The sequence below is a fragment of the Sciurus carolinensis genome, unplaced genomic scaffold (genome assembly GCF_902686445.1).
Source record: "Sciurus carolinensis unplaced genomic scaffold, mSciCar1.2, whole genome shotgun sequence".
In the NCBI taxonomy this organism is placed as follows: domain Eukaryota; kingdom Metazoa; phylum Chordata; class Mammalia; order Rodentia; family Sciuridae; genus Sciurus; species Sciurus carolinensis.
In genome coordinates, this window is record NW_025920131.1 from 477,986 (window position 1) to 550,074 (window position 72,089).

Genomic DNA, 72,089 nt, shown 5'->3' on the forward strand with positions numbered 1-72,089 from the left:
TCCACTTATGAGGTCAGCGCCCTCACCATATAGTCACTCCCCCAAAGTCCCACCTCTGAACTTGGCTGCGTGGGACAAAGCATTCAGCACATGAGTCTTTGAGAGACATTGTGGGTCCAAACTCTGACATCAGTGTCGATAAAATGACCACAGCCCTGCAGGGCAGGCAGGAGTGGGGCTATCCTCCAAAGATGGGAAGAGCCTGGCACCTTTGGAGGCCCAGCCTGAGGGCACTGTCCCTGTGCATGGGGTCCTGAGGTGTGACCCTCCACCACCCCCAAGAGAGTGGGCCTCTGGAAGTTCTCTTCCAACTGCTGGCTCCCCTCTGTGTCTTGATTACGTGTTTCTGAAAACTCTTAGACTGTCTCACAGACTTGCAGATGGTAATGCAGTGGGGTTTCAGTGAATGGGTCCTCCAGGAAAGAAGGCTTCACAAACCTTTTTAAAGGCAAAACAACACCATCTTTGTAAGTCTTGGAAGCAGCACAGGTTTGCTTTACAGGCTCAGTGGAGAGACAGATGATTCTTGACTGCTCTTTTCTAAGAAGCAAAGAGGACGTTTGGGTCCATGTGCTGGAGGAGAGAGGGACAGAGCTGGGTAGTGGACATGTCTGGGTTTTAACACAGGGTCTTCCACTTCTTGCTTTGTGCCCTTGGGTGGCCTCCATGGGCACCCTGAGCCTCAGTCTGTCCACCTGTCACATCTGTGCGGTACTGTCTGGTGTGATAAGGGTCAGATGAGCTGGCGAACACCAGGTGCCAGGCACCGTGGCCCTCACACTGGGCAGTTCATCACAACCACCTGGGCTGAGGGTGACCAGGCCTCGGGACATGGGCAGGTCAGAGACTCCCTTTTAGGGCATCTGAGCAGCCTCCCCACAAGGTTCTGATGGACACCAGTGCCTGAGAAACACTGGTCCAGCCCCAGTGGACATGCAGTGCACAGGAGCCCTTTGTTTCTCTATGCTTGCAGCAGTTGAAAAGTCACTTTGAGTAACTTAAAGAATATTAGTTGTGACTTAAACTTGAGTTTCAAAGGCCAGGAGATGGACAGGGAAGGAGCTTTGCTGGGAATGAATCTGCTTTATTTCTGCCTGTGCTTCGCCCTGGAGGTCAGGGTTTTCAGCCTGACGCTGTGGTCCTGGGTGGGGATTGCCATTCTCCCATCCTGATAAAGAGTCTGCTCTAGAAATACGGAGCTTTATACACTTTTAAATTAATAGGATGAGATTCATCTTAACTTAAAAAATGTATTTGCTTTTCTCATATTTTATACTTTTACTAGATTATAGTACATATGTAAAATTTTAGAATAGCCTCTACTTTCTGTTATTTATAAATATATCCAATCTTACATTCTTGTATCTTTCATAGAAGTATTACCTTGTTCACAGCTTTATTTTATATAGTCCTCATTTAAAAAGGATGGGAGGTGGCTCACAGAAGTGTGGAGGTGGCTCATAGAAGTGTGGATAGATGCTGGCCTCCAGATGAGGACCCAGAGACCTGGAAACCAGAGCTGCTGTCACTATAGTAACGAGAAGTCAGGCAACCTAGAATCAACCTCTCTTGACCCTGTCTGGGAGATCCCAATGCCCTGATGCCTTTTCCCATCCCTCCCTCCCACTGCACTTTTTCCAGGCTCCTCCCCCTTCCTCTTCCCACATCCCTTCCCCCAGTGTACTCTCCCAGACCCCTGTTTCCTAGTTTTCCTATGGAACAAAAGACCAAGCTACTAGGGAAAATCAACAAAGCTCTTGTCCCCAACACAGAGGTGAAGAGTCATCTCAGCTTGGATAGATGGAAGACAACAGATCTGTACTGTTGAGGACAAGGGAAGACTCCCCCACACGTTCAGATGGGTAAGAATCTCCTACGACTGTGACTAGTGCAGGTAGCTTCATATGAGATATGACAAAACCAGTAGAGTTGGCTGCCCCAGGAAGAAGTTCAACATCACTCGAATTTCCACCACTGAAACCACATGGCATGGGGTCCAACTTGGACCAAGATGAACCAGGATAACAGAGAACCACCATGGTGGCCAGTCAAGCAAATATCAAGCAATAACAGCAGTCTACACCAGGGAGGGAGCAAGCGTAGGGAGTGAAGGGCAGGGCACACAGGGAAACCAGGAGATGAGATTGGAAGAGAACATGGAGAGCAGTGTGCCAGCAGCCCAAGCCCCATCCTAAACATAGATTGATACTAGATAGTAATATCTGTGGTGCACTGATAGCATTCAGAGCAAGGAAACCAAACTCAGGTGATCAACAGACTTGGCTGTCAATCCCAACCATAAAGAGTCCAATTCCAGGTGTGACCTCTTTTGATTTCAGCATCTGTGTGGATGATGTCTGGTTTTCAGTGGAAACTTATAAAGATACACAGAATAGCAAAAACAACCTGCTGTCAAGAGGCAAATCAATCAATAAGAGCAAGACATAGAAATGAACATGACATTGAAACTATCAGACAGAACTTAAAATGACAGTGATTGATGTCATCATTAAAAAGGTAGACCAGGGAACGGAACTGGCCCGCTAGTGAGAGCCTTTCTGACCAGAACAAGCTCCGAGTCCCGGAGCCACTGCAGCGCAGCGTAATCCGGCAACGAACCAGCGGAGAGCCTCGATCCGCAAGCAGCCTCTGGGATCAGGGCAGGGCAGCCAGAGACCGCTTCAGGCGGCTCTGCCCACTCCGGCTGCAGGCTCTCTTCACGGGGCGATCCAAGATGGCGGCCTAGAGGGAGACTGCACCCCCAGTCGCTGCAGAACCCTGGAGTTAGGAAGGGGAGGCATTGAGAGACTCGGACTGAAATAGAGCCACGGGTGAGTCTGCCCACTGGGTAAAGCTCAGCCTGGGTGGCAGGCCCAGATAGAGGTGGCTTATCGGAGCCGGGCAGGGCAGCTAGAGTCATTCACAGGCAGCCCTGCGCACTCCGGCAGTGGGCCCCGCCCACATAGCCAGCTTCTCCAGGTTCTCTGAACGGAACTGGCCCGCTAGTGAGAGCCTTTCTGACCAGAACAAGCTCCGAGTCCCGGAGCCACTGCAGCGCAGCATACTCCGGCAATGAACCAGCGGAGAACCCCGATCCGCAGGCAGCCTCTGGGTTCAGGGCAGGGCAGCCAGAGACCGCTTCAGGCGGCTCTGCCCACTCCGGCTGCAGGCTCTCTTCACGGGGTGATCCAGGATGGCGGCCTAGAGGGTGACTGCACCCCCAGTTGCTCCAGAACCCAGGAGTTAAGAAGGGGAGGCATTGAGAGACTCGGACTGAAATAGAGCCACGGGTGAGTCTGCCCACTGGGTAAAGCTCAGCCCGGGTGGCAAGCCCAGATAGAGGTGGCTTATCGGAGCCGGGCAGGGCAGCTAGAGTCTTCCCAAGGTAGCCTTCCACACTCCGGCAGTGGGCTCCTCCCACACGGCCAGCTGCACGGTGCAGGCCCACAGTGAGAGCATTTCCGCACAGAGCCAGTTCCAAACCGTGGAACCAGTAGGGGGCTAGGGGCAGTTTTCTTCGGATGAGCTGCTTTATCAGATTCCTCCAAGACATCAGGCTACTGAAGGCTGGGAGGTGATACACTGGAAATCTACCGGGACACTATAAGCCAATAGCGGAAAACTGCAAAATCTCAGGGTCCCACTGACAACTGACCAATATGAGAAAACAAGGGAAGAAAATGTCCCAAACAAACCTAGATACTACATCAATAAAACCCAATGACAGCACAGCAGAAGAAATGTCAAAAAGGGAGTTCAGAATGTACGTAATTAAAATGATCAGAGAAGCTAATGAGGAGATGAAAGAGCAAATGCAGGCATCGAAGGAGGAGATGAAAGAGCAAATGCAGGCATTAAATGATCGCACCAATCAACAGTTAAAAGAGCAAATATGGGAAGCAAGAGATCATTTCAATAAAGAGTTAGAGATAATGAAAAAAAACCAAACTGAAATCGTTGAAATGAAGGAAACAATAAACCAAGTTAAAAACTCCATAGAAAGCATAACCAATAGGATAGAACACCTGGAAGACAGAACCTCAGACATTGAAGAAAAATTATTTAACCTTGAAAGCAAAGTTGTCCAAACAGAAAAGATGGTAAGAAATCATGAACAGAATCTACAAGAATTATGGGATATCATGAAAAGGCCAAATTTAAGAATTATTGGGATTGAGGAAGGCTTAGAGAAACAAACCAAAGGAATGAACAATCCATTCAATGAAATAATAACAGAAAATTTCCCAAATCTGAAGAATGAAATGGAAAACCAAGTACAAGAGGCTTATAGAACTCCAAACATACAAAATTACAACAGACCCACACCAAGGCACATTATTATGAAAATACCTAACATACAAATAAAGACAGAATTTTAAAGGCCGCGAGAGAAAAGAATCAAATTACATTCAGAGGGAAACCAATAAGAATATCAGCAGATTTTTCAATCCAGACACTAAAAGCTAGAAGGGCCTGGAACAACATATACCAAGCCCTGAAAGAAAAAGGATGCCAACCAAGAATCTTATACCAGCAAAACTTACCTTCAAATTTGACGATGAAATAAGATCCTTCCATGATAAACAAAAGCTAAAGGAATTTACAAAAAGAAAGCCAGCATTACAGAACATTCTCAGCAAAATATTCCATGAGGAAGAGATGAAAAACAATGATGCAAATCAGCAACAGGAGGCGCTAGCCTAAAGGAATAGCCAATTAAAGGAGAAACCAAATGATGTCAAAAACAAATATGAGTCAATTGACTGAGAATACAAATCATATCACAATAATAACCCTGAATGTTAATGGCCTGAATTCATCAATCAAAAGACACAGACTGGCAGATTGGATTAAAAAGAAAAATCCAACAATATGCTGCCTGCAAGAGACTCATCTCATAGAAAGAGACACCCATAGACTAAAGGTGAAAGGATGGGGAAAAACATACCATGCACACGGACACAGCAAAAAAGCTGGAGTATCCATCCTCATCTCAGATAATGTGGACTTCAAACCAAAACTAGTCAGAAGGGATAAAGAAGGACATTACATGCTGCTTAAGGGAAGCATAAATCAGCAAGACATAACAATCATAAATATCTATGCCCCGAACATTGGCTCATCCATGTACATCAAACAAATCCTTCTCAATTCCAGAAATCAAATAGACCACAACACAATAATACTAGGCGATTTTAACACACCTCTCTCACCACTGGATAGATCGTCCAAACAAAAATTGAATAGAGAAACTATAGATCTCAACAACACAATTAGCAATGTAGACTTAACGGACATATATAGAATATACCATCCAACAAAGAACAAATACACTTTCTTCTCAGCAGCACATGGATCCTTCTCTAAAATAGACCATATTTTATGCCACAAAGCTACTGTTAGCAAATACAAGAAGATAGAGATACTACCTTGTACTCTATCAGATCAAAATGGATTGAAATTAGAAATAATGACAGAATAAAAAACAGAAACTTCTCCAATACCTGGAGACTAAATAATACACTATTATATGATGAATGGATAACAGAAGACATCAGGAGGGAAATAAAAAAATTCTTAGAAGTAAACGAGAACAAAGACACATCATATCAAAATCTCTGGGACACTATGAAAGCAGTACTTAGAGGAAGATTTATTTCATGGGGTGCATTCAAAAAAAGAAGTAGAAATCAACAAATAAACGACTTAACACTACAGCTCAAAGCACTAGAAAAAGAAGAGCAGACCAGTACCAAAAGTAGTAGAAGACAGGAAATAGTTAAAATCAGAGCCAAAATCAACGAAATCGAAACAAAAGAAACAATCGGAAAAATTAACAAATAAATAGTTGGTTCTTGAAAAAATGAATAAAATTGATAAACCCTTAGCGACACTAACAAAGAGAAAGAGGGAGAAAACTCAAATTACTAAAATTCGGAATGAACAAGGAAACATCACAACAGACACGAGTGAAATACAAAACATAATTAGAAGCTATTTTGAAAATCTATACTCCAACAAAACAGAAAACCTCGAAGACATCAACAAATTTCTAGAGACATATGAACTACCTAAACTGAACGAGGAGGACATACACAACTTAAATAAATCAATTCCAAGCAATAAAATAGAAGAGGTCATCAAAAGCCTACCAACAAAGAAAAGTCCAGGACCAGATGGGTTCTCAGCCGAGTTCTACAAAACCTTTAAAGAGGAGCTCATTCCAATACTCCTCAAACTATTCCATGAAATAGAAGAGGAGGGAACGCTCCCAAACTCGTTCTATGAGGCCAATATCACCCTGATACCTAAACCAGACAGAGACACATCGAGGAAAGAAAATTTCAGACCAATATCCTTAATGAATATCGATACAAAAATTCTCAACAAAATTTTAGCAAATCGCATACAAATATATATTAAAAAGATAGTGCACCACGATCAAGTGGGTTTTATCCCAGGGATGCAAGGTTGGTTCAACATTCGGAAATCAATAAATGTCATTCACCATATCAACAGACTTAAAGTTAAGAATCACATGATTATTTCAATAGATGCAGAAAAAGCATTTGATAAAATACAGCATCCCTTCATGCTCAAAACACTAGAAAAAATTGGGGTAGTGGGAACATTCCTAAACATTATAAAGGCAATCTACGCTAAGCCCATGGCTAATATCATTCTAAATGGTGAAAAACTGAAAGCGTTCCCCCTAAAAACTGGAACAAGGCAGGGATGCCCTCTTTCACCGCTTCTATTCAACATCGTCCTTGAGACTCTAGCCAGAGCAATCAGACAAACCAAAGAAATTAAAGGGATACGAATAGGAAAAGAAGAACTCAAACTATCCCTGTTCGCTGATGACATGATTATATATTTAGAGGAACCTGGAAATTCCACCAGAAAACTTTTAGAACTCATAAGTGAATTCAGTAAAGTAGCAGGTTACAAGATCAATGCTCATAAATCCAATGCATTTTTATACATAAGTGATGAATCTTCAGAAAGAGAAATTAGGAAAACTACCCCATTCACAATAGCATCGAAAAAAATAAAATACTTGGGAATCAATCTCACAAAGAGGTAAAAGACCTCTACAATGAGAACTACAGAACACTAAAGAAAGAAATTAAAGAAAACCTTAGAAGATGGAAAGATCTCCCATGTTCCTGGATAGGCAGAATTAATATCGTCAAAATGGCTATACTACCTAAAGTGCTATACAGATTCAATGCAATTCCAATTAAAATCCCAATGATGTACCTTGCAGAAATAGAGCAAGCAATTATGAAATTCATCTGGAAGAATAAAAAACCTAGAATACCTAAAGCAATCCTCAGTAGCAAGAGCAAAGCAGGGGGTATTGCAATACCAGATCTTCAACTCTACTACAAAGCAATAGTAACAAAAACGGCATGGTATTGGTACCAAAATAGACAGGTAGATCAATGGTACAGAATAGAGGACATGGACACAAACCCAAATAAATACAATTTTCTCATACTAGACAAAGGTTCCAACAATATGCAATGGAGAAAAGATAGCCTCTTCAACAAATGGTGCTGGGAAAACTGGAAAACCATATGCAATAGAATGAAATTAAACCCCTATCTCTCACCCTACACAAAACTCAACTCAAAATGGATCAAGGACCTCGGAATCAGACCAGAGACCCTGCATCTTATAGAAGAAAAAGTAGGTCCAAATCTTCAACTTGTTGGCTTAGGATCAGACTTCCTTAACAGGACTCCCATAGCAGAAGAAATAAAAGCAAGAATCAACAACTGGGATAGATTCAAACTTAAAAGCTTTCTCTCAGCAAAGGAATCTATCAGAAATGTGATGAGAGAGCCTACAGAGTGGGAGAATATCTTTGCCAACCATACCTCAGATAGAGCGCTAATTTCCAGAATCTATAAAGAACTCAAAAAACTCTACACGAAGAATACAAATAATCCAATCAACAAATGGGCTAAGGAAATGAACAGACACTTCACAGAAGAAGATGTACAAGTAATCAACAGATATATGAAAAAATGTTCAACATCACTAGTAATAAGGGAAATGCAAATCAAAACCACCCTAAGATTTCATCTCACCCCAATTAGAATGGCGATTATCAAGAATAAAAGCAACAATAGGTGTTGGCGAGGATGTGGTGAAAAAGGAACACTCATACATTGCTGGTGGGGTTGCAAATTAGTGCAGCCACTCTGGAAAGCAGTGTGGAGATTCCTCAGAAAGCTTGGAATGGAAACACCATTTGACCCAGCTATCCCACTCCTTGGCCTATACCCAAAGGACTTAAAATCAGCATACTACAGAGATACAGCCACATCAATGTTCATTGCTGCTCAATTCACCATAGCCAGATTGTGGAACCAACCTAGATGCCCTTCAGTTGATGGATGGATAAAGAAACTGTGGCATATTTATACAATGGAATATTACTCCACAATGAAGAATGATAAAATTATGGCATTTGTAGGCAAATGGTCGAAATTGGAGAATATCATGCTAAGTGAGATAAGCCAGTCTCAAAAAACTAAAGGACGAATGATCTCGCTGATAAGCGGATGAGGACATATAATGGGGGGCAGGAGGGGCTAGCATTAGGTTTAGGGTTAGGTTTAGAGTTAGGCTAAGGAGAGCGGTAAGAATGAAGGAAAGAAGGACTGTGTAGAGGGAAAAGAAGGGTGGGAGGGGTGGGGGGAGGGGAAAAATAAAATAAACATCATTACCCTATGTAAATGTAAAAAAATAAATAAATAAATAAAAAAAGGTAGACCACATGCATGAACAGATGTGGAATTTCAGCAGAGCAATAGAGATTATAAGGAGGCATGGAATGAAAAAGTTTAGCACCACAAATAATCACAGAGATGCCTTCAGTGGGCTCATTAATAGACATGACATAGTCAAGGAAATAATCAGAATAAAGTAAATAAAATAAAAATAATGTCAAGTAAATAAAATAAGAGTTAAAAATATAAAAGATAGCCCAGGCACATTAGTGCATACCTGTAATCCCAGCTACCTGAGACACTAATGCAGGAGGATCACAAGTTTGAGACCAGTCTGGGCAACTTCACAAGACAACAAAACCTTGTCCCCCAAATAATAAAATATAATATAACAAAGTAATACACATCCAAGAGCTGTTGAACAATATTGAACAGTCTAGTATTAATGTACTTTGAATCATAGGAAGAGAAGAGAGAGAAGAGAGAACATATATTTCAAGAGATAATGAATGAGAAATTTCTACATCAAATGAAAGATATAAGATAAAAATCCAAACAACTTACAGAAAATCATGCAGTATAAATACAACACACACACACACACACACACACACACACACACAAGCACACACACACCCCCTAGATGTGGCACATTCAAATAGCCAAAAAGAAAAAAATAAAGAGAAGGTCTTGAGGACAATGAAATAAAATAAAACAAATTACATACACAAAAGGGGGGAAAAAACAAGAATTACAGTCAATGTCTTATAAGAAACTATGCAAGTCAAAAGGCAATAGAGTGGCAGTTTTAAATTATCGAAAGGAAAATATGTCAATGCAGAAACATGTGCCTAGTTAAAAGTAACTTTAAAAGGAAAAAACAAGGAAACATGTTTTTAGGCAAAAAAAAAAAAAAAACTAAACTAAACAAAGAATCAACTTATGGCACATCTGCTCTATAAGAAATAGTTAAAGATAGCCCTTAGCAGGTGCAGTAGTGCACACCTGTAATCCCAGTGACTCGAGAGGCTGAAGCAGGAGGGCTACACGTTCAAGCCAACCTCAGCAACAGGAATTGAGACTAGAGTTGTAGTTTTGATTGCATCGCTTTAGTGACTAAGGATGTTGAGAAGCCTTTCATGTGCTTGTTGACCATCAGAATATCTTCTGTGGAGAAGTGTCTATGCAATCTTTTGCCCATTTAAAAATTGGGTTTGTTTTTTATTATTTTTAAATCCTAAGTGTTCTTTACTCATGCTGAATATAAACTCCTTGTAAAATATATAATTTGCAAATATTTTCCTTCATTCTTTGGGTAGCCTTTTACTTTCTTGGTGATAATCTTTGAAACACAAAGGTTTTTAATCTTAATGAATAGCATGTATCCTTTTTTTTTTCCTTTCATGGCTTCTCTATTTGCATTTTTTCTTTTATGACTTCTACATATGGGAAACTGCTGTTTAAACCAACCTCATGAAGATTTAATCCTATATTTTGTTTGAAAGGTTTGATTGCAAAAAAAAGTTTTACAGTTGCAGTTCTTATATTTGTGAACCGTGCCATTAACCAGTAGATAATTGGTACAACTCGTAAGGCTCCATCGAAATTTTTCAAGATAAGCAATTCCAATTCCAGAGAGTATCTAAATCTATTCTTAAAATGAGATTTCAAATTCTGTCAGAATCAAGTCAGGCACCCACTGATATAGCAAAGGGATAACTCTTGTGACTTGTGATTATCCCATACAGGGGCCACTGAGTCAACAAGCCACGCTTGCCAGGATGCTCTTACAGAGCCAAGCTGGCCTCATGGCACATAGTGTTTAGTATTCACGGTCCAGAGTATTCCCTCTGAACTTCTCACCCTGACCCATTCCTCAGTCCACATTCCACGCGGTTCTCAATGCCTTCTGGCTCTTTACATCATTGCTCATTTTTTCATTTCTGCATTGCCTTCTCTAGGCTTGGCCTTCAGATTATCTTCCTAGCTATGACCTTGGCTCTCTTTCAGCCTATCTGTAACTAAATCAATGAATGGATTTGATTTTCCATTCTCAGTCACTGATTTCACCCTATTGTGTTCCTGAAACAGTCCAATAGGTTATATATGTCTGCAATGTGAACAGCATATTTGGTTTTCATCGTTGGGGACAGAAAATACTTGTCATTTCAGGAATCCTTATATCTTGATGGTTTATTTAATAACATTCTTTGTAACCCAGAGCTGTTCATGGAAAATTACTACCATTCTCCATTTGGGACCGGGGCCATGCCAGTGAAATGTTACTTATATTATAAAGTCTCCATTGATGTTATATGCAGACAGAATCACCATATCAAGAAAGATATTGTTACGTGTATTATCTTTCACATATAACCATGAGGTTGAACAGGTCTTTTATTTTTCTGGCCGTTAGTAGACCAGATGTAGAACACAGCTATAAAGATTATAGAAACTATATGTGAACTAAAGATCCAATCTCTGTTCACATTGGGTGTTTTAGTCAGCTTTTTCACTGCTGTGACTAAAAGACCCACCAGAACAATTGTAGAGGAGGAAAAGTTTATTTGAGGGCTCATGGTTACAGAAGTCTTAGTCCATAGAAGGCCAGCTCCCTTCCTTAGGGCTCAAGGTGAGGGTGAACGTCATGGTGGGAGAGTTGTGAAGGGAAGCAGCTCACGTGGTGATCAGAAAGCAGAAAGACTCCACTGTCCAGATACAAAATATATACCCCATAGCTATGCTCTCAATGAACCACTTCCTTTAGCCACACCCTACATGTCTCCAATTACCACTCAGTTAATCCCATCAGGGATCAACTCTCTGATTGGGTTAAGCTATAACCCAATTATTTCTCCTCCAAACCTTCTTGTATTGTCTCATGTGTGAACTTTTGGGGGACACCTCGCATCCAAAACATGCAAGGTGAAAGTAGCAGTAATGACAAGTGTGACCCAGAAAAGGTGGTAGGGAGTCAGTGAGTGGGGACCATAAGATTATCCAAAGGATCAAGATCCACATAAGTGAGGTGAGAACTAAGGTTGGATAGGGGTTCTAGAAGCTGAAAAGTCACAACCAGAAGTAACCAAAAAGCGGTGGCATCTAGGATATCATAACACCAGAAGACTTCAGGAGCAGGTCAGGGCAGACATCCAGGAAGTCATGAGAAGTCTTTTAAGAGAAATGGTGGTTAATGTCTTGGTGAAGTTAGGCACAGTGGCACATGCCTATAGTCTCAGCTGCTCAGGAGCCTGAGGCAGGAGAATCATGAGTTCAAAGTAAGCCTCAGCAGCTTAATGAGGCCCTAAGCAACTCAGCAAGACCCTGTCTCTAAATAAAATACAATAAAAGGGATGGGGATGGGGCTCAGTGTTTAAGCACCCCTGGGTTCAATCCCTAGTAACAATGACAACAACAAAAAGAGTCTTGGTGAAGAATCAGAGCTCACACTTGCATCCATATACTATGTGAATAATTCTGGGCAAACTACTAATCTGTCTTAATTTCATCATCAGGGAGAAGAAAGAAAAAAAAGAAAGAAAGAAAGAAAGAAAGAAAGAGGAGAAAGAAAGAGAAAGAGGGAGAGAGAGAGAGAGAGAGAGAGAGAGAGAGAGAGAGAGAGAGAGAGGAAGGAAGGAAGAGAGAAAGAGAAAGATTGACTAGATTGACTAGTAGAATATATTTCCATAGGATTGTGTGAAATAAACCAGGTAATGCATATAGAGTGTTTAGCCAAGTACCTGAAACCTAAATTAATGGAAACCCATATGACACCAGTAATAAAGCGAGTGAAATAATAGCAAGACATAATAATTGCCATCTGACTACCTTCTATGTTTTATGGTAAGACAAGAATCAGGACCTAAGCCCAATTAGTCCCCAAACCCAAAAGAATAAGCAGGAATGTAACTGTGCATGGTCTAACAAGGGCCTTATTAACTACGGGAGAATCCTGACGCCTGTTAAATCAAACTAAACTTGGCCTGAGGATGCTAAGAACATGAGCCCTTCTATATCAAACTACAAATCAACCTAGTACCCAAAAGCTGAACTCAGGGGGAACAAAGAACCAAGTCTCAGCCAATCACAGCAGCAGAGCTTTAGCCAATGACACACAGATGGCCAAGTGTTCAAACCACGTTCAATCAGACAATACCAAGCTGAAGCTAATCAACTGTCTCTGACCTCACCTCTGTTTCATCGAACCTGGGCCACCCCTCCCTCCCCAACAAGGGCCCTAGGTCCTTAAAGCAGTTTTCTAAATCGTGCTTTGGAGCCAGGCCCTTGGTTCACTTATAGGGATCCCTAACAGCCAGCTATATGAAGCTAGCTGTCAAAAATATGATGCTGTGGACTTTGTCCCTTATACCTCAGGGTCTTTAGATTACCACCACCACATGCCAGAACTTCTCCAAGTAGCCAGTTCATGCTAATCTTATGGAAAGTGATTTCTTCCCTCTGCCCCACCTCTTATTGAGAATCAAAGCCAAGGTGCTCTACCACTGAGCTGTACCCCCCAGCCCTTTTTGTTTTATTTTCAAACAGGTCTTGCTATATTGCCCAGGCTGACCTCAAACTTGTGGTCCTCATGCACCACTGCACCTAACTTGGAAAGTGGGATTTTTAAACACGAGTCTGGTTTTCCTCTTTGACCTTTAGAAAACCCATAACTAAATTTGGAAGCCTTTGAGCAATGATTCAGTCCCTTCTAGTTACACGGTTCACTAAAAATATACTTTCCTTAGTGTGATCTTAATATTCTTAGTCTAGACCATGGGTGAGAAAACTACAGTTCACAGGCAAATCTGGCCAGCTGCTGTTTATTATTCCATTAAAAATGTTCCAGTGCATTTCAGAGAGTAGCAGAATTGTGACAGAAACTGCATGGCCCCCACAACCAAATATCTTTACTTTCTGGCCTTTTACAGAAAAAGTTGGCCAATCCCAGCTAGAGATTTATTTTCTTATTTTTACCTTATTATTGTGTATTGTAAGCAATCTCAAGTCCATTTTGGGAGATAAACAGTCTAACATTAAAGAGACAAGAAGAGTCATCTGATTCAGGCTAGTTCTTAACAACAGCAACACACACACACACACACACACACACACACACACACGTCTTCAGGAAATTGGATCCACCCACCTCTGTTATTAACAGATGATTTTCCCAGTACTGGAGTTACAATCAGAGTAAAGAGAACTATCTTCCTTCTCCATATTGGATTCTAGTCTTGGGTCTTGACTAGTTTACTTTCTAAGACTTCATTAAAGTTGTTTTTCTTCTTAAGTACTTTTTGTTGTTGTTGTATTACAAATTCCTCCAAATAATCAGTTTTCAGCAGGTCCTACTAGAAGCTAAAAGAAGAAATATTGGGCAAGGAGAAGACGGGGTGCCACCTGGGGGGCTAAGAAGGCTTAGGGAGCTGGAAGACACTTGTGATCCTTCCCACTCAGCGCCAGGCTCAACATGGAAATTGGATCAGGATGATGACAATTATGAAAAATAAAAATCTTATTTTTTCATAATTATATCCACATGCAGATGATAACTGCTGTTACACATTTAATGCCCAGAATTGATTCTCTTCCCAAAAAGTGAAAAATCAGTCCAGCTGCAACTTAGTAATGTTCTTAAATCTGATTTAATAAGGAGAAAAACATTTGATTTTTAAGGTATTTGGTGCTTGGTTTTCTCTAGCTAACAGTTTCCATTTTTCTCTCCAGTTTAGTTAGAGGAGGCTTTCATGTAAAACTACTAATTTAAGACTTTGTTTGGGATAAAAGTTTATTTTTATAAGAGTTATGCACTTTCCGAATTCAAGTTTTAATTAATAAAACATTATATGGTCTTTTCTAGCAAAATCCTAAAACTGTTATTGAGTTGGTCATTATAGGGAGTTGTAAACCAGCATATCATTGAAACTGCATGATGATCTTATTAATTTTTCATACTACCTAGTGTCAGACTGAAGAAAACTTTTCGTTTGGGTTAAAATAAATATCAGGTTCCTGAGAAATTTATGGAGAAAGTAACTTTAAGGACTTTTCTCCTTAAAAAATGTTCATTTTTGCACTATGCCTTAAATGTAGTTGCCTTAAGCACCTACAATTATACTTTTTACCTTACAGTAAATACTGCTTATAATTAAGAAAAGCATCCCTTGAGTCTATCCTTAAAGGAATTTTCCTACCCTGTTATTTACCTAAAAAGGAAACTAATGTTTTACATTTTCCAACTAATCAGAATAAAAATCACCATGTTATCTATCTTGTGCAATGGAAAGCTCATTGACATTAAATGTAAAATATGAGGAGGTTTCAAGATGGTGGACTAGAGGGTGGCTGCATTTCATGTTGCTCCAGGATGCAGGATTCAAAAGAGGAGATAGTGAGTGACTTGGGACCAACTCAAGCCGCCAGGTGAGTCTCTCCCGTTGGGGAAGTGTCCCAGGTGGGGTGGTAGTTCCGGAACACAGGGAACTTTCTGAAGTACAGCTGCCTGGTGAGACACCCCTACCCCCGCTGGAGCAGTAAACATGGACAACTGGGAACATTGTAGAGGTGGCTGCTCAGCACATCGCTTGGACTCTGAGCAAACACTGGGGCTCCGGGCGGCTGCCTGAGGAGGAGCTGCGTGGCGAGCTGTTTGGACTCAGGGCAATTGCTTCTGAACACCTGGGGGCTGCCCGGAGGAAGAGAAGGAGCACGGCAGGTCGCTTGGTCTCCCAGTGACAGCATCAGAGCTACAGGTGGTTGCAAGAGGAGGAACTGCACAGCGAGCTGTTTAGACTCAGAACGACCCATTCTGAACACTGGGGGACTGCCCGGAGGAAGAGGAGGAATGTGGCAGGTCGCTTGGTCTAGGAGTGACTGCATCAGAGCTCCGGGTGGCTGCTCAGAAGAGGAGGCGAGTGGTGAGTTTTTTAAACTCAAAGTGACCGCTCCTGAACATCGGTGGCCTGCCTGGAGGAGGAGCATGGTGGGTCGCTTGGTCTCTGAGCAACCGCTCCTGAACACCTGGGGGGGGGCTACTTCGAGGAGGAGGAGGAACAGGGTGGGTCACGTGGACTCGGAGTGACTGCCTAGGGCTACGGGCAGTTGGTGGGAGGAGGAGACGTGAAGTGATTTGCTTGGACTCCCAGTGACTGCGTAGGAACACCACGCGCTCTCCGGAGGAAGAGGTGTGTGGCGGGTCTATGGGACTCGGAGCTATTAGACAGGGCTCCAGGTGGTGGCTCAGAAGAGGGACCACATAGCCAGGCGATTAGGTGCAGAGCAGGGACCAAGGACCTAGGCAGTTTCTTGCTGGAAGAGCTGCACAGAGACACACTTAGGGGCGGAGTGAAGGTTCCAGGACTGCAGGCAGATACTCTGAGGAGAGGCAGCCTAAGGAGACTTGTCTGTGAAGGGTGAGGCTCCCAGACCCAGGAGGTAGGTCCGGGCCCCTGGGAACGTTGCAGAGGAAGGCAGCCAAGCCCAGGTGGTAGTTATAGATTGAGGGGAACCTCTAGGAGGGGAACTGACCAGCAAGAACTCCCCACCGGGTGAGTCGTCCCCGCCGGGTGAGGTTTTCCCACAAGGACCGTAAAACCAGAGACACAGGCACAAAGAAGACTTGCCTCAACCCACACCCTAGTTCCCCTTTGCATGACCATTGGTCAACAAGTGGAGGCACCTCTGCCCACTAGCAGGGAATATACCCCACCTGAGGGTCACCAACCCTAGAGAGGCAGCTTCCTTGTGGAGCACCACATTATCAACTTCCTCTAAGACTTCAGGCTACTGAAGGATAAGAGGGGATATACTAGCAATCTTCAGGGACATTATAAGTCAATAGAGGAAATCTGCAATATCTTAATGATCCACTGATTCCTGAACAATATGAGAAAACAAGGGAAGAAAATGACCCCAAAAATATAGATGTTACATCAATAAAATCCGACAACAGCATGGCAGAAGAAATGACAGAAAGGGAGTTCAGAATGTGCATAATTAAAATGATCAGGGAAGAAAACGATGAGATGAAAGAGCAAATGCAGGCATTGAATGATGACATGAAAGAGCAAATGCAGGCATTGAATGATTGCACAAATCGAGAGTTAAAAGAGAAAATACAGGAAGCAAAAGACCATTTCAATAAAGAGTTAGAGATATTGAAAAAAAAACAAACAGAAATCCTTGAAATGAAGGAAACAATAAACCAAATTAAGAACTCCATAGAAAGCATAACCAATAGGATAGAACACCTGGAAGACAGAACCTCAGATATTGAAGACAAAATATTTAACCTTGAAAACAAAGTTGAACAAACAGAGAAGATGGTAAGAAATCATGAACAGAATATCCAAGAACTATGGGATATCATGAATAGGCTAAATTTGAGAATTATTGGGATTGAGGAAGGTTTAGAGAAACAAACCAAAGGAATGAACAATCTATTCAATGAAATAATATCAGAAAATTTCCCAAATCTGAAGAATGAAATGGAAAATCAAGTTCAAGAGGCTTATAAGACTCCAAATACACAAAATTACAACAGACCCACACCAAGGCACATTATAATGAAAATACCTAATATACAAAATAAAGACAGAATTTTAAAGGCTGTGAGAGAAAAGAACCAAATTATATTCAGGGGGAAACCAATACGGATATCAGCAGATTTTTCAATCCAGACCCTAAAAGCTAGAAGAGCCTGGAACAACATTTTGCAAGCCTGAAAGACAATGGATGCCAACCAAGAATCTTATACCCAACAAAACTTACCTTCAGATTTGACGATGAAATAAAATCATTCCATAGTAAAAAAAGCTAAAAGAATTTACAAAAGAAAGCCAGCATTACAGAACATTCTCAGCAAAATATTCCATGAGGAAGAGATAAAAAACAAAGAAGCAAATCAGCAAAGGGAGGAATTATCCTAAAGGAATTGTCAAATAAAGGAGGAACCAAGTTGTGTCAAAAAAAGAAATAAATAAATAAAATTTTAAAAATGAACCAAATGACCAGGAATACAAATCATATCTCAATAATAACCCTGAATGTTAATGGCCTGAATTCATCAATCAAAAGACATAGACTGGCAGATTGGATTAAAAGGAAAGATTCAACACTATGTTGCCTGCAGGAGACTCACCTCATAGAAAGAGATACCCATAGATTAAAGGTGAAAGGATGGGAAAAAACATACCATGCACATGAACTCAGCAAAACAGCTGGAGTATCCATCCTCATTTCAGATAATGTGGACTTTAAGCCAAAGTTAGTCAGAAGGAATAAAGAAGGACATTTCATACTGCTTACGGGAAGCATAAATCAGCAAGATATAACAATCATAGACATCTATGCCCCAAACAGTGGCTCATCCATGTATGTCAAACAAATCCTTCTCAATTTTAGAAACCAAATAGACCATAACACAATAATACTAGGTGATTTTAACATGCCTCTCTCACCACTGGACAGATCTTCCAAACAAAAATTGAACAAAGCAACCATAGATCTCAATAACACGATCAATAATTTAGACTTAACAGATATTTATAGAATATACCATCCAACCAAGAGCGAATACACTTTATGCTCAGCAGCACATGGATCCTTCTCTAAAATAGACCCTATACTATGCCACAAAACTAATGTTAGCAAATACAAGAAGATAGAGACACTACCTTGTATTCTATCAGATCATAATGGATTGAAGTTAGAAATAAATGAAAGAGTAAAAAACAGAAACTACTCCAAAACCTGGAGATTGAACATTATGCTATTCTATGATGAATGGATAACAGAAGATATTAGGAAGGAATTTTAAAATTCTTAGAGGTAAATGAGAACAAAGAAACATCATATCAAAATCTCTGTGACACTATGAAAGCAGTACTTAGAGGAAAATTTATTTCATGGAGCACAATCAATAAAAGAAGTAAAATTCAACAAATAAACGGCCTAACACTACAACTCAAAGCCCTAGAAAAAGAAGAACAGACCAACACCAAAAGTAGTAGAAGACAGGAAATAGTTAAACTCAGAGCTCAAATCAACGAAATTGAAACAAAAGAAACAATACAAAAAATTGACAAAATAAATAGTTGGTTCTTCGAAAAAATAAACAAAATTGATAAACCTTTATCCACACTAACAAAGAGAAGACTAGAGAAAAACCAAATTACTAAAATTCGGAATGAACAAGGAAATATCACAACAGACATGACTGAAATACAAAACATAATTAGAAGCTATTTTGAAAATCTATACTCCAACAAAACAGAAAACCTCGAAGACATCAACAGGTTTTTAGAGACATATGAATTGCCTAAACTGATCGAGGAGGACATACATGTCACGCTCCCTGCCCGCAGAGAGACAAGACGCAAACCTGGTTCTTAAGAGCTCTTTATTTTGCGCGCTTACTTTCTCATAGTTCTTTCTTTGTTCCCCCTTTGAGGAACTTACACTCCAATATATACAGTACTTATAACCAATCAGCCTTTTTGCACGAGGGGGGAGCATAACAGATACAGGCAGCAAAGGCAGGCATACAGTGGACCTGTACTGTCCATCAGGGAGCTCAGCCAATCCCTCGAACTTCCTCAATACGATGTCAGTTGTTTGTGCAAAAGTTAACTGCTCTGGCTCACTGCCAGGCGCCATCTTAGCCTTGCCACACCTAGGGCCAGGGGTCCGGCCGAAACCCCGACAGTTCCCCCTTTTCTCTTTTAAAAAGAAAAGGAAAGCTCGGGACCGTGCCTGTCTTAGGCGGAGTGGTCAACCACCGTCCTTACCCGTCATCGGATAACTGCAGAGCATGCTACAGCTCCTGTCTTAGGTCGGTACGGTGTCACCTCCTTCCTTACCCGTCTGGCTAGCGATCCAGCATCGTGAGCCATCTTGTGGGGAACTGCCGGCCTCTAGGGCAGCCATGGCCTGATGGAAAATGATACGATCTCTAGCTTGATCTCGGCGCATGCGCATGATAAAGCATGTGAGGAAGACAACAGCAACAACCATGAACATACAAAAGGCTCCCATACCTGCCCATTGTTTTACAAAACTGAAAGAAGAGGATAGCCAACTTAGTACTTCGGACATAGGGGCTACATTAACTCTAGTAGCATTGAGACTAACAATTTGAGATCTAAGAATAGCAGTAAGATTATCGAATTCATAAGACCAGTTGGAACGTAGCTGAACAGACAAGATTCTAGACAAATTTGCTGCATAGCTGAAGTTATGATAAGCTATGGGTGTAACACAAAGTCCTCTTAGGTGATAAATGCATCCTACGCTTAACAGTTCCTGCAAAATGTCCATTTGTTCCTGGAGTAAGTCCACCCTCTGGTTCACCAAGAGAATTCCCGCTTTCATGTGTTGATCTACTGTTTGTTGAGTAGACAGAGCAGTAGCTGTCTGCTGGACCACTTCATTAAGCTTGGTTGCTGACTGTACTGATGTCGTCAAGGCTACAGCTGCTGCGGCTGCTGCTGCTGCTGATGCAACTATGGTGGTAATGACTGCTGCAGTGATTCCAAAGTCTCTCTTGTTTCTAGAAAGCAATACTGGCAATTCATCATCTGTAACAGAAACTGGTATGGGCAAGAAAGTAGGAACACACATTAAGTCTGCCAGCAGAAACCTAGAAGCATTTTAACATTGAGAGATAGCACAAATCTGAAGTACAATTGAGAGAAGCAGTTGTTTTGTTACATAGTTGAACTGTTCCTCCTAAGAGACTAAAAAGAGGTAGTAAGTAGTTTATTCCGTGGAAACACACAAACTGAGCCGCAGCTCCAGTAAAGCACCGGGTTACCCTTATTACCCACAGTTAAAAAAAAAAACCCCAAACAAAGAGACAAAGAGAAAGTTTATCTTTAGGGGACCTGAAGGTCTCCTCTATTCCCCCTTTTTGTTTATAAAGAGCATTTTTGAGGGTGAGATGTGCATGTTTAACAATACCTAGTTTTTGTGGGTTATAAGGTACATCTGTGGTTAGAGTTATTTTAATTTTAGTGAGGAATTGGTTCTTACCAATTTTAGTTTTTAGAGAAAAATTTAGACTTTATAATGCAGTACAATCTTTAACAGTTGTTTAACCATAATTGTATAAACCCCTATTTTTAAGACAATTGTTTTAAAGAATAAAACTTAAGAGACACAAAGTTAAGAATGAATTGGTGTTTTTAAGAAAACTTTGTTATTTTACCATGTCATTTACCATATAGATTAAACTTTGGCTTATATCAGAACATTAGTATTTCACCTTAGGAAAAACCTTAAATAGCTTTAGCTGATTTACATACATACAACCAACTTACTTACACACAGACTTGTTGAAACTTGCCCTTTATTACATATAGACTTTCTTATCCAGAAACATTTTCTTTTCCTTTTACTAAATACATTTCCATACCCAGAACCTTTTATTTTTTCTTTCCTATTTGTTGACCCCTTTTTGTTCACATTCTGAAACAACTCTTATGAAATTTCTGAATTTAGATAAATCACCCTATTTTAATAAGATTAAATATTTTGTTGTTTATAGTACTCTTAATTGAAACACAGTTGAAACTTTTGGGACCCTTTGTATATAGAATTCCACTTGTTAGGACATAACTTTTAGTAACCTTGTTTTTAGTTTAGTGATGACACAAAGCAATTTTAAACCCTTTTATTTACCATCCTATGAGAACACCAATAAGGTTTAAGTATGATACCCCATGGAATTAAAGGAGTTAAGAGTACCTGATGTTATTTAACAATTAGCATTTTAACTTTGTAAATTAACCAGACGTCTCTACAAACACATTTGAGTAATCCCATACATGTTAACTCCAATTTATTTATTTTATAAAACCAAGATATCAGACAAGTGTCCTGAACAGGATCTGCTGCCTCTTTCCTGTTAAAGAAAAGTCCTAGAAGCAATTGATATTAGACATTGTTTAACATTAACATTTCATTAGTTTGACCACCTGGAGACTTGTAAGTTATTTTTAAAGATATTTTACTTTCATTAGTTTACCCAATTTAATTTTAAGAGCGCTCAGTTTTGACAAAACATGACATTAGACAGCACAACATAACACATAACACAAAATCAAAGGCCTTGTAACTTTATAGGTAAATGTTCATAGCAATGAAACAGCTGTTCAAAAACTTCAGTTGAATAAAAAATAGAACTGATCAAAAAGAAAAAAAAATCATTAACCTAGGTATGCAGGATCAAAATTATGAGCTCAAAAATACAGCATTAAAGAAAAAACAAAACAAGAATCCTGAAGAATAAGTTAGTTTTGTGTAGCGGCCCAGGAGTTTAAAACGGACACTTTTTTTCTTCTTTTCTTCTTATCTTTAGGTTACCCCCCTTTTCTCCTTGAGACGCTGTAGTTACATTGCAATGTGGCAGGGGGAGGGAGGATCACCCAGGACTTTTTAACCCTTTTTTACCTGGTTGAGAAATCAGGTTAGGTTTGAATGCAGAAAATTATGAAACAATTATCTCCCAATACTTGTGGGGACTATGGCTACTATTTTATGTTCCCACTGTGGAACATTCCATGACTTTTTAGCAACTCCCTAAGAGGCTGTTGCATTCTAGTTTTAGACAGTTCTGTTCCTATGATTAAATCTTACAGCACTAAGAGCTCCGAGCACACAAGCAAGCCACACAACAAACACAAAAATAACACACCACACACACAGTTTGGTACCACTTCATAAATTGAAACTAACTAATTTTACCGGGCAACGAACCTGCCTTCTGTGAACTTTTACCGGGCTTTCAGCCTATTAATCTTTCTCTGCTACCGGGCTTAAAGCCTATTAATATTTCTCTGTTACCGGGCTTAAAGCCTATTAATATTTCTCTGTTACCAGGCTTAAAGCCTATTAATATTTCTCTGTTACCGGGCTTAAAGCCTATTAATATTTCTCTGTAACCGGGCTTAAAGCCTATTAATATTTCTCTGTTACCGGGCTTAAAGCCTATTAATATTTCTCTGTTACCGGGCTTAAAGCCTATTAATATTTCTCTGTTACCGGGCTTAAAGCCTATTAATATTTCTCTGTTACCGGGCTTAAAGCCTATTAATATTTCTCTGTTACCGGGCTTAAAGCCTATTAATATTTCTCTGTTACCGGGCTTTCTAGCCTTACTTACTTTATTACTTTATTGCTTTATTATTTTATTACTTTATTACTTACCACTTAACTTACCCTTGTCTGTGAAAAATTATTGTTCTTTGGATCCCGGGTTTTGGCACCATTTGTCGCGCTCCCTGCCCGCAGAGAGACGAGACGCAAACCTGGTTCTTAAGAGCTCTTTATTTTGCACGCTTACTTTCTCATAGTTCTTTCTTTGTTCCCCCTTTGAGGAACTTACACTCCAATATATATAGTACTTGTAACCAATCAGCCTTTTTGCACGAGGGGGGAGCATAACAGATACAGGCAGCAAAGGCAGGCATACAGTGGACCTGTACTGTCCATCAGGGAGCTCAGCCAATCCCTCGAACTTCCTCAATACGATGTCAGTTGTTTGTGCAAAAGTTAACTGCTCTGGCTCACTGCCAGGCGCCATCTTAGCCTTGCCACACCTAGGGCCAGGGGTCCGGCCGAAACCCCGACACATACACAATTTAAATAGACCAATTTCAAGTAATGAAATAGAAGAAGTCATCAAAAGCCTACCAACAAATAAAAGTCCAGGACCAGATGGGTTCTCAGCCGAGTTCTACAAAACCTTTAAAGAAGAACTCATTCCAATACTTCTCAAAGTATTCCATAAAATAGAAGAGGAGGGAACCCTACCAAACTCTTTATATGAAGCTAATATTACTCTGATACCTAAACCAGACAGAGACACATCGAGGAAAGAAAATTTCAGACCAATATCCTTAATGAACATCAACGCAAAAATTCTCAACAAAATTTTAGCAAATCTCATACAGAAACATATTAAAAAGATAGTGCACCATGATCAAGTGGGTTTCATCCCAGGGATGCAAGGTTGGTTCAACATCAAGAAATCAACAAATGTAATTCACCATATCAATAGACTTAAAGTCAAGAATCACATGATTATTTCAATAGATGCAGAAAAAGGATTTGATAAAATACAGCACCCCTTCATGCTCAAAACACTAGAAAAAATAGGGATAGTGGGAACATTCCTTAACATTGTAAAGGCCATCTATGCTAAGCCCATGGCTAATATTATTCTAAATGGTGAAAAACTGAAAGCATTCCCCCTAAAAACTGGAACAAGGCAGGGATGCCCTCTTTCACCACTTCTATTAAATATGGTCCTTAAAACTCTAGCCGGAGCAATTAGACAGACCAAAGAAATTAAAGGGATACGAATAGGAAAAGAAGAACTCAAACTATCCCTATTTGCTGATGATATGATTATATACTTAGAGGAACCAGAAAATTCCACCAGAAAACTTTTAGATCTCATTAGTGAATTCAGTAAAGTAGCGGGATATGAGATCAATGCACATAAATCTAATGCATTTTTAAACATAAGTTGTGAATCTTCAGAAAGAGAAATTAGGAAAACTACCCCATTCACAATGGCATAGAAAAAAATAAAATACTTGGGAATCAATCTCACAAAAGAGGTGAAAGACCTCTACAATGAGAACTACAGAACACTAAAGAAAGAAATTAAAGAAAACCTTAGAAGATGGAAAGATCTCCCATGTTCTTGAATAGGCAGAATTAATGTTGTCAAAATGGCCACCAGAAGTGCTATACAGATTCAATGCAATTCCAATTAAAATCCAAATGATGTACCTTACAGAAATAGAGCAAGCAATTATGAAATTCATCTGGAAGAATAAAAAACCCAGAATAGTTAAAGCAAACCTTGGCAGAAAGAGTGAAGCAGGGGGTATTGCAATACCAGATCTTCAACTCTACTACAAAGCAATAGTAACAAAAACGGCATGGTATTGGTACCAAAATAGAAAGGTGGATCAATGGTACAGAATAGAGGACACGGACACAAACCCAAATAAATATAATTTAATAATACTAGACAAAGGGGCCAAAAACATGCAATGGAGAAAAGATACCCTCCTCAACAAATGGTGCTGGGAGAATTGGAAATCCATATGTAACAGAATGAAAATAAACCCATCTCTCTCACCATGCACGAAACTCAACTCAAAATGGATTAAGGACCTCAGAGTCAGACGAGAGACCTTGCATCTTATAGAAGAAAATGTAGGTCCAGAGCTTCAACATGTCGGCTTAGGACCAGACTTCCTCAACAGGTCTCCCATAGCACAAGAAATAAAAGCAAGAATCAATAACTGGGATAGATTCAAACTAAAAAGCTTTCTCTCAGCAAAGGAAACTATCAGCAATGCGAAGAAAGAGACTACAGAGTGTGAGAAAATCTTTGCTAATCATACTTCAGATAGAGCACTAATCTCCAGAATGTATAAAGAACTCAAAAAATTCTACACCAAGAATGCAAATAATCCAATTGACAAATGGGCTAAAGAAATGAATAGACACTTCACAGAAGAAGATCTACAAGCAATCAACAAACATATGGAAAAATGTTCAACATCTCTAGTAATAAGAGAAATGCAAATCAAAACCACCCTAAGATTCTATCTCACCCCAATTAGAATGGTGATTATCAAGAATTCAAGCAACAACAGGTGTTGGTGAGGATGTGGGGAGAAAGGTACACTCATACATTGCTGGTGGGGCTGCAATTTAGCGCAGCCACTCTGGAAAGCAGTGTGGAGATTCCTTAGAAAACTTGGAATGGAACCACCATTTGACCCAGCTATCCCACTCCTTGGCCTATACCCAAAGGACTTAAAATCAGCATACTACAGAGATACAACCACATCAATGTTCATAGCTGCTCAGTTCACAATAGCCAGATTGTGGAACCAACCTAGATGTCCTTCAATTGATGAATGGATAAAGAAACTGTGGTATATATATACAATGGAATATTACTCAGCCATAAAGAGTGATAAATTTATGGCATTTGCAGGCAAATGGATGAAATTGGAGAATATCACGCTGAGTGAGTTAAGCCAATCTCAAAAAACCAAAGGACGAATGATATCGCTAATAAGTGGATGATGACACATAATGGGGGGTGGGAGGGGTTAGCGTTAGGGTTAGACTTAGGGTTAGGAAGGGAGGCAAGAATGGGGGAAGGAAGGAATGTATAGAGGGAAAAGAGGGGTGGGAAGGGTGGAGGGGAAGGGAAAAATAACAGAATGAATCAAACAACATTACCCTATGTAAATTTATGATTACACAAATGGTATGCCTTTACGCCATGTACAGAGAAACAACATGTATCCCATTTGTTTACAATAAAAAAAGAAGAATACAAGCAACAACAGGTGTTGGCGAGGGTGTGGGGAGAAAGGTACACTCACACATTGCTGGTGGGGCTGCAAATTAGTGCAGCCACTCTGGAAAGCATTGTGGAGACTCCTTAGAAAACTTGGAATGGAACCACCATTTGACCCAGCTATCCCACTCCTTGGCCTATACCCAAAGGACTTAAAATCAGCATACTGCAGAGATACAACCACATCAATGTTCATAGCTGCTCAGTTCACAATAGCCAGATTGTGGAACCAACCTAGATGTCCTTCAATTGATGAATGGATAAAGAAACTGTGGTATATATATATACAATGGAATATTACTCAGCCATAAAGAATGATAAATTTATGGCATTTGCAGGCAAATGGATGAAATTGGAGAATATCACGCTAAGTGAGTTAAGCCAATCTCAAAAAACCAAAGGACGAATGATATCGCTAATAAGTGGATGATGACACATAATGGGGGGTGGGAGGGGTTAGCGTTAGGGTTAGACTTAGGGTTAGGAAGGGAGGCAAGAATGGAGGAAGGAAGGACTGTATAGAGGGAGAAGAGGGATGGGAGGGGTGGTGGGGAAGGGGAAAAATAACAGAATGAATCAAACAACATTACCCTATGTAAATTTATGATTACACAAATGGTATGCCTTTAAGCCATGTACAAACCGAGAAACAACATGTATCCCATTTGTTTACAATAAAAAAAAAAACATAAAATCTGTATAAGGATACAGTGCTTCATTTTGTTTCTTTAGAACAAAAAAGAAATAAAATCCTTGACATTCTTGGCCACCTTCCACCCACACAGGGAAACCAGGAGGAATTCGAGAATCAACGTGAGCCGCTTTCCTCTTTGCCACAAAGTACTCACGCTTGGCAAATGGTGAAGACCTGGGCCATCGTTTTTAAGCGATTGCCAAGTGGTGAAGACCTCGGACAGAGAGCAGATAACAAGAGTATCAGCAGTTCCTTCCAGCACTTTCTGTGGCAATTGACAACATAGCATGTTGCATTAAAAATTCCAAATTTCTCTGTCCCAAGGGAGAAGTGTTACTTAGCAGCACCAGCTTTGACAGAGTCGGTAGGACAGGAGCAGTTTCCTTTTGGGAAGACTTTGATGTCCCTTTAAGGGTTTTTCACATCCAGTCCAATAGAATGGGTGTGGAATTATATTTATTAGGACCATGAGGATGTGCAAATTTATTTTTAGCCTACACAGTTCTTTGCACAGACAGTCCTGACTGTCAACAACCCCTTATTTTCTTGTAGCCAGGAATGTTTTGTTTCTTAAGTTTCCACCTGGAGAGCTAAAATAACAATCTTATTAATGAGAATATAATAGGCTAACTGTGCTGTTTTGCAATGTTTCCACAAGCCTTACCTTTTAATTGCCTAGTGCTGGCAACTTAACAGACTGCAATGAATACATTGTTCCTCTTTTTCACACATAGCTCCTGAAAAGCCTTAGAAGCAGGGTTGGTTTTGTGTACAGAGTGGTTTTGATGCTGGCAGAAGCATTGGGAATGAGTTTATTTTGACTGGTGAGGTATGTCTTGATAGTTCGCATTCAGATGCAAGAGGAAAAAGAGATAAAGTGTATTAGCCCCAATAATCTGGGAGATGACATTTCTTGCCATGTTTGAAGTATTTTGTGAATTAGAGAATGGGACTGATTTTGAAGTCTAAATTAATTTAATCTGTTTGCTTTTGTTTGATGCCACAGCTGCAGTGACACACCCTACTTCTTTGAAAATCTTCAGCTTCAAGGGTCTGAGCTTAGAAGAAGGGAATGCAAAGTGGTGGTGCCCTGCTTGGGTGGGGAAGGGAGTCAGTTGGTTTTCAATTTCCGCTCATGGAAGTCTGGCATTCTCCAAGAGGGTTTTGTCTCAGACATCAAGGTAGATATTCTTGCACTTGCTCATCATGCTTTTTATTAAAGGAGAACTTGCCAAGCGAAGCCAACACAAGGAAAAGAAAGGAAATTATTATCCCAATTCTAGCACATTTTCATTAGAAAAAAAGAAAAACCTTCAGGGTGAAGATGAAAGAGGCAGAAATGTTCCCATTGGTCATGGTCCATTAATGGTGACGACACTCAGTTTGTCACACAACAACCTACCACAAAATTCAAGAATTTCATAGTTCATAGCTTCCCTAATGGTGTTTAGAGTTGGGGTTTCTTTGGTGCTGCAGATGCATCAACATGTTCAAAATTTGGATAATATCCATGGGTGGGTGTCCTGTGATCTTCTTAACTCCAACTTGGAAGAAGAGCACTGGTCATGACCAAGCAAGGCAGAGAGGCTGTATCTTGACAATAACACCAACCGAGTGTTCACAGATCAATTTTCCAAAAAGTCACCAGGTAACTTACAAGGGACAGCAGATCAACTTGGTTCACCTCATTATCAGTCACAGAATCAGGGAGACCTTCTGAAGACTGATATGCTGAGGAGCATTATTAGGCCATTACCAAGTGCAGGGAGAGATCAAATAACATAATTATTTTTCAAGAAATCATGGCCCCATTATCTTCTTCAAGGTCACATCCCCAGTAACCTGGGACCTTCTCTAGGCCCTGCCTCTTAATGGTCCCACCATCCCCTAACACATGGGCTTTGGGGAGACATTCCAAATCCAAACTCTAGCACCTCAGTACACACATTCATCTCTCATCTCCTTCTCAGGTTTATAGATATGGCAATTCTTTGATGGCTCTACCTGGGTTCTAATCTCAGAACTACTGAATTTTCACCTCTTAGTCTGTTCCTCTTTCCCCAAAGATAAGAGAACCTGGTCCTTGCTGATTACAGCCATGGGGTGGGGGGTGTGGTGAAGGAAAAATGCAGAGATCAATGGGATGGTCTAGGATGGATTTTTTTTTTTCTTCCCAGAATCAATAATCATGGGTAGAATGTTTGCCAGGTCTTCACCCCCATCACTTACTTCCATGTTCCTTCCTCCCCAGGATTTATCCTTGCAATAATAATGCGTACACTTGGTTTTTTTTTTGTTTTTTTTTTTTGTTCTTTTCCCAAGCTAGGGTTTGAACTCAGGACCTTGCTCATGCTAGGCAAATGCTCTACCATTGAGCTAAAACCCAAGTCCAATGTTTACACTTTCTTAAGAAAATACTGAAGTGCTTTGCCAGAGTTGCACTGCATTGTCTCACTGGGGAATGTTCAATACGTGACAGATACCCAGAAGGTCAGCAGCTGACAGGGCCAGAGATCTTAGGAGGCTATTGTGTGAGCCTGGCACCCATCAATCTCAGATATTTGATGTAGGCAATGTTATATCTGTGTAACATTATCAAGTAAAGCTGCATGCTGTCTTGGCCGTAGTCTCTACACCATTTATCTATGGGCCCTTTGATGTCTTAATTATATCTGGACTTGCCTATATTTAAAGTTCAGTGGCCAGAATCCAGGGCCAGGTCTCCCTATGTTCCATGTTCTAACATACACAGAGCTTTGTGATAACCCTAGAACAACACAAATCCCAGAGAAGCAAACATCCCGGGAGAAAGCTTCCATAACCACCTCATCAGTGGATGAATCCCAGGACATCAAGGACACAAAGAATGCATGTATATAGGTCAGAAATAAACCTCCACTTCTTGCTATAAAAGTCTTATTCCTTATTACTTTAATTAAGTTTCTGGCATCATCCCTGGCAAAAGTTTTGTGTTCATGTGATCTTGCAGAAAAAGCCCACAATGGGAGTAAACCCAAGAACTTGGGTTTGCAAGTCCCTGCCTCCTCCCCTTCCCATGTTAAATTAGACCATTGGAGTGTCACTGTTATTAAATGCAACAGAGAACTGAACCTCTACCTAAAGTGAGGGCATCTGGCTGCGACTGTCTTTCTCTTTTTCTTTTCTGGTGTTGGGGATGGAAACCAGGGTCTCACACATGCTAAGCAAGTGCTCTACCATGGAGCCATATCCCCAGCCTCCCCAGAATATTTTTATGCTTTAAGGTATTGAAAGGTAACTATGTTCGTCAGCTTTTTGTCTTTGTGACCAGTGACTTGACAAGAACAACTTAGAGGAAGAAAGATTTATTTTGGCTCAAGGTTTCAGATTTTCAGTTCATGGTCAACCAAATCCATTGCTCTGAGCCTGAGGCAAGGTAGAACATCATGGCAGAAGGCCATGGTGGAGGAGAGCTGCTCAGCTCATGGCAGCTGGGCAGCAGAGACAGAGAGCAAGGAAGGAACAAGATATAGTTCCATAGGGCACGCCCCCAGTGGCCTGCTTCCTCCAACTGTGCTCCCCTTCCTACAGCTTCCACCTCCTCCCAGTCCTCCATTCAAATTATTGATGAGCTACAGTCCTTATGATCCAAAGACTTTCCTAAAACACCACCTCTGGATATTTCTGTATGGGAGGCCAAGTCTTCAACACGTGAACTGTCAGAGAACATTCCAGATGCAAACGATAATAGTAAAATATTTAAAGCCCAAATTAGAAATCAATTCAATTGCCCATTGAGAGATAAAAATCCTCCCAAGTTCTAACCAACACCCTGAAATTCATGTTTTTTTTTGGTTTTTTTCATTCAACAAATTCTTATTAAGTGAATTACCCTGAGGGGGGGGGAGGATAATAAAAGTATCTATTTTAGAGTTGTTCTGAGGATGAGATGGGCTAATTTATGTAAAGGGCTTAGATAGCTGGTACCTGGCTCCCTATCAGACACCATCTTAGGCATCTCTCACACATTTAACTATAATTGAGCTAGATTTAGTCTTCTTTTCCCTTCCTTGAAGTCTTCCCACATGCATTTTCTTTCATGGAAATATTCTTTCTGCCTATGGTTGCCTTATGTGTCAAGGGAAGAAACAGCCGACAAAGATTTAGAAACCAGAGCTGATCATATACATGCAGAGTATGACTGTTTATCTGTGTGTGCCTATGCACATACACACATGCTTGCATACATGTGTACAGGTCAGCAGTACAGTGCCATTGGGGGTAGAGAGTTTACACAAAATCACTGTATTCCAATAGGACCATGAGGCCCTAGAGTCAGAAGTAACCATACTATTTTCCTTGGTATTAACCTGATCTTTATCAGAGTTCTTCATTCTATTTTGGTCACAGACTTTTTAAAAAATGCTACTGCAAATGCATTCGGGAGATTCCAAAAAAAGTGTACCATGATCCATTAAAAGCATGAAAAGTTGGTCCTATGACTAAAGTTGTAATTATTGGAAGAAAGAAAAGATCAAAAGTTGACCAAATGCCTCCCTTTGGAAGCCTAGTTGTAAAGAGGGATCTGCAGAAGGCAACTTCGACATACAATCAGATAGACTTTTTTTTTTCTTTTTTCTTTTTGTTTTTTTTGGTACTGGGGAAAATGAGATGGATTCATTTAAAGGGGGCACTTTACCACTGGGCTACATTGCAAGTCCTTTTTATGTTTATTTACTTATTTATTTATTGTTCTGAGACAGAGTCTCGCTAAGTTACTGAGGCTGGCCTCAAACCTACCATCCCTTTGCCTCAGCCTCCTAAGTGGATGACATCACAGTCATGCCCTCGCCACATCCTGTTAGGAGAATCTTTGTAACAAACACTTACTTGTTATTAGATCAGAATCCATACACTGGCCACTGTATGTTCCGATCTAAGAAATCTGTGGTATGGGGTTAGGAAGGATAGTAGAGTGAAACAGACATTATTACCTCATGTACATATATGACTGCATGACTGATGTGATCCTACAATATGTACAATTAGTAAAATGAGAAATTTATAATCCATTTATGTATGGTTTATCAAAATGTATAAATGCAATTCTACTGTCATGCACAACTGATTAGAACAAATTTTAAAATTAATTAAAAAAAGAAAGAAATCTAGACTCTCCTAGGATTAAGAAACTGGCAACTATAACTTAGAATCTTGGCTCTACTACTAAACAGCTGGGTAACTTTTGGCAAACAATTCACCTAAGTCTCAATTTTCCTTTCTGCTAAATTGGAATAATAATAATAATATCTACCTATATGTTTTTGTAATGCTTAAATGAGGTGATCATTTGTTTCTGGCTGTTAGCAATGTATGAAATATGGGTTCAACCCCAGTCCCTCCCAAAAAAAAAAAAAAAAGATGATGATTCCCCATCGATAAAGATATATGAAACTCTATGTCATAGGCTTAGAAAATAAAACCAAAGGAGAGGTCACATAAATCTTGGCATTATTTGAACAGAGGATCCAAGGTGACTGCTTGAAGGGTGCAGCTGTTATTTGATTGTTCATTTTCAGGTGTTTGTTTGTTTGTTTTTGAAACAAGTGTTGCTGTGTTTCCCAAGCTGACCTCTAAATTACAATCCTCCCATCTCAGCCTCCCAAGCATCTGGCATTACAGGCACACACCATCATTCCCAGCTAATTTTGTTTTTTGTTTGTTTGTTTTTAAAGTCACAGGTTTTCCTTCACAGAGATATGACATCTAGTTACTTGAAGTAACTTGACTGATGGCCTCAACCCCAGCTACCTCCAATTTGAATCCTCAGCTCTACTTTCACAGTCTCTAAATTAAGTTCTTTCTTAATTCTTTGGTCTCTGAAAAAGCAAAGCTCTATCTGCCTGAGTTCTTCAGTCTTTCTTACCCTCACCTTAGGCCAAACAGACCTTAAAGAGTTTACTCACTGTCATAACCCTGGGCCTCAGATCTTGTCTTCAACTAACTACTCACCCCCTACCCCCCACAACTTCTATTCCTCTGAGCTACTCATTCACATCTGCCTCATTCCAAGCCTCTTCCTCAGCCTCCATCAGCAGTTGGTCCTAAAGCTGGAGAGCAGATTCCTTCACTTTTGTCTGAACATCTGTTTCTCTCACTGTGCTGCAGACCTTCACACTTGTACATCCTGTCATCCATGTGGAACTTCAAACCCCCATCCTGGGAAGCCCCCAATCTACTAACTCCACTATATGACCACATCAGCCTCCACCACCTCCGACCCGCCCAACAAGGTGAAATACCTATGCCATCATAGACTTCAACATGACCTTCAGTTTTCTGAACCCAAGGTTTTCTTTCCTTCCTAAAAAATAGATTTTTTTTTCAGTCAGGTGAAGTGACACATGCCTGTAATCCCAGCGACTCAAGAGACTGAGGCAGGAAGATCCCAAGTTCAAGGCCAGCCTCAACATCTTAGCAAGACCCTGTCCCAAAATTTTAAAAAATACAAAAAACTGGGAATATAGCTCAGTGGTAGAGTGCCCCTAGTTTCCAGTAAAAGAAAAAGAGAGAGAGAGAGAGAGAGCTGGGCACAGGGTGCATGCCTGTAATCCCAGTGGCTAAGGAGCTTGAGGCAGGAGGATCACAAGTTTGAAGCCAGTCTCAGGAATTTATCGAGGCCCTAAGCAAGTCAGTAAGACCCTGTCTCTAAATAAAATACAAAAAAGGGCTGGGGATGTGGCTCAGTGGTTGAGTGCCCTCGAGTTCAATCCCTGAGCCATTCCAACATCGGGCTCTGTTTTGGGTTCCAGAAGTCTCCAGCTGAGTCAGGCCCTCCTGCACTCGTGGGGAATTACTGACCTGGGCTGGGACCATAGAGCTTACCCCATGGGTGTAGCCTGGCCCTGGGGAATCGAGGTCCCAGAAGCCACCCAAACCAGTGGGGACAACAAGGTTTGTGGTAAGGTGAGAGGGCTGCCAGTACTAAGTACACCTAAAGATCCTTCTGCTGTTTTCCTTCAAATATCTTCTAAAGGGGAATATCTTTAAAAATCCGAAAGTATTCAAAGACAAAGATGTGAAAGGGCCTGGGAAATAGGACCCAAGAGGAATAGGGAAAAGAAGCTCCGATTCTTAGTCCAAGGGAGAGAAAGCCTAGAGGCCACTTAACAATGGCCTGCAAGGTTTAAAGCGATATTCCTCAGAGAAAGGAGACCAGCTGTTCACCTTCTCCAGCGAGGCCAGAACAAAAGGAAATGAGCTTCAGCTTCCACGTGAGTGATTTAAGCTAGAAAATCATCTCTGCCAATGAGGATATCAGACTTGGGATGAGTTATCAAGGGAGATCAGGGGCTGTCCTCTGGAGTTCTTCAAAAAGCCAAGAGGCCCATTTTCCTGGGAGGGTCAGGTGCACTCCCATCAGCAGGCACCAAAGAGAAGACCGGACAAGGCCCCAGTCCTCACCAGCACTGGGCACCTATGACACTGTTTCACAAATAGCCAGTGTTTTGTCCTCCTGGACCTTCCAGTGACAATAGTTTCCAGACTCTGGTATTTGCAGAATTGAGTCAGGCAGGAAGTGAAAGAGAAGGCATGTGAGGAATGAGAAAAAGAAAGAGAAATTGATTAATCTTCCATGGGAGAAGGAACACAAACCTACAAATTGCTGAACTTAGGTCCTTAGTAACTGTCAATTTCTAAAGTAAGAATCTCTCATTTTCTAATACAAAAATAAACCTCCACATAAATACACTAATTGGCCTTTCTTTTCCTTTCTTTCAGGGGCTCCCTGACCTCCCTTTCTACATTCCCTTCACATCCTCCATATTAGCCTGTTCCAGCTTCCCACACAACAAGATCCTGAGTCGGATTCCTTTTACCAATCCAAAGCCCAATCTTTGGCATAAGCATACCCATCTGTTAAACTCAAACCCAGTACCTGACCCCTGGATATAGGAAAAGCACCCCTTATGCAAAATGCTTGGGCCCAGAGTGGTTTGGATTTGGATTTTTTCAGATTTTAGAATATTTGCACATTAAATAATAAAATATTGGGAGATAGAACCCAAGTCTAAACACACAATTCATTTCTATTTCATATACACCTTACTCACATAGACTGAAGGGTAACTTTATTATCTTTTTAATAAAGTTTTTAATAATTATTTTTATTAATTTTGCACGCAAAATTTCATGATATAGAATTTTCCATTCATGGCATTATGTTGGCACTCTCAGAAGTTCCAGATTTTGGAGCATTTTGGATTTGGAATTTTCGGATTAAGGATGCTTGACCTGTACATTTTCTCATTTTTAAGGTTCTTTGGCCTTCTGTATTAAGCCCAATACCAAAGACTAACTTCTACATCTCTAGAACCAGTCTCTGAAGCATGTGTGTCTCCAGCCACAGCCACGCCTGCTGGACCAAATTGCCCAAGAAACACCAGCCCTCTCTCTATGGATGGCAGAGCCACCCCAGGAGCTGGCCAGCAGTGGCTGCACTTATGTGTAGCAAGGAACCTTGTCCATCTCAATCTGCCACATGGATATTGACTATTCCCACGCAGGACCTGAGAATAAAAAGCAGGAAGGGGTCTTACCTTGTGTCTCATCCAGAGCCCAAGGGTGTGCCCCTGGGGTGGTTCCAGGACTACCTTCCTTGGACCAATGTAATGGTAAGAACTAGATGTGAATCCCAGCAGAGCTGGGCCTTACCTGTCCTGGTCACCGTGTGTACCTCCAGGGCTGAGAATAGTGCCTGGCACACACTCAAAGAACAAAAAGTATTTTCTGCAATGATTGCATTGCAGGAAAGGGCTTGGAGACCATCCATTTTCCAGAAGGGGGGTGCTCTGAACCAGGCCTTTTCCAGCTCTTTGTAACCCTTGAAGACCACCTGTACCAATGGAAATAAATAGCTCATTCCATCGAATAGACCATGCTAGTATGTTAATGGGTATTAGTGGGTAAAGGTATCCCACCCCCACTGGGCCCTTAGTGGAGGCTACCCTGCCCCAGACTCTCCTGCATCAGCCCCTACCCTTGCTGGGCAGTGGGCATTCAGCCCCAGATGCAGAGCAGAAAGGAGCCTCTGCTTCCACCACCCACCTGAATTATTGAGTTGATGCCAAGAAACAGCCAGCTGGAGCAGAACCAGCTGAGATAAGAGTTTTGCTCATCTGCCAAGGAGAGATTCTGCTGACTGCCTCCAGGAGCTCACCCAGTGGTGCCCAAGTAGAGTGAACACAGGTCAAGCCCTGTGCCAGGGTTTGGGAGCAAGATGGGGCCTCTCAGAAACCCCAAGGCACATGGTCATCACTCACTGCCAGCAAGTCCTCACCCTGAGATGAAGGGTACAGGGTGAAAAGAACTAATTGATGACAATTCTAGCTTCCAAACCTGGCTTTGAATTCCCCAGAACAACCCAGGGACTTTTTAAAATAGATCCTTTGTGTTCTGGCCCAGTTACCAACCGTGTGAGAATCTCAAAGGGTTGACCCCAGAACCTGTGCTTTTGAAAATGCAGTGAGTGATTCTCACAGATAACCCAGTGTGCTCACCTGACCTGGCTTCTGGACTGATTCCATGTCATTAAGCCCTTGTGCTTGAGCTCCAGGTTGGGGAGCCACGTCTGCATCCATCTCTATGGCCAAGGAGTTGCTTGGACACTTGCCCAGTTTCTTCAGCATTAGGATCTGAACTTCTCTCCTGGCCCTGAATCCTGCTTCACAGTCTCTAATGCACTGGGAGGCTTTGCCTGTGGCCTGCTGCCCATTGCTCCTGTCACTAGTCCCCCACCTCTGGCTGCAGTCCCACCTGTTGCTTCTTGCTGATTTTCCATGACCCTGGCCACATGCCCTGGGAAAGGCCTCTGCCCCCTGCCAGGCCCATCTCCTGATTCCATGCTCTGCCTTACTCACTTCTTCTGGTTCCTTTCAACTGTCCTTCTCCCCAGCTCTTCTATCTCTAGTGTAAGGACCCACTTAGAGGATTCTATGTGTAAAGGACTCAGTGTTTTCTTTATTTTCTATTACTGCCATGCAATCAATTTCCCTTTCAGTCAACAATTTCTCTTGAAATAATGTCCTTTTAATGTTTTCATCTCTATCAGATTAATGTTCCTTAGTAACAATAGCTGCTTCCTTTAAGGAAGTTAAAGGAAGTTAGCAAGTTAGCAAAAAAAAAAAAAGTTAGCAAGTGTGTTCATCTGCAGGAGTACTCAAACTTCCTTGTTCCTCATAATTATCTAATTATCTGGGGTGGTACTGGGAAGGAACTCAGCACCTTGCACATGCTAGGCAAGCCCTTACCACTGAGCTACCCACCCCATCCCCACCCTGGAATGCTTTTTAAAAACAGGGTACCTGGGCTCCACCTTCCAATATTTCAGTTCAATTGGTTTGAAGTTGACTCTGCATCAATATTTTTAAAATAATTCCCAAGAGATACTAATGTGCTTCCAGCCTTGAGATTCACTGATTTATAGGAAAATCACATGATAAAAGTAGATTCAAATACTCAGTTCCTGGAAATCTTTTGATTTAGAACAGTGGCTCCTAACCACATTCTTTTCATGCTAGGCAAAAGATAAAAGCCCACCCTGCCCCACCCATTCCCATTCCTCTGAAAAACAGAACAATATTATAAAGAATTGGAAGGCAACATGCACATGATTTTACATTCTGAAACAATGCTTTAAAGATAGTCCAGGCACTTTATGATGGATCGGTGCTTTACAGGTTATTTAGAGAACACAAATTCAATGGTAGCATATCACCAAGGATGTGCCCTTGCACAAGTAAATATCAGGGGAATGTCACAATCGTTAGCTCCAGCAGTGAGCACATGTATGAGCGGCCCCTGAACTAGAACAAAAGTGGAATACAGACTGGTCACTGGAAAATAACTGACCAAGAGTACTGTTTATGAAAACAGGTACCACGAACACTAGCAGCATCATAAACATCACTCAAACTAACAGGAATTTATTGTTCAAAAACATAAAACCAGGCACAGTGGCATGCGCATGGTCCCAGCTACTCAGAAGGCTGAGGCAGGAGGAACCCTTGAACCCAGCCATTCAAGGCTAGCCTGGGCAACAAAAGAAAACCTGTCTCTTAAAAAGTACAGTAAAGTAAATAAAGGCATAGCCAGTAGCCATTTGAAACCATGACCATATCCAGACAGTGAGACAAGCATCCATCCTTCCCCCAGTTTGCTGGAATCTTTGAGTATCTAGGCAGCCATGGTTTGGTAGAGTTGTTGAGAGCAGGGTGGTATCTGTGCTGCTAACTGTCTCAAGGACAAACAGGACTGCTGGGCCCCTGTGCTTACCAAGGTTGTTAAGAGATATTTGTCCGAGGAATGTGCAGTTGCCTGGAGACCTTATCCGTCAAGGACGAGAGCAGGGCCTAGCCCCGACTCAGCTCCTGAATAGTTCACCTGTTCCCTCCCCCCTTCTTCCTCTAGGACCGTCCAGTTCTGGCCGGACCCAATGAAAATCAAATAGATTGAGCGGACCCAACCAGGGGAGGTTTAGCTGTTCGAATGTTAGCCAATTAGAAGAACGCTGTAAAACTGCTTGCTTTTCCTTATAAAAACCCTGCTGACGAGGGCTCGGGGCCTCTCTCCTAGCGTCGTTGATTAAGGACGCAGAGGACCGGGTTCGAACTCGCTAATAAATGACTTTTTGCTGCTTGCATTGATCGTGGTCTCTGGTGGTCCTTGTGGGGTCTCAAGCCTTTGGGCACAACATATGGGGGCTCATCCGGGATCCCCAAGCCCACCCAGACACCTGATCATAGAGTCATAAGTGACATCTTCCACCGGTGAGTAAGGCATTGCCGTGTGTTTTCTGGTCTGAATTGCCTGCAGGCTCTGGTTCTGGGCTGGCACAGTCCTGGCGGACGCACTATAGGACCCCAGCAGGGTCTCGGGAGACGTCCCCTCGACCCATCTGGTGACATTTGTCACATCTGAGCAGGGGGTGCTACATTCTGGCGATTCGTCGCATCTGGTGACATTCTTGTCACATCTGAGAAGCGGGTGCTGCATTCTGGCGATTCGTCGCATCTGGTGACATTATTGTCACATCTGAGCAGCGGGTGCTGCATTCTGGGTGAATTTGTCACTTCTGAGCTGCTTGTGCTGCACTCTGAGCAGTTTGTGCTGCATTCTGGGTAAATTTGTCACTTCTGAGCAGCTTGTGCTGCACTCTGAGCAGTTTGTGCTGCATTCTGGGTAAATTTGTCACTTCTGAGCAGCTTGTGCTGCACTCTGAGCAGTTTGTGCTGCATTCTGGGTGAATTTGTCACTTCTGAGCAGCTTGTGCTGCAGTCTGAGCAGTTTGTGCTGCATTCTGGGTGAATTTGTCACTTCTGAGCAGAGTCTGCGCTGCTTCTGAGCAGCTTCAGTATTGCATTCGGACGACTGGCCGCATCTGGTTAACTCTTTGTCCCATTTGGGCTTTGTGTGGCACCTGGGAAACTACAAAATACCAGCTAGCCAATTTTTGATTTAGCATGCTATGTGTCTGTCTGTTTGTGTATTGTACTATATGGTCTTTACTCTTGCCTTCTATTAAATTCTTCATTGTGTTAATCCAATCTTAGGCTTAGGGATACTCATTGCAGGGTACTTTGCAGTCCTTCTCCTTGTTCCTGAGAGATTTATTTACTCCAATCCCCCTAGGCAGAGAGCTCAGCAGCTCCATTCCTCAAAAGTAGTAAGAAATAATGTTTTGTGATTTTCTGCATTCAAACCTAACCTGATTTCTCAACCAGAAAAAAAAAGGGTTAAAAGAGTCCTGGGTGATCCTCCCTCCCCCCTGCCTGGCCTTGCTGAAGCCTGCATTGGAATGTAGGCTGCAGCAGTCTCAGCGGTAAAGGGGGGGTAACCTGAAGATAAGAGAAAGAAAACAAAAGGGTGTCTGTTTTAAACTTATGGGTTGCTACACAGAACTAATTCATTTTCCAGGATTCTTGTTTTGTTTTGTTTTTCTTTAATGCTGTATTTTTGAGCTCATAATTTTGATCCTGCATACCTAGGTTAATGATTTTTTTGATCAGTTCTATTTTTATTCAACTAGAGTTTTTGAACATCTGTTACATTGCAATGGAGATAAAGTTACAAGGCCTTATCAAAACTGAGCGCTCCTAAAATAAAAATTTAAAAATGGATCCAAATACTTTTTTTTTTTTTTTTTTTTTTTTTAGATTTCCTTCATCTTTATTTTGCTTGAATACCTTTTTTTTTTTTTTTTTAAATGGGATACATGTTCTTTCTCTGTTTGTACATAGAGTAAAGGCATACCATTTGTGTAATCATACGTTTACATAGGGTGATGTTGGTTGATTCATTCTGTTATTTTTTTCCCCTTCCCCCCACCCCTCCCACCCCTCTTTTCCCTCTATACCGTCCTTCCTTCCCCCATTCTTGCCCCCCTCCCTAACCCTCACTCTAACCCTAAAACTAACCCCTCCCACACCCCATTATGTATCGTCATCCACTTATCAGCGAGATCATTCTTCCTTTGGTTTTTTGAGATTGGCTTAAAAGGTTCTGGGTTTGGAAAGATATTTAATAAAAAGAAAAAAAAAATGTTTCTGGGTAAGAAAGTGCCTATGTGATGGAATACATGAGGGTCTAATAAGTGCTAAGAAAGTCTGTGTGTAAGTAAAGGGCAAGTTTCAACAAGTCTGTGTGTAACTAAGTTGGTTGTGTGTATGTGAGACAGCTAAAGCTATTTAAGATTTTTCCTAAGGTGAAATACTAATGTTCTGATATAAGCCAAAGTTTAAAATATATGGTAAAATAACAAGGATTTCTTAGAAACACTAATTTACTCTTAACTTTGTGTCTATTAAGTTTTATTTTTTAAAACAATTAGTCTTAAAAATTGGGGTTTATACAATTATGGTTAAACAACTGTTAAGAGTATTGTACTATGTTACAGAGTCTAAATTTTTCTTTAAAAACTGAATTTAGTAAGATTAAAGTGTCAGGGTAACTGTGAAATGGTCATTCCTTGTATATTAAATGTATTCATATTTTCCAGGTATACAAGTTTTTAAAGCAGGAAATTTGTCAAGCTGCTATTCTCCAGAATAAACTTGTCTGTACTGGTAATATTAAACTTAAAGAGTAAATTTTATTGGGGATTTATTTCTATCATTTAATGTTCTATTATGGGACATATTATCAGTAAGGTATATGTAAAATTGGTTACTTATTTCACTGAGATAAAAATTTAAATGTAAATGTATATCTAAGAGTTAGTGACAGCCTGATTTGTTTAAAGGTTCATATTGTAGAAGGTGAAAGCATTTTGCTACACAAAAGAAAAGTTAAAAGCTCTTTCAGCCTTTCTTTGATTGATTCCTGTTCTGGATATAATGTTAGACTGTGTTAACTAATATTCATAGGGACTCAGAAATCAATATATGTAAACTTCTTAAAATGACATTTAAGAAAGAGTATAATGCACAATAGCAAAAATGGGACAACAATGACTGAGATTGGGGTCCCTGACTTCATGACTGGAGCATGCCTGGTGCCTGGGAGTGTTCCTGTGTAGGAGCACAAGATGCCTAACTGCTGTGGCAGTAGCCTCCCTGGGGAGGCTCTGTACAGGAGTCCTATCAGCTCTTACATTGATATCAGGCACACAGCTCTTGGGCAGAAAGAAATTGTTTTGCTAGATAACCAGTGTTTCATCAGTTCCCTTCTCTAGTTCCTGCCCACCTTACAGTAACTTTGGACAGTGGACTTCTTTGAGAGCTACACAGAGTTCCTAACATTGCACTTTGCAGTTGTGGGAAAAAGTTATGTAGATGGTCTAGTCTCTGTAACTCTCCTGAAAACAAAGAATAATGCTTACATAGTCTTTAACTTAATAATAAGACATGTATAAATGTTGCTAACATAACTCTTTAGATCTGCATTTCCATCAGAGAACAGAGCTCCATCTGATCTCAGCTTAATCTTCAAAATCTGTGTTTATAAACCTTTATTTTCTAATACTCCTTTGACCCTCACTGAACTTGAAAATTTGGTCATGCTGGTCATGACAAAAGGGGCAAAAATTAGTTTTAGGATTAGAACATTTTACTTAAGACTTGTGAAGAGCCCTGCCTTATCTGAGATAAGGCTCTGCCTCACCCTGCTACATATTAGAATGACTTCAAAGTAAGCCAGACTTTAACTCATTTAAAGTTGTGCTCAAAAGTTTGATGTTTGTTGTAAAGATTACTGTGATCTCAAACAGGGTATATAATGTAGAACTCAGCCAAAATTCAAGATAACTATTATACAAGCTAAATATGTTTTTACTCTTGCTAATTCCATTTTGTAAAACTGTTGCCTGTTACTATTTTGCAGAAGTAGCTGCTTCCAGAACATACAACCTAGGTAACTTGTGATAATAGGCCATCACCTTCAAAACAGATAGTATGTGGTAGTACTTTAATAAAAGGGTAAATGACTGTAAAGTTATGGACATTAAAGTTAAAGCCCAGTACTCTTACTGTATGACTGGTGAGACTGGCTTGCTGGATGATTAAGATCAAACTTAGAAATTGAAATTAAATACAGAGGCCAAGAAAAAAAAAAAAAAACCATTATCTTGCCCTCAAAGTCAGCCTGAACCCAGGGAATAAGAGGACTTCTCTAAGGAGCGCTGCTGCAACTCTGGGTCACACAACCTCCTGATCAAGGAGATTGTTGAGACTAGAGGATGAGAATCGCTCAGTGCATCTGCTGCAGAGGAGGGTCATGGAAAAAGGGAGACACCCCTAATGCTTTCAAGGAAAGCCACCTCATCGAGAAGACCCTACCTAACCAATGGCACTAATGGAGCTAAGAAGCTGCTCTTAAGTTCTCTATGAGTGGCCCCTGTGGAAACTCAGCTGACTCTTTAACAAGACAGGAACCAGGTCAATTTGACCAGCTTGGTCTTGGACACCCAGCAAAACAGTTAAAACCAAAATATAGCCATTCTTGGGCTTTTAAAAGAAATAATAGTTAAAAGTAACTTAAGATGTACACTTGTGTTAACCCACTAAAATTAAGAGTGGAAGCTACAAAAGAAAGATTCTTAGGCAAATGTGCCTGATAACTATAAGGGAAACTGCCAGAGTCAGAAGTTTTTAGTCAGTTTAAGGCCTACAGACCTTCCTAAGCTATACAGGTAGACTTGATCTATGTTTGCTCGTATGATTACCTAGCCCTAAGTAACAGAAGTATAGAGATCTCTACTAAACACAGGTTATACCAATAAGGGATATTTTACAAAAATCAGATGACATTAAGTAGCTTAACTATATTTTCTGGGGACCTCAATGACATTAAGAGTTAAATATTGTGTTTACATTCCTGATAACTTGTACAATGTTAAAGTCCCCAAATAAAGGCCTTGTCCTCTACAGCCTTTGCTAGGCCTAGTTATGGGAACAATTTCTCAGTTCTTCCACCTCCTGGTGAGAGATTGACTTCTGTCATTTTCATGATACTCAGTGGCAAGTTTCAGATGCTGCAACATTTACTTTGTACTAATCTCATTTCAGTACTCATGTCTTTTTGTTCTTCTATCATAGAAGCACCCACCCCCAGATGAGTTTACAGCCTGCTCTTCCCCAACCAGACTTCTACCTTGGACCCCTCAGTTGACCCGATTTTAAAAAGGGAACTCCAAACTGCTTGCCCCACGCTGCCCACTTCCAGCTCGAAGAAGTCAGATTGGTCATCGCCCATTTTCCCTACAGCAGTGAAGGAGTTCCTAGTATTAGAGGGGTAAATGAAGTCAGAATAAGGACAGGTAGTTAGCGTAGAAATAGGGAATCGGGTCAATTTGAGGAAATGAAGCCATGAAGCCATCTGCCTTTGGAAGTTGGAGACTGCCCCTGGAAGAATAAAATGTCAAGGATCTCCGGAGCTCATTAATTACCAAATTTACCTGACTTTAAAGACTGTAAGCAAGGAGGTCTATGTGCAGCTCTGGGAGAAAAATGTTGGTTTTATGCTAATCATTCTGGAGTAGTGAGGGAATCCATGGCAAAAGTCAGAGAAGGACTAACAAACAGAAAGAAAGAATGGGAAGCTAGTCAGAACTGGTTTGAATCCTGGTTCAATTTTTCCCCTTGGTTAACTACTCTGGTGTCCACTACAGTGGGACCCCTAATATTGTTGTTACTAGCTTTAACTATAGGACCTTGTATCATCAATAAGTTAATTGCTTTTGTTAAAGATAAAATAAATACAGTACAGCTAATGGTGCTAAAGGCCCAATATCAGCCCATTAAGCAGCAAGAATTAGAACAGTAGAGACCCAAGATTGGCTCTCTAAATGTTCTTGGAAAGGGGGGATGTTGAGAGCAGGGTGGTATCTGTGCTGCTAACTGTCTCAAGGACAAACAGGACTGCTGGGCCCCTGTGCTTACCAAGGTTGTTAAGAGATATTTGTCCGAGGAATGTGCAGTTGCCTGGAGACCTTATCCGTCAAGGACGAGAGCAGGGCCTAGCCCCGACTCAGCTCCTGAATAGTTCACCCCTTCCCTCCTCCCTTCTTCCTCTAGGACCGTCCAGTTCTGGCCGGACCCAATGAAAATCAAATAGATTGAGAGGACCCAACCAGGGGAGGTTTAGCTGTTCGAATGTTAGCCAATTAGAAGAACACTGTAAAACTGCTTGCTTTTCCTTATAAAAACCCTGCTGACGAGGGCTCGGGGCCTCTCCTAGCGTCGTTGATTAAGGACGCAGAGGACCGGGTTCGAACTCGCTAATAAATGACTCTTTGCTGCTTGCATTGATCGTGGTCTCTGGTGGTCCTTGTGGGGTCTCAAGCCTTTGGGCACAACATCACCAAGGATGTGCCCTTGCACATATATATCAGGGGACTGTCACAATCGTTAGCTCCAGCAGTGAGCACATGTATGAGCGGCCCCTGAACTAGAACAAAAGTGGAATACAGACTGGTCACTGGAAAATAACTGACCAAGAGTACTGTTTATGAAAACAGGTACCACGAACACTAGCAGCATCATAAACATCACTCAAACTAACAGGAATTTATTGTTCAAAAACATAAAACCAGGCACAGTGGCATGCGCATGGTCCCAGCTACTCAGAAGGCTGAGGCAGGAGGAACCCTTGAACCCAGCCATTCAAGGCTAGCCTGGGCAACAAAAGAAGACCCTGTCTCTTAAAAAGTACAGTAAAGTAAATAAAAGCATAGCCAGTAGCCATTTGAAACCATGACCATATCCAGACAGTGAGACAAGCATCCATCCTTCCCCCAGTTTGCTGGAATCCTTGAGTATCTAGGCAGCCATGGTTTGGTAGAGTCACCACACCTAGCATGACAGCCAGAGCCTTAGAATAACGGAGAGCCCTCAGCAAATACTAGGAATGAAAATAATTTAGTTGCTTCATGTTTACCATAACTACTCCTAACTACCCATGGGTAGAATAGTGGTTAGGAGCTCCAGAAGTTGAACATAAAAGAGAAAATTTAGAAAGAATCCCCCTAAAAGCCCATATATGTTTCAATCTGTTTCAGTCCAGGAAGATAGCATTCCTGTATGAGATTCCTGGATTTCTGAGGGATGTCATTTACTGTCTTTTAAGACAGGAAAACCTTTCATTATTCTTTTTAAAATGCACATTTTGGTGCAAATCTAACCCACCTGGTTACAAATACTTCTAGAAACAGTTTTTATTCTAATAAATGCATTAATTTACTCACAGTTCAGAAAACTGTCTTTAATAACTGATAACTTTAGTAACTGAGAAGGCATACATCCAAAGCACATGTGTGTTGGGGTGGAGGTGGGGGGAATTGGCTTTGAATCAGAACTTTTCCAAGGGCACATCTGGCATTGCTTGAATGACTTATCCAAGTTTTTGATGGAAAACAAAACTGCCTTCAAAATGGCAGTTTCTGCAGATCAAGAAATTGGGGGTTGGGGATCAGTCTAAAAAATAGAAGCAGTATAAATTCAAATATTCAGGTCAAACAGGACCATTAAGATCTGAATATAAGAAAATCCAGAAACCTTTAGAAAATCTAGAGTCTTTGAGTCTTTTTGCAAAGATACTAGAAGTCTGAGGCTCAACTGAAATGGAAAGAAAAAAAAAAAACCTTAGTTTGTGTTCATTCTTATTCTCTGAATTTCCAGAAACAATATACCTGCCAGTTCCTGGAACTATAGGAGCTTCCAAATTGAATATCATCACCTTAATAAGCACCACATGTATCCTATAAATATGACATAATGTAAGACACTTTCATTATGCAAGTTTAAAACTAAGGTGAGGATTGCTCTTTTTTAAAAAGTTTCTTTAGAGCAGGAAGTTCATGTGTTTTTTTTTTTAAATCTCAGCACCTTCCAATTCTTAATACAATATCTTTTTTTATTATAATTATGAATTTTACCAAAAAGTTAGCTTCAACTGTGTGATGTGCATTAGTGCTTGTAGAGCAGGGAGATTCTATGCTTAATCAACTCTTCCTTAGAGCCACTTTCCAGAAGTCATGATGAGCACAACAGATTAGAAAGGAACCCCATCCCTCTTGCTAATCTGAGACATCAGCCAATTACCAGCACCCTACACTTACATATAGCTTTACCTCCATGCTTACTAGAAAAATTGACCCCTCACATTTGGGGGGGACACACCCTGACTGCGACCTTCCAATGGCGATGCCAAGTGGCATCAACAGCACCCTACATCTGAGGAGAGCAAGCCTGTTTCTGCTCCCCAGTTTTTGCCCCTTTTTGAAGGTGGTCAAGCCCACACTCTGGCCACCCACCACTCTTTCCCAAACTTGCCTGGTCATTCCCAATTGCCTCAGATGTTTACTTGAAGCAAAGAAAACAAGACCGTATTCCCAGTACCTGTCTTGATGATCTGATTTTAGAAGTGTGAAGGGGAGCTCTGGAATCATGGTGGGTGACATTGCTAATCAGGCAGGTTTGGGAACCACAGGCCTGCCCCTCTGGCATCTGAAGTTGAACTGTGACTTTCATCCTGCTTCTGCAAACAGGCAGCCTGCTCTGAGCCCAGCTCCAGCAGGGTGCTGGTCTCACAGATGAGGAACTGATCTCAGCATTCCTGTGAAGGGTCAGCAGTCTTCACATGCTACCCAACCTTCAGGTTTTCTGGATGGGATATGTCACCAGAGGAGTTCTGAGGAGGCCCAGAGAGGAGGGACCTCAACCCAGGATGACAGGGTCCTTAACATACATGATGGAAAAGAATTCCAGCGCACATCAGATACTGAGGCACAGAGATCCATTTAGGAAAGGAAGGCAGACACCTTACTGGGAGAATGCAGGCCATCTCAAGAGAGAAGCAGCCTTCTGGGGACTCAGGCTCCTCTACTAAAGATGACTGTGAGTGGTGGGCATAGGAAGGTGTATGGGACAACATAAGTCAGGTGATCACAGGACAGTTTATGGTGGCCTGGCTGTTCTCAGGATCCTTAGGTTGATGTCATATCTGATCAATAGATAATGATGAGAAAGTACCCTGTTTAAGTTTCACATCTTTCTTTGCTCAGTCTATCTAATATACATGTATGCTGGGAGGGAGGCACATGCCTGTAACGCCAGCAACTGGGGAGTGAGGCAGGAGGATCGCAAGTTTGAGGCCAGTCTCAGCAACTTACTGAGTCCTAAGCAACTTAATGTGACCCCCTTCTCAAAATATAAAATGAAAAGGGCTAAGGGTGTGATTCAGTGGCTAAGTACCCCTGGGCTCAAAAAAGAAAAGTATTAGTGGGTTAATTAACAGTGCACAGGAAAATTTTTGTAAGTGGGCAAATTTCCAGTATCTTTAAGATTGTGAGCAAAGATCTGTAGATTTCCCAGATATTTGGAAGTGACAGGAGTGGGGATGGAGAACTGATGTGCTAAGGGAGCAACAGGTCTGAGAGGAGGAGTGACTCTAGGAGGGAAGGCATGAGGAACATTAGTACTGGCTTTTGGATTAAAGTTGTAGTCTCCGTCACCTTCCTTTGGTCTTCTTTTTACCTATTTTTAATTTTCTTCTATCTTACCTTGGGTTGGGTGGAGTGCTGTGCCTAAGGAGAGACTCCTGAGGAAGACTTTGTGTCATGTGGCCTTCTCAGGATGTCTGAAGCTCCTTGGTGTGGGAGAATTTTTGAAGGATTGTATTTTGTAAAATCAGAAAGTAAGAACTTTTCTTGTAAATTCTTTCTCTTGCTCTCTCTCTTCCATGTTTCTTCTATTTTCAAGGTATATCCCCCACCCTCTGTGCTGGGGATCAAACTCAACACATGCTGTGGAAGGGCTCTACCACTGAGCTGCAGCCCCAGTCCTTCATATTTTTTGAGACAGGGTCTCACTAAGTTGCTTAGGCTGGCCTTGAACTTGCAATTCTCCTGCCTCAGCCTCCTGAGTGGCTAGGATTACAGGTGTGTGCCACTGTGCCTGACTTTTAAAATATTCTTTGAAGATAATTATAAACAAAACAAAATCAGGAAGGTGTGTGCCAATGCCCCCAATTTATAGTAAAAAGCTGAATTACCATGAATAACTTACAACATACATAAACTGTATGTGGACAATCAAGAAATAACTATGGCAACATTTTTCAAATATTAAAAAGGCATTAATTCATTCATTTACCATTAGAGAAGTTCAAAGGAAATTCAACCTATCAGAAGATCATTTTTAACAGTGATGAATCAAACTGATAAAAATCTCCTCCCAGGACTGGGGTTTTAGCTCAGTGGTAAAGCACTTGCCTAGCATGTGTGAGGCACTGGGTTTGATCCTCAGCACCACATATAAATAAATAAATGAAAGTATTGTGTCCATTTACAACTAAAAATATTTTTTAAAAAAATCTCCTCCCAGCCTTCTAGAAGACAGGAACAAAAATTCCTTGTGTCCTTTTTAAAAATGTAAACCTTTGTTTTGTCAGCCAACATCCTTTGTTCAGAAAATCTAGAGGTTTTCAATGAGACAGGACCCCCGAGGATGGGGATCAGTATGAGGTATTAACAATAGGAAATGCGGCATCAGGCAAGGGAATGTTCTAGAATAACATCAGTGTCTAACTTCCTTCTCCACATGCACAAAAAGAGTATGCAATGGAGCTTCATAAGCTTAAAGAATGTGGCCTAGTTTGACCCAATAGATGAGTTAACATATGCAGAATCTACATTTGAAAACCCACTCGTAAGGGAATTGATTCTGTAAACTCTGCACAAAAGAGGACATAAAAATGGTGCACCATTCCGACCTCCTAGAGGAAACAAAAATAAAAACAAAACCAAAGTGCACCACTTACTCTGATGTACAAAAAATCAGTATTATTTTGTGTTTCTCTTTTTTCTAAGATGCAGGCAGTTTGCACAGTACCACATTATTGGGCCAGAAAATGGTTTGGTGGGCTTTCAACTCCCTTCTCAGATCATGTTCTTTTCATAAGAGGTCAAAAACAGAGTTTAAAGAATGTTCTGCGATTTGAATTTCCTTTTGAATAGCAGGCAGAAGTTCCATCATAATCATTAGGGATGCGTCATGGTTTATCTGATATGAATCTGAAGTTGCTCATTCCAAAAGGCAGGTGAGCCTGGACCACACACCTGTGATTGATCTGGCTGCACACTGGGGCCACAATTGTTTCTTCACGCAGCTGCAGATGAAAAAATCAGGCCGTTAATAAAATATGCTTAACTCCTTTTGTGCCTTCACTGGTGGATAATTATGTGGAAAAGTGAGAAAGGAAGGTTAGCTCCGCCTCCATCAGTGAGAAGATCTGGTGAATGTAGAGTCAAGGAGTCCAGAGAATCTTTACACTGAAGGAAAAATAAAATGGTTTATCCCTTCTAGTCAAGTATTAAAATTCATTTACCTTCATGAAAACAGCATAATATTTTCTGAGCTCATCCTGTTGCATATACCCTCCTCCTATATCCAAGATTTCTGCTGGAATAAACTTCCAGCAATAAATGATTAGTGGTTTTTTCAGAGCTCTTGGAAAAGCATTAGCCTACTGCTTGCTTCACATGGTCACCAACACTTAGCAGTAAGAGAACTAAATGACAGTCTAATCATAGAAGAGTCTGCACCTTTATTATCAGAATCAGTTAAATTCTCACCACACATTCACATGCCAACTGTGCCTGGTGAAGAATGTTGTGATAGTTTGGTTCCTAATTGTCCCCAGAAGGCTGTGTGTGGAAGGCTTGGTTACCAGCCTGTGGTGCTGTTGGGAAGTGGCAGAAACTTTAGGAGTTGGGACCTAGTAGGTCACTGGGTGTGCCCTTCAAGGGATACTGGGAGTTCACCACCTCACATCTCTCTCTCTCTCTCTCTCTCTCTCTCTCTCTCTCTCTCTCTCTCTCTCTCTCTCTCTCTCTGTCTCTCCTTCCTGGCCTCCATGATGTGAGTGACTTCCTCTACTAGGTGCTTTCACCATGATAGGCTGCATTTTCACAGGCCTAAAAGCGACCAGGTCAAGTGACCATGGATTGAAAACTCTGAAATTGTGAGCCAGAATAAAATTTTCCTCCTTGAAACTTATTTTTCTCAGGTATTTTTCATAGCGATAGAAAGCTAACAGATATGTTTATTAATCTGATTGTGGTAATCATTACACAGTGTATGCATACACCAAATCATCATGTTGCAAATCTTCATATATACCAGTTTTATTATTCAAATATAACCCCACAAAGCTGGAATAAAAAATAATTAAGTAAAAAAAAAAACTATCTTGACTGAAGATGATATCAAACAAAAGTAATCTCATGAGGGCAAATTTCAAGGGGAATTGCACAACTGATTTTGCCTTTCCTGGAGACCAGAATCAAGATTAGTCTTTAGACATGACTACACCATTCAAGAATCCTTTTTTTTTTAATGATATAAAATTGTATTTTTAACCTATGGCATAATAAAATGGCAAAAGTGGCATCAATACTAAGAATTTCCATAAACACTTGGCTATAAGATGGGCCACTCCAAAAGCAACTCATCACAGAGATGGGCAAAATTACCCAAAACAATGATTCCCAATTTTGGTGTGTTTACTTGAAATTCAGATTGCCCAGGTCCCGTCCCCAGAGAGATTCATTTGAGACCATCAGAAATGAGAACTGGGAATCTGTATTGCAAACAGCACATACACAAGCACCCTGGGTTCTAATGCCTATGTTCAAAACTCATGCCTTGAGGAACTGCCCTTCAATGATGGGCTGATTTCCAGACTCAAGCTTGAATCAGCCCGACGGTCTGTATTCATAAGGCTATGATGAGTCAGAGGAGACGTTAAAAGAATACAGCGTCAGAGGTGAATGTTGGCAGCAGTCCCTCAGAACAGGCCAAGGGAGAACCAGGAACTAACCCAGCAACTGATAACTTTCCCTGCCTGAGTCACAAGGCCTGAAGGTGGACACATCAGATCACCTTAGTCTGGCATCATTAAATATCCTAATTAGAAAACTAACTCCCCATGTTCCTATTCTGTGGTCACTAAGCAGTTCTTTTCCTACAGAATCTGACTTCCCACAGAATCCACCTTTGCTATTGGCCATGGGCTGCCAGTATTCAGTCCTCTTTGGCCCGTTTAGTCATAAAAAAATGGCAGGCACTTGGTCCATCCATCATTCTCTGAGTTTGGTGAATAAGACTCCACCCCTGAGAAGCATTCCACTTTCCACAAGCTGTAGGTTGATAAATTAGGTTTCTCTGCCTCTGAGGTCAAGGAGCATACTCTCATGTCTGAAAAATTCTCCAAGAAAATTAAAAATTCTCAGGTTTCCTGGGCACATGTGTGACTACACCCAGCCTCACCATTTGGCCCATCTCCATCATTTGGTGTTGAAAGTAACCAAATCCATACTTGTGCTGACTATAGTTAATAAACAATGCATTTTATACTTGAAAATGGCTGAGAGGATCAATTTCAAGTACTCTCAGCACAGATCAATGATAAGTATATGAGGAGAAAGAAAAAGAGAAAGTAGAGAGACAAGAGAGAGAAAGAAAGAATGAAAGAAAGAGAAAGAATGAAAGAGAGAGGGAGGGAGGGAGGGAGGGAAGGAAGGAAAGAAGGAAGGAACGAATGAACGAACAAAGAAAGGAAGGAAGGAAGAAAGATCAAATCTGCTCTCAGTAAAAGGCACCTGTGCCATTTACAATAACCTGTAATCAAGAGCCCAAGGTAGGTCCTGATATTAGTATTCCCTTGTACCAGATTAAGAGCCAGATTAAGGGGCAGGCTATACAGAAAGATGAGAGAAGAATGTACATGTATGGCAGGAAGATTGCAAGTTCAAGGCCAGTCTCAGCAATTTGGCAAGAAAATAAAAAATAAAGCGATGTTTTTAAAGGACTGGGGATATAGCTCAGTGATAGAGCAACCCTGAATTTCATTCACATTAACCGCCCCACCAGCACCACAAAAAAAGGGCACAAACACAAAGCTCTCAGGAGCAGATGCAGCCATTGCAGCACTGACTTTCTGTTGGGCATCCCTTGTCTTCTGGGACCCCAGAGTCCATTGGAGCCTCACCGTCCTCCAGCTGTTCACTCACCTAGCAGGTGGCTGCGTCCCTTCAGCTGCCCTCACCCTGCTCCCTGCATTTGCCCTGTGGGCTCAGTGTTCTGCCCAGTGCTGAGGCAAAGCAGGGAAGAGGCAGCCCCTCTTTAGAGGTAAAATGCCTGTCCTGTCTTCACAGGGCCATGATACTCTCTGTGTAAGATCAGACAACCCTCAACTGCCCCCAAGTCCAGTACCATTGGGGTAACCTGAAAAGACATGCTTTTGTGGAGAAACTGAAGCACATTCTTTACTGAGAGCCCTAATGACTTGGAAGCAAAAGTGGGAGCCCCTGTGAGGCAGAATCTTTTACATTCCCACCAATAACCTGAACATGACACACCAGCATCCCTCCTCCCTAGACTCTGACCTGGCAAGAGACTGAGGATGGATGTCCTGTTTGATTTATACCCTCTTGCTTCCTCTTACCTCCAGTCCTTAAGGAGACGGGGGACAGGCGCAGGGTGGAGGGGCAGGGTGCCGATCATTCTTAGATGGCTGCAGACTTTCCTGCCACCTGCCCGTAACTTCTGCCTTCCCCCGACATTGGCTTCAAGCCTCTGGGAGTTGGACCCTGCCTGCAGGCCTGGATGTAGTTACCTCCCCACTCCCTTCTCTCCTTGCTGTTCTCAAGTGCACAGGTGCCTTCAGGAACCATGCAGAAGAGCCCACACTCTGCTGTGCCTACTATGTGTCTGGCACCTGTGGATATGCTTTGTCTGTATTAACTCATTGAATCCATCCTTGGTGGATACTCACTGGCATTTTCTTCACATATTAAAGTTGAGAAAAATGTGCTCAGGATCTTGCCCGAGGCCACTCAGTCACCTATTCTCAACAAGACAACAGAAGATCTTCCCTGTTCAAATGAACTGACAGTTGATCATAGAAGTAAAAGACCTCAATTGTCATTTGTAGTGGTCCTAATCTGCTACTCAGAGGGCTGATCCCAGTTTAAATAAATCCTTTTGAAGTTTTGTTGAGAGGCAGGTAAAGTGGAAAGTATAGGTGGACTTAGAAGTTGAAATTCCTGTTAAGTCATCTGCTGGTTATGTGACCTTGGACAAGTGACTTAGCCACTCTGAGCTTCCATGGTTTTATTTGTACAATGGGGTCAGATGACAATATGTATGTCACTTAGCTATTGGGTGTCCCAAACATATTGTGCAGGAAGCACCTAGTGCAGTGTCTGGCACCTTGAAATACTTAATAAATGAGAGGGTACTTTTCCAGTGTCAAACTAAATGACGGAGGGAGATTCTCTGAGGATAATGAATTTATTTGGGAATAAACATCCCAATGGGAATACACAAAGAGATTAAAGAGAGGGGAAGTTTTTTAAAGGCAAAAAGGAAGAGGGTTACATAAATTGCTTTGACTCAATTATCCTTGGCTATAGGGATCCAGAATAAGGGTGGCATCAGTTCAAGATTGGACAGATGTCCTTGCAGAAGTATTGTCTCTGTCAGTTGCAGTAGCCCTTGTGCAAGATTGTGGTTCTGGCAGAGTCTTTTGTGGGGGTTCTTGTGAGGTGTCCGGTGGGTGGGAGCCCTTCCTTCATGGCCTCCCCTGCCTGTTTTGTCAGGGTTTGACACTAGCGACTCCATCCTAAATCTGACAATTTTCACACCACATCTTGTTTTTTAAAAAACTTCTCTAAATTATGTTGTTCTTCTAAAGAACATAGCACATCATGCCCTTTAAATTGGGATATGAATTAATTGTACATTGATCATACTAACCATATACTAATCTATACTCTAGGTCATTTATACTCCCAATTTTTCGACCCCTAACATATTCCTGGAAGGCAAGAAACATTTATTCATCTCTGATCTTTTAAGGATCTCCAGTATATATTTAGAGATGAAAAGTTCATATAGCAAAGTAAAAATATAAGTATAGAGAAATATCTATTTGTGTTTTTAAATAATATAACATGGGCCTTTGGAGGGCACTTAAGATTTAAACCATTGCAAATTTAAAATTAAAAAGAAGGGGAGAGATGGTTACATATATAATTAGATATAAATGTTTAGATCAGTCATCTGAAAATGTAGCTCAAAAGAGGGAATTTAAGAATCTTCAGATTTAATGCAGCTGACCAAGGCAATAAAGCCTGTCTGGATGTGACTCTGACCCAGAAGGCTGCAGCCTAGGTCACTGTGATGAGCCTTAATGAACACAGGGTGTTTTTTAGCAGGACACTCAGCATGGAGGCCAAATAAATAGTAGTCTCCAAGAGCAAGATTTGTCCATGTTTGTGCTACCCTTTGCTTAGGGTAAATTAGACTAACTGCTATAATAGATACTCTGTCAATCTCATTGGCTTCAGCCATAAAAGCATATGTCTCTGTCATGTTACATCTCCAGTGAGGATTGGGGCAGGGGTAGGCCATGTTCCACACAGTCATCCAGGGGATTTGAGCAATCTAATACTGGAGAACTATCCAGTGGGCCCAGTGGACTGGTGGCAGAGTAGAGTGACAGTAGAGAAAACATATTTCCTCTTAAGACTCTTACCCTAGTAATAGACTTGGTCAGCATAAAACCAGAGGAAAGGGATTTAGACTGTCATAAGACATGTGCTGTCAAGATGATGGAACACCTGATGAATTGCTCCTGCCTCACAATGGAGTCAGCTCTCCAGAAGCCAGTGTGTTCACCACGCACAGCAATTCTGCTTGCCTTCAATGGAGAGAACCCCTCCTACGAACTCACCTAGATGATAAGGCAGAAACAATACGGTCTAGAAGTAAGCCAGGGAAAAGGAGAAGGGTATGAGTTTGTATGAGCACCAATAGCTCCTCTCACACCAAGCAAGTCAATTATTAATTTGGGTTGACCAGTAGCCTAAGTCTAGGAAGGGATAGATTTGAACAAAATGGATGGGCATCCCCATCACTCAGAGCCAAGTTCTACCTTAATTAACATAATGTCTTTCTAGTTTATATCTCTCTGTGGTGACTTTAATTTTATTTCACACTATCGTCTAAGAACTTAGTCAACTCTGGTTACACTGATATGGTAAAAGTTTCTGAGCATATGAACCTAAGGGAGGAACTTTGGACCAGGCTGTTCATACCAGAATCCTGCAGACCCATGAGGTTCTACCTAACTGGAGAGGCAACCTCTATAATTTCACTACTTCTCTCTAAAACTTCACCCATTCCAAGAACTGTTGGCTTTTATCCATGAAAAACATACTTTTAGGTTGATCTGAACAGGGAAATAATCTTTCAAAATTATATTACTCATTAGTGATTAAGCAGTAGAAAAATGTGAGGTATTTTAAAGATAAACTGGTTTCTTTTCTTTCTTTCTTTTCTTAATACTAGGGATTAAACCCAGGAATGCTTTAGCACCGAGCTATATCTCCAGTCCTTTATTTTATTTATTTTTTATTTTGAGACAAGTTCTCACTAAGTTACTGAGAGTCTCATCAAGTTGTGGAGGCTGGCCTTGAACTCGTGATCCTCCTGCCTCAGCTTCCAGAGTCACTGGTATTACAGGCATGCACCACTGTACCTGGTTCCAAGTAGACTTACTGTCAGTGGCTGTCAATAAATTATCACAAACTTGATGGCTCAAAACAACATATATTTATTCTTTCATGGTTCTAGAGATCAGAAATCCAAAATTGAGGAGTTGGCAGGGCCATGCTCCCTCCAAAACCTCTCAGAAGGACTCTTCCTTGTCCCTTCCAGGTCCTGAAAACTCCAGGTTTTTTTGGCTTGTGGTCACATCACTCCAATCTCTGTCTCTGTACTTACATGACCTTCTCCCTGTATCTGTCTGCATTCTCCCTTGCTAACTCATATAAAGAGACTCATCATTGGAATTAGGGCCCAGTCCAATCCAAGATGATCTCATCTTGAGATCCTTACCTTAATTTCTGCTTATTCAAAATAAGGCCACATTTTGAGATTCCAATAAGCATATCTTTTGAAAGGGGCACCATGAACCAAGTAAAAGCTTCCTGTCCAATCTCAGGTTCCAATCATATAGACCTTTAGCAAATGCTGACTATACAACCCAGGGTTTCTAGCCAAATGCTGCTATGTGGTGACTGATGCTAGGACTGGTAGCTGAGGATGACATATAGTCCTGCCAGAACAACAGGGCAAACTTCAAATCAGAAATGCTTTTCTTCAGGTTCTACATATCGACATTATTCTTTTTTATTTTTATTTGTTTTTTTAGTTATATATGACAGTAGGTTCTATTTTGATATATTCATACAAACATGGAATATATCTTATTCTCATAAGGATCCCAGTCTCATGAGTGTACCTGTGCTGAGATTCACTGTGGTATATTCATATATGGTCTCTCAGCCTTAAAAGCCTGGCCTAAGCCTTTACATTTTGCTATGGTGTCAAATACCAACAGAATGAAAAGGCAAACAACCTTTTTTGTAAGAAAGAGTTTTGATATGGTTTAGATGTGGTGTCCCCCAAAAGCTCATGTGTGAGACAATGCAAAAAGGTTTTGAGGAGGAATGATTGAGTTATAGCCTTAACATAATCATAATCCCCATCAGGGATTAATTGAGTGGTAACTGGAGGCAGGTGGGGGTGTGACTGAAGGAAGTGACTCATTGGGAACGTGGCTATGCAGTATCTATTTTGTGTCTGGAGAGTGGAGTCTCTCTCTGCTTCCTGATTATCATGTAAGCTGCTTTCCTCTGCCACACTCTTCCACCATGACATTCAGCTTCACCTCGAGCCCTGAGGAATGGAATCTGCTGTCTATGGATTGAGACCTATGAAACCATGAGCCCCCAAATAAAACTTTCCTCCTCTATGGTTATTCTGGTTGGGTCCTTTAGTCACAGCAACAAAAAAACTGTCTAAGACAAGCTTCCATGTTCACTTAGAGATCCAGAGGTTAAACCCTGGAGAAGCCTTGCAACAGAGCATGCTCAGGAATCCTCGTTCACAAAGAAAATGGTGCAATAGGCAGGGAGGTGGCAAGGAGGACAGGAGGGCAGCATTGATAGATTGGACAATAGCTCCTGGGTGGAGATTAGGAGGTCTGTCAATGAAGACTGAAAGGTCTCCTGTCACCAGTTCAGATATTGCATCATCACCTTGTGCAATGCAGGTTTCCCCATCAGAATGTTCTTTTCATTCTATTTTGCTGTTATCATACCATCAAGAGTAAAGAAACAGCTAGATCCCTACCTGGTACTCACAGTTACTAGAAGTAGTAATGAAGAAGATAAACAGAATGAGCTTAATGTGATGCAACACTTCTAATTGAATTGTATTGCTTTTTTGCACACACACACCCTTTACTGTTTAAGTCTGGACATCCTGATACGTGTGCAGAGAGGAAAAGAACACAATTGAGCTTGATATCCAATGCATTCGTGCCTTCTCCCTGCTGTCACTAGAGCTGTTGCATTTCTGAATTCACCTTGTTCCCACCAGTCTTACTTCTAAACATTCCTGTATAGTGTTTTCTTCCTAAGAAACTTAATACTTAATCACCACACAGTGCTCCTCAGTTCATTGTCAATGACATCCTAAGACAGAACTATTATTGTCCCAATTTTTCAGAGAGAAAAATGAAGTCACATATCAGGTAGGAAAATAAACATGCTGAGAATTTAAGTGACCTGCTCCAAAGTAACATGAACAATGTCAGAAGCATAACTCACAACCTGTTTTTGAAGCCGAAACATCTGCTAATAGATCTACACAGGAGTTAGGGGTGTAGCTCAGTGGTCAAGTGCTTGCCCAGTATGCATGAGGCCCTGGGTTCAATGTTCAATCCCCAGCACTGCAAAAAAAGAAGGGGAGAAAAATGTATGACACAGAAGAATAAATTCAGTGACAACACTACAACCAAGAGATCACACAAATTCAAGGTAATTCATTTGATTGGACAAATGAACTGATTTTACTAACTAATCAATGAAAGTAAGAAATGCAATGTGAGAACCATACGTGGGGAAAAAAGACATTTAAGAGATATAAAAATCAAAGGCAATATAGAGGTCTTGTTTGGATACTAATTGGAAGATATCAACTGTAATAATGTTTTAGGAATGATCTGGAAAATCTAAATATGTACTTAATACAGAAATACTAAAGAATTCATACAACTTTTATTAGGTCTGAGCATGGTACTATTGTCCTTTGAAAATAACTCTTTAATTTTTAGAACATAGTGCCATGGTACCAGGACTTTTCTTTCTATTTTTAATAAATAAATAAATAAATAAATTTTAATTAGTAAATAAAATTCCACATATTTATTATGTATAGCATGATGTTGTGAAATATGCAAACATTGTGGAAAGACTCGATAGAGCTCATTATCATATGCATTACCTTACAGCATTATCATCCTTTTGTGGTGAAAACACTTAAAATTCACTCTCAGCTATTTTCAAGTATACAACACATTGTTAGTAACCACAGATGCCATGCAGTACAAAAGATCTCTTGAACTTATTCTCCTTCTCACTGAAATTGTTACATCCTTTAACCGTATCTCCCCAGCCCTAACCCCACCAGGACTTTTCTTTAAAATTCATTCCTTACCTAGAAAAACTTCAATGGGAAGATCTGCCTCAGCTGAAGGGGAGGGGGAAAGGGCACAGAGCACCTGGCCTGCCTGCAGGCTGAGACAGCATGACAGTTCTTAGCTTGGAAGTGATGACATCAGGTGGACATTGCAGCTGTCAAACAGAAGGAGGATTTGAAGATAAAGATGACAAAGAGGTGGAACCAGAGAGACACCTATAACAAGAGTCTAGGGGGAAATTTTAGAGGCCCCAACCTTGGGCAGTGGTGTTAGAGGAGGTTATATAGAGAAAGAAACTGAAAGAAAACAAATATTCCATAAGAGAAAATAGAAGAGATGTAATGGTTGATTGACACATGAAAAAAAAATCCTCTAGAGTGATAAGAGGGATTAAGAGGGAAGGGCCTGGTGCCACAGGGCCTTGGGTCAAACCCCAGCTTTATGACATCCTAGCTGTGCACATTGCTTAAACACAGTGCCTCAGTTTGCTCATCCATAAACAGTATTAAAAATAGAGCCCATCCTAAGAATCGATGCATCAATAGTGTTTAGAATAATGTCTGGGTAAAAAAACATGCTTGGTAATTATCAGCTGTTATGGATATCCATGTCAAGCTTGGGAATACTGCAGAGATGAATGTGATTAAATCCTTGGGAAGGAAGGAGATTACCCAAGAAAAGTGTGAACAGTGAAAGAGCAGATTCATGCAGACCCCATGGAACATCTTGTTTGAAGGGAGAACTGAAGAAGCAGAGCACCCAAGACTTTGAGACAGAGGGACTTCAGAGACGCCTGGAGAGCAGTGTTTCTTGTCAGAAGGAACCATCCCCCAACAGATAGGAGCCCTTGGAGGCCCCAACCTTGGTGGAGTTAGGACAGGGGACTGGGGAGTCGCTGGGAAGTGAGGAGGAGGGAACACTGAGTCTGCTGGGCTGAGGACGGCATGAGAGGGCAATAGTAAGAGATGGAAGAAAGATTAATGAGGAGACGTGTTTCAAATGCAAAAGATTTGGACATGTTTATGGAGTGAGGGGAAGGATCATGAAGAAGGGGCAAATGAAAAGCTAGAAGGGGACTAATGCCAAGAGCAAGATCCAGAGAAGTCAGGTCCAAGGGCATTAGTGATACCACAGATGGGGGCATGTGGTCATCTGAACATGATGACAATATGGCACCCTGTCAAACTTCCATTTGGACTGAATTTTAGTGTGGACTGGGTGAGAAGTGATTAAGATTGTAGATGAGATTGGAACACACAGTTTTCTCACAGTGGAGGAGTGTGATGACATCTGCTGGAAGGAGCGAAGTAGAGAAGTACAAAGAGGAAAGTAAAAGGGAAAATAAATTTTCAGGTGGAAGAATGATACAACTAAGGTGGTGAAATATCCTTCAGCGTCATGGTGTGTCTCCATCAACCTGGCCTGTTTATGTAGCCTCTGTTGCTCAGGCCCTTGCCCCATGGGTAGCCTGCTTAGACTTTACAGTGTGTGTAAATATCCCTGAGTGGTTAGGACATAGAGTCAGGAAAGGTCTAGGTTTTGTAGCTACCACAGAGGCACCATCTCTGGGGTACAACAGAAAGAAGCACTGGAGCCAGCAAGATGGTGCAGGTCTGTAATCCCAGCAGCATGAGAGGCTGAAACAGGAGGATCACAATTTTGAGGCCAACCACAGCAATTAAGCAAGGCAACTCAGTGAGATCCAGTTTCTAAATAAATAAATAAAAGCTGGGGATATGGCTCAGTGTAAAGTGCCTCTGGGTTAAATCCTCAGTAACAAGAAAGGAAGGAAGGGAGGGAGGGAGGGAGGAAAGAAGGGGAAAGGAAGGGAAGGGAAAGGGAAGGAAGGAAAGGAAGAAAGGAGAAGGAAGGAAGGAAGAAAAGAAGAATTGACACATATCTATAGGTTGCTATTTTTTTTTTTTTAATGCATGTGTGTATTTATTTATTTTTATTTTTTATTGTAAACAAATGGGATACATGTTGTTTCTCTGTTTGTACATGGCGTAAAGGCATACCATTTGTGTAATCATAAATTTACATAGGGTAATGTTGTTTGATTCATTCTGTTACTTTGTCTTTTTCCCCAATCCCTCCCACCCCTCTTTTCCTTCTATACAGTCCTTCCTTCCTCCATTCTTGCCCCCCTCCCTAACCCTAACTCTAACCCTAACACTAACTCCTCCCACCCCCCATTATGTGTCATCATCCACTTATTAGCGATAACATTCATCCTTTGGTTTTTTGAGATTGGCTTATCTCACTTAGCATGATATTCTCCGATTTCATCCATTTGCCTGCAAATGCCATTTTATCATTCTTTATGGCTGAATAATATTCCATTGCATATATATACCACAGTTTCTTTATCCATTCATCAATTGAAGGACATCTAGGGTGGTTCCACAATCTGGCTATTGTGAACTGAGCAGCTATGAACATTGATGTATTCTATCAGATCATAATGGATTGAAGTTAGAAATAAATGAAAGAGTAAAAAACAGAAACTACTCCAACACCTGGAGATTAAACAATATGCTATTATATGATGACATGGATAACAGAAGATATTAGGAAGGAAATTTAAAATTACTTACGAGGTAAATGAGAACAAAGAAACATCATATCAAAATCTCTGGGACACTATGAAAGCAAGTACTTAGAGGAAAATTTATTTCATGGAGTGCATTTAATAAAAGAAGTAAAACTCAACCAATAAATGACCTAACACTACAGCTCAAGCCCTAGAAAAGAAGACAGACCAACACCAAAGTAGTAGAAGACAGGAAATAGTTAACTCAGAGCTGAATCAACAAATTGAAACAAAAGAAACAATACAAAAAATTGACAAACTAAATAGTTGATTCTTCAAAAAAATATAACCAAAATTGATAAACCTTTAGCCACACTACCAAGAGACGATGAGAGAAAACCGAATCACTAAAATTCGGAATGAACAAGGAAATACCACAACAGACATGACTGAAATACAAAAACATCATTAGAAGCTATTTTGAAAATCTATACTCCAACAAAATAGAAAATTTCGAAGACATCAACATGTTTCTAGAGAACTATGAATTGCCTAAACTGAACGAGGAGGACATACACTATTAAATAAACCAATTTCAAGTAATGAAATAGAAGAACGTCATCAAAAACCTACCAACAAAGAAAAGTCCCGGACCAGAATGGACCTGCCGAGCCCAGTCAAGTTCTACAAAACCTTTAAAGAAGAGCTCATTTCAATACTTCTCAAAGTATTCCATGAAATAGAAGAGGAGGGAACTGTCCCAAACTCATTCTATGAAGCCAATATCACCCATACCTAATCCAGACAGAGACACATCGAGAAGAAAGAAAATTTTAGACCAATATCATTAATGAACATCGACGCCAAATTTCTAAACAAAATTTTAGGCAAATTGCATACAAAAGCATATTAAAAAGATAGTGCACCATGATCAAGTGGGTTTCATCCCAGGGATGCAAGGTTGGTTCAACATCAGGAAATCAATAAATGTAATTCACCATATCAATAGACTTAAAGTCAAGAATCACATGATTATTTTGATAGATGCAGAAAAAGCATTTGATAAAATACAGCACCCCCTTCGTGCTCAAAACACTAGAAAAAATAGGGATAGTGGGAACATTCCTTAACATTATAAAGGCCATCTATGCTAAGCCCCTGGCTAATATCATTCTAAATGGTGAAAAAAATGAAAGCATTCCCCTAAAAACTGGAAAAGGCAGGGATGCCCTCTTTCACCACTTCATTTTCAATATCGTCCTTGAAACTCTAGCCAGAGCAATTAGACAGATCAAAGAAATTAAAGGGATACGAATAGGAAAAGAAGAACTCAAAACTACGCCTATTTGCTTATGATATGATTATATACTCAGAGGAACCAGGAAATTCCACCAGAAACTTTTAGATCTCATAAGTGAATTCAGTAAAGTAGGCGAGGATATAAGATCAGTGCACATATAATCTAAGGCATTTTTATACATAAGTGATGAATCTTCAGAAAGAGAAATTAGGAAAACTACCCCATTCACAATAGCATACGAAAAAAAATAAAATACTTGGGAATCAATCTCACAAAAGAGGTGAAAGATCTCTACAATGAGAACTACAGAACACTAAAGAAAGAAATTAAAGAAAACCTTAGAAGATGGAAAGACTATCTCCCATGTTCTTGGATAGAAAGAATTATATTGTCAAAATGGCCATACTACCAAAAGTGCTATACAGATTCAATGCAATTCCAATTAAAATCCCAACGATGTACCTTACAGAAATAGAGCAAGCAATTATGAAATTCATCTGGAAGAATAAAAACCCAGAATAGTTAAAGCAATCCTTGGCAGAAAGAGTGAAGCAGGAGGTATCGCAGTACCAGATCTTCAACTCTACTACAAAGCAATAGTAACAAAACGGCATGGTATTGGTACCAAAATAGAAAGGTGGATCAATGGTACAGAATAGAGGACATGGACACAAACCCAAATAAATACAATTTTCTCATACTAGACAAAAGGGCCAAAAACATGCAATGGAGAAAAGATAGCCTTTTCAACAAATGGTGCTGGGAGAATTGGAAATCCATATGCAACAGAATGAAACTAAACCTATATCTCTCACCATGCATGAAACTCAACTCAAATGGATTAAGGACCTCGGAATCAGACCAGAGACCTTGCATCTTATAGAAGAAAAAGTAGGTCCAGAGCTTCAACATATCGGCTTAGGACCCGACTTCCTCAACAAGACTCCCATAGCACAAGAAATAAAAGCAAGAAATCATAACTGGGATAGATTCAAACTAAAAAGCTTTCTCTCAGCAAAGGAAACTATCAGCAATGCTGAAGAAAGAGCCTACAGAGTGGGAGAAAATCTTTGCCCATCATACATCAGTTAGAGCACTAATCTCCAGAATCTATAAAGACTCAAAAAACTCTACACCAAGAATGCAAATAATCCCAATTGACAAATGGGCTAAGAAAATGAATAGACACTTCACAGAAGATCTACAAGCAATCAACAAACATATGGAAAAAATGTTCAACATCTCTAGTAATAAGAGAAATGCAAATCAAAACCACCCTAAGATTCCATCTCACCCCAATTAGAATGGCGATTATCAAGAATACAAGCAACAACAGGTGGTTGGCGAGGATGTGGGGAGAAAGGTACACTCATACATTGCTGGTGGGGCTGCAAATTAGTGCAGCCACTCTGGAAAGCAGTGTGGAGACTCCTTAGAAAACTTGGAATGGAACCACCATTTGACCCAGCTATCCCACTCCTTGGCCTATACCCAAAGGACTTAAAATCAGCATATTACAGAGATACAGCCACATCAATGTTCATAGCTGCTCAGTTCACAATAACCAGATTGTGGAACCAACCTAGATGTCCTTCAATTGATGAATGGAAAAGAAACTGTGATATATATACAATGGAATATTACTCAGCCATAAAGAATGATAAAATTATGGCATTTGCAGGCAAATGGAATGAAATTGGATAATATCATGCTAAGGGAGGATAAGCCAATCTCAAAAAACCAAAGGACGAATGATATCTCTAATAATGGATGATGACACAGAATGGGTGGTGGGAGGGGTTAGTGTTAGGGTTTGAGTTAGGGTTTAGGGAGGGGGGCAAGAATGGAGGGAAGGAAGGACTGTATAGAGGGAAAAGAGGGGTGGAGTGGTGGGGGGGAAGGGGAAAAATAACAGAATGAATCAAAAACATTACCCTATGTAAATTTATGATTACACAAATGGTATAGCATTACACCATGTACAAACAGAAGAAGCACATGTATCCATTTGTTTACAATAAAAAAAAAAAGGAAAAAAAGTTTGAAAGTGACTGATACAGGACACAGGTGACCATCATCATCAAGTGGTCCCCTCCTGGGGAGCTCTAAGGGTCTGAGAGTTAAGGAAATCATCTGGGAGAATCAGGTGTTGTCATGGTACACATACCAACTATCTAAGAGCTATTATTTTGAGACACGTTTCTTGGAAAACTGTACCTCTAGGGTTAATAAGATGGGACTTTTACTGATAATAATAGTCAGGGCTTTTGCTGTATTAACTCATAATCATAAGTCTATAAAGATACTCTATTTATCTCTTCTCAATTTAAGATGAGGAAGATCAGATGCACAGAGAGATAATAACTTGACTTTAAGTCACATGGCTTGAAAATGTAGAATTATCGAATCTGGCTTTGGAATGCATGCTCTTAACCCCCAACCTCTGTACCGCCCTCTGTGCCATCCATTAGTGGTCTAGGAAAATTATAAAAGGTCACGTTTCACCCATAGTATGAAACTCTTCATTGATCTAGCCTTCTAAGATATAGTACTTTCTTTCTTAAATGATTTAACTGGTAGTTTTATTTTATTACATACACACATGCTTTTCTTACAATGAACCCGTGGCTTTCACTGAAGCAAAAGGTATAAGGGCTACAGCTTCACAAAACACGAAAGTGTCACAAAAAGAAAATGGCAAAGAAATGAATTTAGACCTCACCTCACACCATATATAAATTAGCTCAAAATGGTTCAATGACTGAACTGTAAGAGCTAAAAGTCTAAATTCTTAGACAAAAAGAGGCATAAATCTTTGTGACCTTGGGCTAGGTACTGGTTATATATGACACACAAATATGTGTATGTCCACACACATGTGCTCACGTGTGCACACACACACAGGAAAAAACAGATTTTAAAATCACTTGTACTTCCAAAAATATTCTCAAGGAAGTGGAAAGACTACCCACAGAAATGCAAGAAAAATATTTGCAAACCATGTATCTGATAAAGGATTTGTGTCCCAAATAGATAAGGGATTTCTAAACTCAATAATTAAAAGAAAAATAGTCCCATTAAAAATAGGCAAAATATTCAAATAGAGAGTTCCCTAAAGAAGATACACAAATGGTTAAAAAACATATTGTACTTTGCAGGGAGGAATGTAAATGGGGTAGTTATTTTGAGATACAGTATGGCAGTTCCTCAAAAGTGAATGAAACAGAGTTACCATATGATCCTTCAATTCTACTCATTGCTATACATCCCCTCATTGAAAACATATGTCCATAAAAGAACTCAGTACACAAATGCTCATAGCAGTATTATGCATGATGACTATAAAGTGAAGACAATTAAAATGTCTACTGGTTGATGAGTGGGTAAACAAATTTGGCTTGTCTATACAATAGAATATTATACATTCCTAAAAGGAATGAGATATGATACATGCTGAAATGTGATAAACCTTGAAAAGAAACCTGCTAGTAAGGCCCAATGTTGTATGATGCCATTGATATGAAATGTCCAGGGCAGGCAAATCCATAGACACAGAATGTAGATTAGTGGTCACCAGAGGCTGTTGGAGTAAGGGGAGAATGGAGAGTGATTGCCCATGTATACTGGGTTCATTTTAAAAGTGATGAAAGTGTTCTGTAATTATATGTTCTTTTGGGATTCACCACTTTGAGAACCTACTAAATTATGTGTTTTAGAAAGGTGACTTTTATAGAATTAGGATTCCACTCAATCTGAATAGATACATACATGCATACATACTAAATAAAGAAAATGGTGCCTGCAGCAAATCAACTCACCATTCCAAAATGCAATAGCAGGAAATCTTACCAACTTCATTTTGGAGATAGGGACCAACAGGAGCTGGGACCTAAGTCCTTGCCAAATGAGCTTCCTTTTCTTTTTTACTTCTCATGTACTCTCTTAAACTTTGTGCCTGGAAGAACTGCCTAGTTTAGCAAGGAGGAAAGGAAGGAAGATGGTGTTTTAATTTGAATATTGAAGTCTTGTGTCATGATCTGTCATTCACAACAGAGTTCCATTTGTATAACAAAGTAACAATGGTGAGTATTGTCTCTCTCCATATTTTTAGTTTTGGGCAGTGCTGTGCTTTTATCTGGCTTTTTTTTTTTTAATTACTTCTGCAAATTTAGTCTTTTTTAAATAGAGAAAGTCTTCATTGAGAACACAGTTCAAGTCCACTGCAACCTAACTGGAAGATTCATAGTGTCATTTCTATCTGGTTTTAGTATTAGGGAAATGCCGACTTCATAGAATTGAATTAGAAAGTATTCCTCCAGCTTTTATTTTATGAAGGAGATTGTAGAGAATTAGTATCATTTCATTTTAAATGTTTGGTAGAACTTATCAGCAAACACATTTAACCTTGCATTTTCTGTTTGGGGAGGTTATTAAAGATTGGTTCAGTTTCTTTCTTTTCTAGAGATTGGCCTAGACAAAGTCTTCCTCCATCCTCTTGAGGTTTGGTCTAGGTCTGAGAATACATATTTGTTTACAAGTTTTACACAGCATGGGAGCCTCATAAGAAAATGAAGACTTGAAGAAACAGAGTCAGTTACTCATATACTGGATTGAACAAAGAATAATTGTGAAGAAACAGCTAAATCATGTAGGGAGGCTTATAAGATAACATTTATTTAAACAGTCTGCACAGAATTCTGTTTTGATTTCTTATCCTTGAAAGTAAGGATATTACATCTTTCACCTACAGGAAGGACAACCTTTTACATGGGAATTTTATCTTCTGCTTCTAAGAAACACTGAAAGGCCAAAGTGATCATTTTGTACCTGCTCGTTTTCAAGTGTCTTTAACTTAAATAGCCAATATAAAAGAATAGTGTATTTTAATCCCAAATATTTTTTCTTGTGTGAGTTTTGGCAGACTGTATCCTTCAAGGAATTTGTCTATTTCATGTAGGTTATCAAATTTCGGGCATAGAATTGTTGATAGTATTCCTTTATTATCCTTTTTTTAAATTTTTTTTTATTTTTTTTACGTTTACATAGGGTAATGATGTTTATTTTATTTTTCCCCTCCCCCCACCCCTCCCACCCCTCTTTTCCCTCTACACAGTCCTTCTTTCCTTCATTCTTACCGCTGTCCTTAGCCTAACTCTAAACCTAACCCTAAACCTATGAAATTCCACCAGAAAACTTTTAGAACTCATATCCTTTTAATATCTATGGCATCTGTAGTGATGGTCCCTCTTTCATTTCTGATTTTCAAAATTTGTATCCTTTATTTCTTAGTTCACTTGATTATATTAATTGTCCTGATCTTTTCCACAGAACCAATTTTTGGTTTCATTGATTGTTCTCTATTGAATTCCTGTTTTCATTTTCATTGATTTCTACTTTAATTTTTGTAATTTCCTTTCTTCTGCTTACCTTGGATTAACTTGACCATTCCTTCTATAGTTTCCTAAAGTGGAAGGTAAAATAGTTGATTTTAGGTCAAATTTCTTTTCTAATATATGTATTCTGTGCTCTAAATTTCCCCATTTTTAAATTTCACTGCTTTTGTTGCATCCTGCAAATTTGATAAGTTGTGCTTTCATTTTCATTTAGTTAAAAATAAACTTCTCTTGAGAGTTCTTCTTTGACCCACATATTATGCAGAAGTGTGTTATGTTATTGATTTCTAGTTTAGTTCCACTGTGTTCTGAGATTAGACAGTTTGTGATTTCTATTTTAAATTTGTTAAGTTGCATTTAATATGGCCTGTCTTAGTAAGTGTTCCAGGTGAGCTGAGAAAAGTGCATATTCTGCTGTTGTTGAATGATATGGTCTTCATGTCAATTATATCTGGCTGATTGTGTTGTTGAGTTCAACTACTCTCTTAATAATTTTGTCTGCTGGGTCTGTCCATTTCTGACAAAGGGTGTTGAAATCTCCAACTATAATCGTGGATTCATTTCTTTCTCTTTGTAGTTCTATTAGTTTTTGATTGGCCGTTGATACTCTGTTATGAAATATATGCACCTTAAGGATTGCTATGTCTTCTTGGAGAATTGACTTCTTTATCACGAGGTAATGACTTTTTTAAAATCTTTGATACCATTCCTGACTTTTAAGTCTGCTAGCATTTAAAACTGCTGTAGCTACTCCTGCTTTCTTTTGATAATTGTTAGTTTGATATTTTTTCCATCTGTTCACATTTAACTTATATTCATCTTCATATCTTAAATATATTTTTGGAAGACAACATATAGCTGGGTTTTATTTTTTTAATCCACTTTGACAGTTGTCTTTCACTACATTTTTGCGATTTTGAACAGTTACCCATTAGTTCCATTAAGAATAAGAAAAAAATAATTTTGTACTTTACCTTTACTTATTCATTCTTCATGTACCTCTTCTTTATGTACATTTGCTTCTGACCATCATCATTGCCCTTCACTCTAAAGAACTTCTTTTAATATTTCTTGCAAGATAAGTGTATTGGCAACACGTTCCCTGAGTTTTTGTTTTAGAAAGACTTCATAACTCCTTTACTTGGTAATTGAGCAGGGTACCAATTCTAGGTTTTTTTTTTTTTTTTTTTTTTTTTTTTTTTTTTTTTCTCCCAAACATTTTCCTCTTGCTTGCATGGCTTCTGAGAAAGTGGGTTGGAATTCATATATTTGTTCCTGTACTGGTTAAGTTGTCCGCCCCCCCATTGGTTTCAGGACTTTTTTTCATTAATTATTTATGACTCATATTCCACCTCTCTTCAGTTAAAAGCTCTTTGAGACAGCATTGTCAACTGCAGCAAGAGAATGGGGTCATCTGATGCTCCCATTCTCTGAATGGCCCTTCAGATAGCGTAGGGTTTCAACCAGCTGTTAAACCTGCCTAAAACCTTGCCAACCTTGGGTGCATTCATCTGGATCCTTTTAAAAAATTCCCCATCAATCTTCCACCTAATGATTTTTACAACTACTGATTTTCCCTAGGAGTGATAAAATGAAAAATATCAAATTCCATCATTCTCTGCACATTTACTAGTTGGGATTCTTTATATGGACTCAATTCTCATCACCAATTATTTGATTATTTTGAAAAATAGTTTGGAAAGGAAAAGATAGATCCATTCCTTAGTCTTTCCTTTCATTTTTTAACATTTAGACTACTCCTTTGGGATCCTAGCAACCTCTGCTTGTGTTCAACCAGTTTTTCTCTCTTTTGGAGGCCAGGTGAGGAGATTGAGATGAACAATTTATCAACTCATTATAAATCCATGAATTTTATAGATTTGATATATTTGAATCTGTTACAGTTATTCCTTTTGATATTCCAATTGTCCTGTCTTTGGCCAGTGGAGCCACCTTCTGATTGGCTTGTATGTTTCTTAGACACTACTGTTAGTTTGAGCCATTAATCTCTTCTTTAATTATATTAGTTGACTTTTAAGATTCCTTTTAATTTTAGTTTCCTTTCTAGAGAAAATATTTGATATTCTAATATATTATACATTTAAACTTTTTATGCTGAAAATCTAGTATTTTGTTGTTTTTCTCTTTAGAATTCACACAGTGGGTGAATCGATGCACTTTAAAATACAAAATATTTCTGTTTCAATATTTTAGCTTCTAGTTTCCTAATATTGACTCAGGATAGTTTCACACTCTAAGCTCAGTTATCTAGTTAAACAAATCAAAAAATACAAATATTTATATACTTCAGGATATAATGAGGCTTATTAAGGAGTTCCTTAAGTTTGAAGATAATCTTTAATCCAAATGTGATAGTTTTCTTCCCTTCTGTGTGGAGTATCAGGCATGAAGAACGGACAGCTGTCCCTCATTCCATAGGCTGCTAAGGCAGAATGTGAGCTGAGAAGGGTTGGAGGCCCCAAAGGGAGCTGGTTAGGGGTGGGTGACCAGAAGGCTGCAGAGCTGGCCAAGGTGTTCCAGGTGGTTGCAAAGTCAGACTCATTCCCTACAAGCCAAGAGCTGGAGTGCGCCCATCCAGGCACACCTGAGCCTGGTCCAAGTGACTGGGCCAAGTCCCTGAGGCTGTCTCTGGGACCAGAAGGCATAATCAGAGGGAAACATGGATTTAAATTCCAGGGCATAAAAGAAAAGTTCAGCATGTCCAAGAAGTAGCTGAAAGTGACTTTTTGTAAATGTTTGAAGGACACTGTCTCATATCAAACCATATACAATAAAATTTTAAAAGAACCAGAGTTTTGTTTCCGTCTGTACCCTGTGGAGCACATGTGACTTCAAAGGCAACTCTGGAGGGTGCAGGGAGAGCATGCTTTTATTTCCAGTTTTGGCACAAGTTCACCAAACTGTTTTTGATGGCCAGGAAGCAAAACTTATATTCCCTCTCAATTCATTTTGCATTTAGTAGACCCACCTGTGTTTTTCTACAGGGAGAGTTTCTACCTCTTCAGTCTGTACATTTCCATTACTTTGAAGCTTTATTTTGTAGGAAAAAGGCAAGAGGGATGCTGGAGATTTCGAGTGAAGCCTAAATAGTCCCCGCTCAGTAAGTGTCCTCTTCCCGCCATAAGGAGTCTCTTCAGAGTTCAAAACTGTTGTTTCTAAGACCATCAAGTCACTGCACATCGCTTTGAGAGATATCTTAAATGTAAAAATGAGCAGCTGGTTTCATTTCAAAGTGTTGAGACCCCCTAAGTCATGAGTAAATATGGGTTCAACCTAATGCTCGCGCACACACACACGCACACACACATGCACTCCTGCCCATATGAAACCCTGTCTATGAGATCCCAGTCATCATAGAAATTAGAGACATCGAGCTGGCTCTCAAGGATGCTATCTCTCCCTCACCAATATGGGATTGTTTATTATGTCTTGTTTCTGGGTGATTTTCTTTCTGGTCTGTCTTTGCCTGCCTGGCCCTGTCACCCTTCCACACCTGCACTTCAGTGGAGACTGACTGAGCTGTGTGACTTTTATTTCCTTTGGCCTATTTATTTCTGATGATTGTTATTACTCTTTCCAAACTCTAGGCATTTACTTTCTTGTTCGAAGCTTGGCGATAGGTCTGCTTAACTGGTTGAAGGGTGGTTGTAAGGACCTTCAGCTGGTTTTATTGCCTGACTGGTCTTCTGACTTTTGACTGCTCAGGAAGAACTGGTCACTCTGTATGAACTTATCACATTGTAAGAGAAATAAAGACCCAAGCCTGATTATTATGGGTCACAAGATATTGTTAACTTTGATCTTAGATTAGACTTTTTTTCTGTATTAATTACTCATAACTCATCTATGCTTTTCCTAATCTTTGTTAGTGATGTGGCCTTAAGCCACTAGGACAGTAATATAATATTAGTAAAAATTACA